This window comes from Taurulus bubalis, assembly GCF_910589615.1.
Source record: "Taurulus bubalis genome assembly, chromosome: 12".
NCBI lineage: Eukaryota > Metazoa > Chordata > Actinopteri > Perciformes > Cottidae > Taurulus > Taurulus bubalis.
In genome coordinates, this window is record NC_136600.1 from 17,338,047 (window position 1) to 17,410,135 (window position 72,089).

Below are 72,089 nucleotides of genomic sequence, written 5' to 3' on the forward strand. Positions count from 1 at the left end.
AAACCCAGAGTGGCTGAAAGAATCTGAAACGCTAGATTGAGATGAGGGGGACTGCAGTCAGGTAATATTTCTCTGGATTCAAGTTCATGTGATTCGTTACTAAAATAAAAAAATATAGATTACAACTTTAAACAAGTATGATAGTGCTATTTCATGATTTTGTATATTTTTTTCTCTCCACTTACAGTGTCCACTACATATTTTTTACCTTGAAAAATGTAATATTTGTACTCGGCCGATGCTATTTCTAGCAAGGTCGAGGCCTTGAGTATAATGAGCTTGGGACCGTGGCCAAGCCGATAGATCATCTCCTAACATGAGTAAAACGGGCATGTGAGCTGGAACGTATTTCTATTCACAGTATGTGCAAAATAGTAACAAGAACTCAAAGCCTCAGCTGTAGGCTGCAAAACTGTTCTTACTGCTGCAGGGAGGAAGAGAAGGTTGTGAACAAAATGTGCTCAAGGGGAAGGATGAAAGCAGGAGGGCAGGAGATTCAGGGAAAGAGAGGCGATTGGATAATGAGGGTATAAGGGGAAGTCTGAGGATATCTTAATCTTCATCCCATTTTTCGAGGATGAATTCCCCTTGGGTAGGTGGCATTGCACACACACACACAGACACACACACACACACACACACACACACGCACACACACACACAGAGGCAAACAAGGATGCATTGTGAATAATAATTTTGTTCGAGATGTGGTAGGAATGTCGCTTCAAACATATTGGCTGCAGCATACAGCTTATGCTCTCTCTCTTAAGGACTGCTAGCACACAACGCTATTAATTCCTTCCACTTAATATTCTGACAATAGTTGAATATATATATATATATATATATATATATATATATATATATATATATATATATATATATGCATGCATTTGCATAAGACATTGTATTTTAATTCCTGTATAAGCATACTCTGTGTTTATTACCATTACAACAAATCGATCACCAACAGAATGTTACAACTGCTCCTCTAACTGCCTGGAATGATGAAGCATGCTAACATGCAGCAGATACCCGTGTGACAGAAACAAAAGATTATCTCACATAAACACACAGACAAGACAAACAGTGTGGTACTAGCAGTGGGTCAGTTAGCTAATTTGTTCCTCGTCACGGTCCAGTGTGGCTCATGTGAAAATGGCGGAAGCGAGAGATTGGCTGTGAAGCTGGGAGAAAAATACAGGAGATGAAAGGGTGCATGTTTTGTTTTTTTCTTCAACTTCAGAGATCAAGCCGATGGGTTGTAGAACCCTGCGGCGCTGCACACATGATGAAAGAGAAACAGCTCTCCCCCTCCACATGTACTGTACGTGTGTGAGTACAGTGGGTGCAGATATACATTGATGTCGATTTAGAAATTCAGAAGAAATATTTCTAAAAACACACATGTATCTATCTATGTAAGAAAGACAACAGTGTCAGCAAAAGCTTAGTGAAAGAAACAACAGAGAAATTATCAATACAATGCAGTTGAAAGGGAAGGACAGGCGGATTTCAAGGAAGGGATAACCAGAGATAGAATAGAGCAGAGAATAAATGAAATGACAGACTCAGTCAAGGGAAACAGAATTGAAAGAAAATCAAAACAGAGAGACGAAGAGGAACTTGTTATTGGCAGAATACTAAGAGAGGAGGAGGGCGAGATGTGCAGGAGCGCAAGGGCCAGTGCACTGCATAGCAAGAGACGGCACTAGTGTCGCCAGAGAGAGATAGAGAGAGAGACAGAATGAGAAACAAAAGCAGGAAGAGAGTGAGAGAAATTGTTAAGCCCTGCACCACAGACATGCGTTACAAATCCCCAGGGACCCGGTGGCAGATCAGTACGGGATCAATATGCAGCACCAGGACACAGCACACTCCTTCCATACAAGTGTGTGTGTGTGTGTGTGTGTGTGTGTGTGTGTGTGTGTGTGTGTGTGTGTGACCATGAAGAAGTGACTGAGGCCAAGGTGCTGTAGGAGGGAGGAGGAGGGAGATGGAGGGGGACAGAATGGAGCAGGTGGGGAGTTGAACAGAGATAGATAGCTGTGCTGGGCGCAGTTATTTATCAACTGACCAAACTAGATCATGCATATTTTACAACTTCAAGATAAAAGCAGAGCTGAGCAGCATTCACTAAATATAATGTATATTTAATCAAATACAAATGGTATTCCTGTATTGCATTTGCATAAAAAAGCTCAAAAGCAAATCTATCACTGCTGGCATCTAACTTTGCCCGGCTCTGAGATAAATGACAGAACACAATGCAAGTGATAGAAATCCCCCATGGCAGATCAAGGATCAGTTTATCCCCTCCACTCTCCCATCATAGCCATTAGAGAGAAAAGCATAACACTGACCTCAGATCAGTGTTTGGGGACACCATGATCCAACTGCCTGTAACTCAATCTTATTAGAGCGTTAAGTAATTACTGCATGTACACACAGAGGCCTCACAATGCAATTAGCCATTAGCCCATCACACTGACAAAGCATGGCTAATTAGCAGATCGCAAGTGCACAGGAAGCAGAACAAAACATATTTAATATCCCCATCAACACTCTTGCACAATATCATGTGTCAGGTACTGTTTAGATGTTTTGTCATGCTTGGTTGAGCGGTGTTTTTAAAGAAGCAAGTCGTATTTGTGAATACATTTAAAACTAGCTTTGAGAACCAGGCAAGAGATTTTCCACAATGGACGATGAAAGTTAAAACTATTTCAAATTCAGTTTAATGTATCTTTCTGTGTTTTCCTCAATATTTGACCACAAAACAACCTCAACAAATCAAAAAATAAAGCCGAAAGGCTCTCAATGCAAATATCATGCAACACAGGTCTATCGATGTCTTCCGAGGAAGCTGCATTAGGGTCAGGTCTGTTTAAAATTCTGTTCTGATCAGCAGAAACATCTGTTTGTTGTAGTAGAAACAGAGCCGGTCAGGCGGCTCGGACTCGGCCGCTGTTGACTGAGGTTGAGAGTTGAGGCAGAGTGTTAGGTGTGTTGCTCCCTTTGAGGGTGAAAGAAGTGGATTATGTTCGGTCAGCTCCGGCCAGATCAAAGCAAAAGTCTGACAAGAACCGAGAAACTTCTGAGAAATATATGCAAGCAAGCATGTGCGCGCACACACACACACACACACACACACACACACACACACACACACACACACACACACACACACACATGCCGCGCACACACACTTTGGCAGAGGACTGCCTGTCAGAATGCCAAAGAAACTACTCTCTGAGCTCTCCATAAATTTACTTTGAAGGAGTTCTGACTAGCTAATAGCGTGTATGGAAAATACTGTCACAAGAGAAAACACACACACACACACACACACACACACACACACACACACACACACACACACACACATGCCTGCACGCCACAATCTCAAAACCCCTTATTTATAATCACAATCGTGACAAAAGAATTTGAAGGAAACACAGCACCACTGGCATTAATTAAAGAGAATCATATTTTATGAAGCAATTCTCAGGAAGTAAGTGCAGCACTGACCCTCCAGCCCCACCCCAGACAGACAATGTCAAATAAACTAACACATTTAAATTAGGGCATAGACCAGACCAGTCTGGGCTAGGAGCAACATCACCCTACTAGCAACCCGCCTTAGCAACCCGTAAGTAGGCCTATAGTGTTGCCGAGGTTACTAGAGCAGACCTGGGCCTTGTACAATGCTGAAAACACACACACACTGGTTTCTGTGGGTATACGTGTCCTGTCACTGTGGTAGGATAAGCTTTTCATGGTGCAACATGCAGACCCTAGACCTGGTGAGTACAACGTGTGGCACTCCTGTGTTTCCTTGATATAATTCATGGCCGATTCAGCCAATGAAGACCCTGTTTGAATTCTGGAGCACCACACGCATTGCTTCCCAGGTAATGGGCCAATAGAGAGAGGGGATGAGCTTGAGGCTGCACCAGGATCTCTTACAGACTCAGAAACTGGCCTGGAGCACACTGCACTAGGCTGGACTGGACTGTTCAATACATACAATTTGACCAGACAGTAAATGTGATAAATCAAAGCAGATAAGGACAACAAGGTAAATCAAAAGAGGAGCAAGTCAGCAAAGTAAAACAAATTGAACCCGACTACTCTAAACGGGAATTGATGGATCAGAACAGGCAGGACAGTGCGAAGCAGAGTGCAAGACTATATCGCAAACTCAGTAAACGGATAGCTCAAAACAGGCAGAACAGTGAATGTACTTAACTTCCTCCGCCAACCAAATCTGTGAACCAAATTTTACACAAAAGACTCCACGTTTTCAATAAATTATAGTAGTTTCAGTGTGTGTGGCCTGGCGTGCATTGTGTTGTGAAGCCACACGTGTGCCTGTGAGGGATGATCGGACTACTTGAGGCGGTGCTTTAGATTGCAGCTTAGTGAGGGCTAGAGGAAGATGAGGATCATTGGCTGAGTGATGTACGCAATGAGCGTTAAATATGCATGCACAGCAAAGTGTGAGTGGATGAGTTTTTTTACAAAATAGCAGGAGAGGAAAAAAAACTGAGGGAGAGTGAAGGAGAGTATTACAGAATCATGCTGCAGTGGGCTTTTTCCTAATGATTAGTGCTCATGCAATACAAATAGAGTAAATGGCAAATGCCCTCTCGACAAAGAACACACATTCATTCCTAGCACACAAAGCAAAGACACAGCTGTGTCCTGGCTGGTTTGAGGCTATCAGTGATATGGAGCTTTTTGGGATTACATGCAGGGGCAGCACAAATTGATGATTTACAGATTAGGTGATCAACATGGTACCAACACTTTATCGTAGCCACTTCAAGCCAAACCAGTCCAGTCTAGATCAGCAGAGACAGCAGACACGCTTTCCCACCGCGCCGCCCCTCAAACATGAGCTTTTGAATATGTCACCTTACACTGATTAAGGTCGGGACTGAGCAGAAGAGAAGCATAGCAGATTTTTTGACCAGTGCTTTGGAGAAAGTGAAGGACATTATGCTATATTACCCAGCAGGCACCAGGTGGTGGCGGTGCGGAGGACACCATGGCAACGCCATGAAAATGCCATGGCAACACCATAGCAACTGTGGCCTCATTTGCTCGCTGGTGGTGTGGTACAGCCCAGACTCGCTACAGTGGCATGGTCGTCAGATACACACTTCAGTCACATAAGTAGTAGTAACATTGTTCATTAATTATTTCATCAATTAATTAATTGATCATCATCATCAACAATCAGTCAAAAGGAGCAAGAACACAGTATCTACTGGTCTCTGTTTTTTGCTAAGTGAGAGACAGACAGAGGAATGAGCTGATTTAAAAAGAAAGTGATCAAAGGAAAAAAGCAAAAAGGTCAATGTGCGGGTTAATTAACAAAGTGGTGTGATCACCATATGATAAAACTTTAAAAGAGGAGAGGTGGAGAATGCTTGTTAATGAAAACCAGAACGAGCTCCAGAGGAGAAAGCAAAAGAGACAGCAGACTTTGTGAGAGAATCATACTGATGGGTAAAAGCAGCGAGTGTCAAAATGTAATGTTATAGGTAGTACGAGAGGAGTGACAGACTGATAGCTATAGTAGATACAGATGAATAGAGAGTTTAGACTTTTACTTGTCTTTTTTGTCACAGGCACTAATGTCTTCACAGTCATATAGGAGGAATCGAAATTCAAAAATGATTTCAGTGTCTAGAATCGCTACAAAGCTAAAACATTTAAAACTATTTCATCTAACACTTCCTCCAAATATACCAAACTTAACTAATATATATATATACCTGTATGTATATATATGTATATATTTATTTGTACATATATATTTCTTTATAGATAAATGATATAATTCAAATGATAATTGAATACAATAAAATATCTCAGGTAAATCACAGTATAACATGGTACATTCTCAAAAACATAGTATATTTTAATATATTCTTTTTTCTTAGCATAAAATAAAATAAATAAAACAAAAATAAGCAAGAGGGTTTTTAAGAGTCACTTCTGTTCATGCAGTCACAGACTTAAGTATTAGCGCCTCAATAGAAATCAATAATGCTCAATGACATACCAGGTTTAAGCCCTGTTGATTGGTTGAAAATGACTGTGTTCTACTACACAGAAAGCAGTCGAACTGGTTTCCATTGTTGGGGTGCAGAATAGAGCGAGTTTACTACCGAACTGAAAGGTGGCAGCCCTGGGTCCTAAGCATTTGCTACAATTCAACTACACAACCCTCCCACCACAATTCTCTTTGATTTCATTCAGCTAAACATGCAATGATTCTGGGGCTTTCCAAACGATGGGAAAAGGCAAAAGCATTTCTCTAAAAACAAAGTTTTTAGATGTTGTTTTTAAAAAATATTGCCCCACGCAGACTTAGAAAAAAAGCAATCCATGTGCAGATAAAAGGTACGGTCTGCCCATATTGAAAGGCAAAGGAGAAAAAGGGGAATTGAGAAGGTCAACTAACCCTTCGATCTGTGACGACATGCACAAACACAACGCACAGTCCCTCACATAGCAGGTCAACACCCCCAGCCCAAACCCCCCTCCTTCTAGCCATTATCAACAGCATCCAAAAAGCTACAAAGTCTAAAAGTAGGTGTTTTTTTGCTACATCATGTCAAAGCTACATTCAACTACAATAGAAGAAGAGCTTGGCTGTGGCTGGTCTTAGTGTAAGGAATGAGGCGGACATGTTGAAAATGGAGTGTATGCATTGCAATGTTGGCAACATTGGCACAGTTTACACAGTAGATGGCTTTTGGCACAGCGCACAGAAGGTCCAATGCTACAGTTCACTACTCTCCCTTGAACACATAGCATTTTGTATTCATATTGGTCAGCCAGAGCCAGGTGCTGTGGACTTTAACTCATTTATTACAATCCCATCTGACCAAATTATATTAAACTGATCCCCGCCAAAAGGAAAATCAGTGAAGATGTGGAACATCTGACTCTTGCTGAAACAAATGATCTAGAAGAAAAACAATTACAATGTCTCAGATGCAAACAGATGTGCCATTGCATTGCTGTCACATTGAAGGTAGGAATATTGCTCAAAGTCAAACAGTCATCTGATGATCTTGATTACAGGACTTATTACTGACTGCATTCAGTCAAGTCTCAGCTATTGTATATGCACCTCAAATTGGAACTTTAAACATTCACAGTATATCGTTCAGTCTTATTTGCCGAAAGGAAATAGTCAAAGCACGAGATCATTACCTCACTCATCTGTGGTACTTTGTTATTTGAACCTTAGCAACAGTGAATTTTATTGTCCATAATAGCAACATGAGTGAACATCAAGTGAATAGTTTTCCACACATCAGCAAATTATACTACCTGTAAATTGTGCGGTTACAACTTTGGCACGGATGTCTGAAAAATACAATGAATGTTGTGCTTCATATAATCCATCATCTACAAACTCTGCCAAGATACAATATAGAAGTGAAATACAGTGATATCCTAAGAGAGCTTTTACAATACACTGCACTTGGTTTCAATAATTCCTCTGAATAAATCCTGACCGGCAACTTTTATAAAAATAATAGCAAGTTAATAGCTGCACACTCTTTGCTCTGTATCATGTAGCTATACAAGTATTAAACTTACCACAAGCCTCTTGCACAGTTGTCTCCAAAGCGTATTTGAATATTATGCAGCCATCTAGTGCCAATTACAGATATTGCACCATTCATCCCTTTGATCCACTAACATGATGGTGAATTATGCGCTTTTCATATGTGTAAAGAAAAGACGGTGTTTTATCTATGAAAACAAATTACTTGGAAATCAATCTTGCTTTAAAGCTGTTGAGTGGAAATTTGGCACGGCTATTGAATCATTCCCACTTCCAACACTAGCCACATCCAGCCTCCTCTTTATTAAAACACTAACACAGTGAGAGAAATATATTGATAGAATAAAAAAGAGGGCATGGGGAGAAAAGTCTGAGTAAGAAAGAAAAGAATAGACAGACAAAAAAGAATCTGCTACATGTCTTTTTTTGTTGTTATTGTTATTTCTCTTTTTAAAGTTCAGTTTGTTGTTCAAATACTTTGATGCTCAACTGTGTTCGCGCTCTGGTTGGAACAGAGGAGACATGACAAGCTCCAACAGGGAGAAGGAGGTTCCTGTTCAATCTGATTGGTTAAAAGGGTTTCTAGTAAAACATGACATCACGTAGATGGTCTTGGGGTAGAGCTAGATGGGTCTGATGGTGTCAAAGGAGGTCAAAGGGCTAATAATTAGCACTGTCCTCGCTGCCCAGTGAAAGGTGATCAGGCAGACAGAGTGCATGAGAGAGCTGACTGCATTGCTTTTCATATCAACTGATTTACAAAAGGGAAGAAGAGGGGGCAGTCTCTCCAAGACCAAGAAGCAGTCCACCAATCCAGTTCAAAAGCCAACAGCCAATGAGGACAGGCAGCCAGAGTCTATTGACTAAACATTGGCATCTTTTGGGAGAGGGGCGGGTCTCTCCACATCCCACCGAGGTGTGTTCTCAAAGCCAGAGGGAGGGAGACGTTTTGAGCATATATCCGTGTGTGTACGTGGGTGTGTGTGTGTTCGTGCATGTGTGTGTGTGTTTGTGTGTACAAACATGACATCATTACTCACAAGTTGGAGACTACTCTTATCCATAGTTGTGACTCGGGGAGGGGAGGAGAATCGAAGATGACATCACAAAGCTCAATTCTGAGCGGAGAAGAAGTTCGGGAGCTCCCGCCCCCGGTGATGCAGTATCACCTTCACTCTCGTCGTCATGGGAACCATCCAAACGGATGTAGCTCACCCTGGTGTGGCGTCTCACTGTCGCCCTCACAAGAACGCTGACAATGGAGCGGGTGGCGGTGGAGTTGCTCTCACACAGAGTACTGCTAGCAGTAGAACTACTGTCCATGCTAGTTCCCGCAGTGACGGTTGCTAATTGATTACCTATGTTCACCAAGGCAGCAATATCTCTGGTATCATCCCTGACTCCAGCTGCCATGGCACCACGGTTCTCAATAGCAATGGTGCTTGCTCCTACGTCTCCCTCTCTCCTCTCCCCCTGTCATACCTCGCTCTCCAGGCTGGAGAAGTGGGCCGACCCTCGGCGAGAGCACAGGCTCTTGGCTTTGAGTGGCAGGTGTGGGGAGTAGAACCTCCGTGGCTGTGGCACAGAGCGCAGTCTCTGATACTGGAGTTTGGCACTGGCCGAAGCCTGTGCCTGGCCCTGGCCTATCATTCCTACCCCTGCTGGTGGTGAGACAGAGGATGAGGAGGGTGGAGGCGGGATGGGCATTGGTAGGGAGGTGGGAGACATGGACGGCTGGGGTGGCGACGGTGAGGGCTGAGGTGGATGGTCTGTGGGCTGTGTGCTGAGGCTGAGGTTAGATTGGCTGCCTGATTTGGCCTGACTGGGATCTGGTTTCGGGGGCAGAGGCTTGGGGCGAGAGCCACCGCTGAAGCTGTGGCAGTGGGGGATAAGCTCTTCCTGGCTATGAGAAAGCGCCGTGGTTCCTCTCTTGGAGTGGGAGGTGTGCGAGCGGCTGTGGGGATGTGGGTACGGATGGGGTTGGGGGTAAAGGCTGCAGGAACACATGGTGGCCCGTCTTGCTTCTTCCCCTCTGTTTCTAGCTCGTCCCTTGCTCTTCCCTCCTCCACTCTTCCACTTTTTCTCTCCCTTCACAGGGATCTTGTCCATAGACCAGTATCTTCTAGGTGGAGGGAAGGCTGCAGGGGGTGGCGGCCATTGTGAGCCGAGCCCTCCACTCCCTCCCCCTGAGCCCCAACCTACTCCTGGCCCTGAACCCCAGAAATCAGCACCAATCCATCCCTCTGCCCGAGTTCCCAGCAAGGAATCATCCCGACTGTTGATACTGCCCCCCTTCTCCCTGGAGGGGTAGGTGCCAAAGAACCAGCCTCCTCCCCCTATGCCCCCTATCCCCGTGCTGCCTCCCCCTGCACCTCCTTCCCAGTATCTTTCAAAACGACCAAACTCCCCTGACGAGCCCTCATCTGAATAACTGTCCTCTGCCCTGGCCCTGTCCCTCTCTGACTCAGACACTGCCCTCCTACCTGCTCTCCTTCCCCTATCCCCCACCCGCTCCCTCACTCTCTCCCTTTCCTCCTCTTCCTCATCCTCCTCCTCATCATCATCATCATCGTCATCCTCAGAATCCCACTCAGGGAAGGAAAGCCCTTCTCTTGTCGGTGCTTTCTCTTTTTCATAATGCATTAACAAGGGACGCCGCTCTCCGACTCTCCCACTGTCATCTCTGTCCAACCCATCACTTCTTCTCCGCTTGGAGGATGGAAGGAGTGGGTGGAGGGATGTTGGAGGAGTATTAGAATCATCACCTCGTCCATTCACCCAAAATTTCACAGATGCAGGGAGTTTGTTGAGGTTAGGGTAACGCTTATTGGGGATACGATGTCTAGAATGAGAGCGTGAGGATTTTGGACGCCTCTCCCTGCTTCTGCTGCTGTCCTCCTGTTCCCTGTCATTGCCTTCATCTCCTTCTCTCCTTCCTCTCTCCCTATCTCCTTCCCATGAATCCCGTCCCTTCTCCCCAAATGTGCTCCGATACTGCGCAGAGAAGGAGTAGTCTTGTAGTCCTCCTTCCCTCTCTCCTTCTACCTCCCCTTCCCTCTCTGGCTCTACATCTCCCTCTTCTGGCTCAGAGCGTCTTCCCCCAATTGATTTCTTCCTTTTCTCTGTCTTATGCTCCTTTTTCTTCTTCTTTTTTACCTTTCGCCGCTTCCTTTCTCTCTCTCGCTCTCTTTCCCTTTCTTCCCTCTTTTTCCTCTTTTTGTTCTTCTTCTTCTTCTTCTTTTCTTTTTCCTTCTCTTTTCTCCTCTTCTTTTCCCTTTTTTGCCTCTCAGCATCGCCACCCGCTCCACTCCTCTCTCTCTCACTCCAACTTGCCCACCACTCTTGGAGCTGAGACAGTTGGCTTCCCCCTCTCTCCCTCTCTCGTTCTCTTTCTCTGTCACCCCATGATGTGCGGGGTTTCCTGGGGGGTATGGGTGGAGGCAGGCGCCCATGGCTGAGGGAACGAGGCCGAATGATTGAGCGTTCCCTCTCCCTCCCCCTGCCAAGGAGGAGGCTTGACTCTTCTGTCAGCTCCTCATCGTCGTCGTCATCTTCTCCATCTATTCCTCCAGTCCTGTCCCGTGTGCTCCTAGATGAGCTGTAAGAGTAGGTGGGAGAGGTGGAGCGCGAAGATGAGGCAGATGAGGACGTGGATGTGGATGAGGTGGTTGACGAAGAGGAGGAGGACGTATAGTGCAAAGATGCAGAGGGCGAAGGAGGGGTGTAAGAGGGGCTGAGGGGTACTGGCACAGGAAGTGAGAGCGGGGGAGAGAGGGGGCGTGCCCTCCTCCCTCCTCCCTCCCTCACTCCATCTCGTGCTCCTCCCCTCTGCCCCAGGGGAAGAATGTTCTCATACAGTGGCCCTCCAGGCTCTTTGGGCTTCTTGGGCCTACGCTTCCTCCAGAAGGATGAGGGGAGAGGGGGAGAGGGGTGTGGCAGCGGGGGTGTAGGAGGCAGAGGGGCCTGACTCTTAGGCGGCAATCTGGGAGTGCCCAGAGGTTTAACGGCCCCTTTCCCCTGACCTCCGCTGCCACCTCCCACCACCCTCTTCCCCACCCCGTGGTCCATGCCCTTCTCTGAATAGAAGGCCACACTGGCTGGAGGGGGTTGGGGGTGGCCCCTAGGCATAGTCTTGGGGGTCTGGGACCCTGCCTGCTGCTCCATGCAGGGCCCCAGTCCCTCAGGGTCAATGGGACCATAGTATCTCTTATAGCCGTCAAGTCCCCCACCCCCTCCAGCAGTTGGAGCCCAGTTTGGTGGGACTTTCTGAGCAAAGGGTCCCATGTCAGTGATGGCCCCCCTTACAGCCATTGGGTTGGTGGCTGCAGCAGATTTGGGCAGCCTCCAGCGATCCACCACAGCCAGTCTGCGGTCTGGCCGGGGCAGGAAGGTGGAGCAAGGGAGGGGTGCGCCAGCAATGGCGGTGTTGGAGGGACCCAGTGCTGTCCCAGAATGCACCACGGTGGGAGGAGAGCCCGGTAGAGGTGTTTTGTAGACGGGCTGCGGTTGCTGCTGTTGCGGTGGTTGCTGCTGTTGCGCCATGGCAATGACTGGATTGGTCATAGACGTTGAGACAACATGTGGCTGGGACGGAACTGTGACCATTGCTGTGTGGTGATGAGTGGGCAAAGATTTTGCTCCACCTGGTGCCGTTTCATCCTCAAAACTACAGCAACTATACATGCCCTGAGAAAAAGAGAGAACACAAATCAAGACCACAGTCTAAGAGACACAGAGTAAGAGTTTCTTAGCAAAGAAGTAAACTGAAGTAAAATTTCCTGAAATAAAAAAATGTATGTAATCAATTTAATGTAAATGCAGGAATATATGGGCGAATAAATGTAAAAACACAGATGCAGCATAGATATCGTGCCACACATGTACAAAACGCATTGTGTTACTGTATGTACATGAGAGATAAAGCAACAGAGAAAGAGGAGAAGAAAATTGTAAAACAGAAATCTAAGTAGAATCGGTTTTCAAAAGAAATGCAAGATTGCTATTTTTCAGATAAACATCCATTACTATTTATAGTACAGCTGTGTATTGTTTGGTTAATGGAATTGCATACATAAATGCATAAATTAAAACCGTAGTGGTGAAAAAGGACAAATTATTACCAGTGGAGCTACAATAATCACATGCGCATGGTGTGGGCTGCTTCTATCAAGGTCACTGTCAAAGGAACAGGATATCCAGGGTGTGAGCGGAATTGAATTTCAATTAATCTCCCGAATTGACTGAGTGGAATTGAATTGACCCTGGACCTCACACTTTCTAACACTCAGTAACAGATAAAGGCACACACAGGCATGAACACACATGTTCTCACACAGTGTGTGCACAGCATTTCCCGTTCAAACCATGTTGTCCTGTTATAGACCAGCATAGTTTTAGTGCACTATATTGTAAAAAAAAAGCATACAAGTTCAACATTAGCAGCAGAAATGTGGATTTACAACTTTACTAAAACACTTAACAGAAAAAAAAAATTGTGTGCCAGTCCTGAAAAACCACTATGTATACACACACACAAACACACAAACACACAAAGACAAAAAACACTTACCCTGCTGATTGCCAGGAGAAAGTCCAATTTGCCAGAACTGGTGGCCATGCAGTGGCGAAGCTTCCAGTAGATCAAGTGTTCCCAAGCAAACACCAGCAAACTGAGGCCCATAGCCACCAGCAGCATGTAGAAGACCCCAGCCATGTTGTCAATATCCAGTTTACTGCTCATCACCTCAATTTTGTCATTATGGCAGATACCTGATAGCCAGAGGCGCTCCAGCATCTCAATCTCATCTGGAAAGGGATGTGTGTGGGGGAGGGAGGGCGAAAGAGAAGCAGGAAAAAAGGGAATAGAGGAGGTTAAAAGGCGGTAAAAGTAGAGGATGAAAGAAGCGAGAGAATTTGAAGAGAGTAGAAGAGGATCGAAATCCATAATACAAATATAGAGTAAAGTAAAACAGGACAAGACACGTAGGGGATAAGAGAAAAGAGAGGGGATCAGGTAAGATACAAGAAGAATTAAGGCTGGGGGGTTTAGGGGTTATTTCAAGGTTATAGAGACAGACAGACAGATAAATGGAGACAGGGGCAATAGATAGTGACAAGGGCCACAGAGGGAGACAGAAAGACTAATAATAAGCACTAAAGTACAGGTCTACGGTATTGCTTGCAGTTTGCTCATTATCCAATGTGACTTCTCAAGGTCAGAGGTCAGTATCCAAAAAGCAGCACTGTGTCCAAAGTAACAAAGAGGAAGGAGCCTGAGACGGAGAGAGAGAGTCCAAAACAATAAAGTAGCACTGAGAAGTAAAATGGCACAGACAACCTAATCTCAACGTTGTAACCCGGAGTAAATGAGGAGAGGAGAAGGGGAGACCAGGAGCCACAGTCAGATGGTTGGATAGGTTGAACAAGCATGGAAGAGAGGGAGAGGGGTACTGAGAGTTGGGAAGAATGTCTCAGAAAAAGAGAGAGGGTGCGGCATTCTCTCTCTATCCACGAATGCATCAGGGGAAATGAGACAGACAGAGAGAGTTAGAGGGAGCTGGAACAAGGGAAGCAGAGATGGAGGACGAGAGGCTGAGATTGTGTCATTATGACAAACAGCAGGAACACTCCTCAGGTTGGAGAGGATGAGTGGAGGGAAAGTGGCAAAAATGTGATGAGAGAGAGAGAGAGAGAGAGAGAAAGAGAGAGAGAGAGAGAGAGAGAGAGAGAGAGAGAGAGAGAGAGAAGATCATAATCATTTAATTGTGCTGAAGGGATGGTCAGAATCTCCATCAAGGTGGTAAGCTCTGGGAGATCCAAGATTCCACTCTGTTAAACTACCAGGAACCAGCCAAGACCACTTTACCCACCACTCTGCCTTTTCATGTCTGTACCTCACTGGCCTACCGAATCCGAGTTGCCCTGCTAAGCCTGTGATTGGCTGCGCGGGTTGCTGGTGTAACCATAGGAATGAACAGCCAGAAGATGCAGCGTATGATTCATGGTGGAATTAAAGAGGCATATTCTAATGGCATAATATTTCACTAACACCTAAAGAAGATGAGCAGCACTGCAACAACCAGGTTTGCAGGTTGCATTATATTTATTTTAATTGTATTGCATGTTACAGTCTCTGAACTATATTTTAGTAAAACTGCTGACACAGGGTTTAAAAGCATCCACTCGCAACACTACACTGCTTTGCGAAAACTCAAGCTTTAGCTTTTCATTTGTGCCATCATTAGCCGTGCTTGCGTAGCGTAGATGAAGCCGACCCAGTCATCTGTGTGATCTGGCTAATGTGTCTCCTGTAGAACATCATTAGCCAATCAGCCGTGGCCTCCAGCTACAGCAACAGATGGACACAGTGCTGCTGCAGCCCACTGGCAGACTCAGGTAACAACTCCCTGTCTCACATTCATTCATACGCACATACATTCCTCGACACAAAGGTCTGTTTTTAACTCAGGAGCATAGCCCCATTAAAGAGGATTTAACGGTGTCATTGACCTTCAGTAGCAGCTGTGTGTCCAAACAGGAGCCTGATGTGAAAACAGCAAGTGTCTTAGTGAAGGGTACAGATAAACAGGTACTCTCATGTCTGTCCTCCACTTCACAAGAGCCAGGCGAATCCTTTCTCTAAGCTCTAAGTCTCATCTCCTGGCTTTCCTGCCATTTGACTTCCAGTGATTCATCTTGTGCTTCTTCGTCTCCCTCTTTCACAATCTGACTCTTTCTCACTGTGCTGGTTTCTTCCCTCCCTTAGGCCTTTGTGATGGCAGTTGTCTCTACCTCTCAGTCGCAGCCAGCTCAGTCCTGCCAAATCTGACAGGTGTGTCAAATCCACACTCCACCTCTGTCGTTCCTGGCAGGTCAGGTCAGGTAGAGCTGGCGCACTGCAAACACAAAGCTGGCATCCACCACAAAGACATTATTTAATAAAGGAAACTGTATTTGTGTGTATGTGTGTAAGTGCCTGCATGCATGCTTGCATTTTGCCAGATATGGCATGATGCCAGACATGTCCAGAGATGCTGAGCTCACCAGTTGTTGAGCAGTAAACTGTGACCCGTATAATCCTGTGCTTTTATCATAACGTGAAAAACTTCTCAGCGTTCATTGCAAGATTTCAGAAAAAAAAACACTGAAAAAAAACACCCTTACAGCCAAGAACTGCAAACCCATATTCTCAATTTTTTTTCTAACTCACTGAATAATATATTCTGAGAATCAAAATCCTGACACTGTGCAAAAAATAGAAGTGGATCTGATAAGAAGGAAAAGGGAAATCTTGCCACTCAGCAGTTTTGCCTTTATCACGATACAAGTTGTAGTGCGATCAATGGACCTTCTCTAACGCCGTGGTATGAATCACCAGAGGCAGCAACAACGAGAACAATACACTCCCAGGGTTGACAAAGCAGTGGAGGACTCTTCTCTAGTGCCCCTCTAATGCAGTTGTAAAATGATATGATTCAACATGGCACGGTACATAATGATGTAACACTGTGACATGATTTAGCTCGGCTGAAGGTGTGATGCCGAGTCCTTGAGCCGCAGGGCGATTGTTGAGATGCAGGCTTTGAGGGCAGGCTGAATGTGAGCCCCCCCCCCCACACACACACGCACACACTCCCTCCCTCTACCACGAAACAAACTAATCCTCTTCCTTAGTAATCCACTCCAATAATGGCTGCCTACAACTAGAACCCTCAGCATTCAACACCAGCCTGTAACTCGATCCATCCAGCGAACACAGCTGATGTTAAGAGCTTTCGCTACACAGAACAGAAGCAAGGACAAGGGAATGTGCTACGAATTAAAAGAAACAACAGACATAGCATGTCAAGGCTGTCTGGGCTCTCTGTTTTATTGCACACATGCACACTCATGCATGTACACGCTTGCACACACACACACATGCACGCGCACACCCTTTTCCAAGTCCAACTATTCAGCTCCAGACACCGGTCTTATTTAATGGATCTTGGCACCAAATTGGCATTATCAGTGTGTAAGCAGCTGAAGTGTCCGTGTGCCAGAAACGGCTAAAAGGCTTTGTCCGCCACGCCATAAGCAAAGCTGATTTAAAACACAAGGAAAAGCCAAACAAGCAGCATCTGATTGAGACAATAAATGCGTGTGGCGGACTGTGTAAAATGACAATCAAGCATTAGTGTCCTGACAACTATTCTAAAAACAGATTCTGTCTGTCACAAACAAGGAACTGTCCTCCCATGGATTAATCCTAGACACAAGTGTTTGCAGCAGACATAACAGCATGTTAATCATGCTCCTATATTTAATAATATTAAATTAACGATCTCTTTTCTATAGCTCTTTTTGCTTCAGTGCACTCATTTCATGTTCAGAGTATTTTCAGGTGTTTTTCTTCAGTACAGTCAGGATCAGCTAATCTGTGATGAGTGTAAATGTGATTGTCTCTTTTTGCAACATTGACTCACACAGGTAAATCCCAGGGTTTTTTTTCTCCATTTATAAGCCCAAGCGGGAAGAAGGGAAAGAGAGTGAAAGTCTGATAGATTGAAAGGAGTGAAAATGGGGGATGGGTACATTTCTGCACTGTCTAAAACCAACAAATAATATTCCGGTAGCACTTTATAATCATCACCGTCATCACCGTGGAACATCATTGTCCGGGTCAGAAAAGATCCGGCCAGGTGATGGACTGAGTGTTGAGTATGTTTTATAGTTTGCTGGCACATACATATTATTGATTATGAGTTTCTAGCTATCACCTGGATTTGGGAATATTTCACGTGAATTTTGTACCGTATGTCTCTGCAACTGCTGCTAAATTTAGAATCGGGAAAAAATCCACAAATCTGCCGCAAGACCCGCATTTTACGGTACTCGCGCCACTGACGGGCATCTATAAGTCCTTAATAATTAGTTTGCAATAGCTATTACTTAACTTACAACTGGGAAATTCATCATTTATAAAGTATGAAAACCCAATCATGAAACGCATAAAAGTCAAGCTATTAATCAAGAATAAAACATTTATAACTGTGTTTATGAAATCCATACTAATGAGTTACTAATGAGTGTTCATGTTGGAACAATGCTCTATAAATGATGAATTAAGTGTTTACTCATGCTTTACTAATGCTAAATAGTTTATTTTTAAATGTCTTGTTTTAAATTAGAATGTCCTGTCGTAATGTTTTTATACATGTTTTACCTGTTACTGCTGTACTGACTGACGAGTCGCCAACTAAATTTCGTTGTATGTTTTTACAATGACAATAAATATCCTTACTTACTTACTTTACTTTAGTGTGCAGTTATTATAAAGTGCTACCAATATTCCTCTTGCTCCCACCTCCTCTTTTATTTCCCTTCCTTTCTAGTAGCCAATAAAGACGCCTACAAACCTCTTACACATCACCATCAGCCATCTCATACACACCATTATTCCATCACAATTGAAACACCTTACAGCCATTGCTCTCTCCACACCTTGTACTACCCCCCATCCACTTCACAACATCCTCTCATTCATCTACCCCCTGTGTCCTCCATCCACCCCCCACGCTTGTTCTACTCTGTCGCTCGTTTCTCTGTGCTGTCACTTTACCCATAACCTTCCCTTTGCCCCTCCATTGTTCTAATTATTTTCCTCTCTTCCCTCCCCTCCCCATAGTTCTCACCATCTCCCACCAGCTGCAGCAGGGCCAGGTCAAGAGGACGTTTCCAGCGTGAGTTTTTGTGCAGGGCGATACCGTAGCCTGTGGTGGCAAAAACCTTCCCCGAGCCTATGGTCATCACCTGAGGAAAAAGATAATGTGCAGATATAATTTTTTATCTTTTTTTAAATGACCAAGAAACAAATAGACATGACTCTAGTATGTCAGCAAAAGTGTCTGCGTGGGTTAGTACTCACCTTACAACCTTCGTCCTTCCTGGCCATATAGTTCAATACTGCAGCATCATAAATAAAAGCATCCAGTTTCCTGTAAAGGAATCAAGGGAGAATTCATTTATCATTTAATGGGAGAGAGGGAGCGAAGGGATGGAGAGACTGGCTGAGGGAGGGGGGAGGTATAAAGGTGGATCTCTGCGATGTACCTGGGAAGAGAGTTAGGGTGCAGAAATATACTGCAGACAGGCGCACAGAAAGATAGAGAGGGCATGAAAAGTTAAATCATAACAAGAAAAAGGGAGGATGGGTGGAATAGTAAAGCAGGCTTGGTGGAAAGAGTGAAAACACAAGGAGAATAAAATAAGGCAGAGATCAGGGAAAGATGTGTGAGAAAGAGGGAGCGGGAATGTGGTGGTTGGGGAGGCGGAGGGGAGGAGGACGGGGATTTATACGGTGCGAAGAACAGTGACAAGGAGAGAGAGAGAGGGGGGAAAGATTTACACACTTCAGGGGGAAAAGACATGGGAAAGAGCCAGAGAGTGATGAGGATTATAAAGTTTAAATACAGACACACGGAGAAAGCACACTGGGAGGGAAAAGAATGGACCGAAAAAGAGACGGAGAAAAGAGAGAAATGGTAAGATAAGAGGACAGATGAGGCGTGAGAGGAAGAGAAAGATAAGCACTAAGGAAGAGACTTTCTCATTTGTGTGCATGTTAACACTGAGTTATAAGTGCGGTGTCAAGGCAATGGGAAGGGAGAAATGATGACAGAGGTTTAGGATAAAGTAAACTGGGATTATTCAACACATGACGCGTGATAGAGATTCTACTAGAAACTGAAGGGGGAAATGCTGCTTGCACTGTATATATTGTGTGTGTGTAGAGAGAGAGAGAGAGAGAGAGAGAGAAAGTATAGGTGAGAGAATCTGTGCAGGAATGCGGAAAGTGTGACAAAAGATGTGAAATATAAGTCAGAGTTGAAAAGAATGTCACTGTGTATGATGGCCTGCTAGTGAGAGAGTGAGATAACATTTTAAAAAATCATGGAAAAGAATGGCAGCAGGGATGACTCAACAAAGTCTTATAATAACCATGGTTTCACATGGGTTGATGGAAATACAGTAAATACTGTAGGGTTTGTAGAATGGACTCTGTGGTGAGGTTGTATGTTCAACTGCTATTTCAGCACCTGCATCTGAACAGCAGGACGGATTTATCACACTTCAGCAGCTAATGCCATTTTTAAATAATTGCTATTGAAAGGCATCATGTCAACCCTGTATAATAACGTATTAGACAAATTGCATTGTATTCTATGTTTTTTTTTATAAATATATATATATATATATATATATATATATATATATATACATACTTTAAGAATAGTTGTTGAGTTTAAGTGTTTTTTTGCTTTGGAAATATATATTTAAAAAGTATCTTGTGTTCTTTATAGTAAGGTAAATCTGTTTTGTAAATAAGCGCTTTTTAAATGGATCAGTACATAAAATGTTGTGATGTGAGCATCTTGGTTTGGCTTATACAAGCATATACTGTACATGTTATGTCCCAATCAAACAATAATATAAGTTGCCTGAGGAAAGCGTAAACCATTTAAACTACTTTGTTTATCTAATTACTATAACTATGATATAACTATATTTTGTCAAAGCATGTGGGGAAAGACAAAGTTCTGGCAGGATACATGTAAATGTGAGGGAATGAACAAGCTCATGTAGTAGCAGACACACCCAGTCTTGAGGTTAAGTATAGCGTCCTCCACTCCTCTCTGGTTGTATTTGCCCATGTACTGGTGCATGCCTGGGTAGTTGGAGCGGATGTTTTTTTCTGTGCTCCCGTTGGGCACCGTGCCAAACTTCAGAGGTGGGTACTGCTCCTCGGGATGCTGAAACTAGCGGAGCAAAGGGAGGCAAAGGAGGGAGACGGAAGGGGCATGAGACACACCAGGCTGTGCACCAATCTGTCTGACCTATTTCTGTCCACTTTCCAGACTAACTTACAACACTCCATGCACAGTCATATCTTTGAAAAGAGAGCAGTCTGTGGACTTAAAGCAGCATTTATAACTGTCTTTAAAGTATTCGAGAACTGCGGTAATTGAGTTACGTTAAATGCGATTTTATTCATTTCTAAATTCCTGTGCTTTAATCAATTTAACATTCAAATGCACAGGATTTGGCTCCCGCTAAGACTTTAATTCTCCTTCTGCTCTCCCTACTTAATCAGTATTCAAGCAATGAGGTACCTTCTTGTCCGAGAGGCCAGACACTGTGTCAATGTACTCCTCCTGGATCATAAAGGCAGCCAGGTTAGCAGTGTAGGAGGCCAGAAAGATGACAGCAAAGAAGGCCCAGATCAGCACCATGATTTTGCTAGTGGTTCCTCTGGGGTTCTCCACTGGCACGGAGTTGTTGAAGACAATAGCCCACAAAAGCCATACAGACTTTCCTATGGTGAAAGTAGACCCTCCAGCCTCTGACCAAAAGGATGACGAGGGAAGAAGAAAGAAAGAGAAAAAAGAGAGCGTAATGAGTGGTTGATACAATAACTTCTTTCTAGACAGCAATCCCGCCAGTTCGCCGCACAATAGTGTATTCAGTAGCGTCTGACTGCAGATGAAGCAGCTGATTCTAATTAAACTCCCCCTAATGATCTGTAAAATAGGTTTACTGTAAACTAAAATACCCAGCAAGCTTTTTGACACCGAAGCTCAAAGGCGGTGACTATACGTTTCGAGGATGGCAGCTTTCGATCCAGCTGCTGCATGATCTTACAAATGATTAAACCACACGGTGCAAATCCCTATTCAAAGGGCTCAAACACTCCTTCCTTTATACGGCAGGAGTAAAGGAGGAAGGAAGGAGAGAGATGGGGGTGAATGAGAGGGATATATGGGAGGATGACAGAGAGGTAAAATTATGGAGAGCACAGCAATCATGCAGTAAAAGAGGCAAGTCGGGTTGGGTATTGGACCGAGGCATCAGGCATACTGAATATCACAGGGGTACAAACTATGCTGTTGAATAATAAATGGCTGTTTCAATATCGAGAATCCTTGGATGCAGTTCAACATACTGTAGGTATAATTTCCTTTTCGCCACACTCGCAGTTAAGGATTCAGCGCAGCAGATTCAAAATGTCATTCGGTTCATTCTGAATGTGACAACTGACCAATCAGACAGCAAGGAAGCAATCAATAGAAACAAAAAAGTTCATTATCATGCTAAAAGATTATTTTGACTTTGAACTCTTGTAACCACATCCGGGAGTGTGCTCAATGCTTGTCTGTTTGATCCATGCGGCAACAGCAATGAAGACCGATCCATCAGACTGGAAAAGACAGACGGCTAAGACCCATCACTCACTCTTGCCGTTCTGGAGGCTGCGGTTGTAGCCCACAGGGCTGAAGAACTCAAAGATGAAGACGGTCACAGCCACGACGGTCAGGCACATGACGAACATCATCACCCACACCGCTGGACTGTAGGGCTCTTTGTATGGAAGCAAAAGAAGATTTAAATGAACACATAACATAAGGGCTGCATTATAACATTATCATTATTATTATCAATAGAAGGGACAATAAAGTTTCATACACCGAGCACATTTTGTACTATATACACAGAGATGAGCCTTGTGTGCAGAGAAAAAAGAAACCGTTGGAGAAAACATATTCTCCAGAAGTCCATAAACACAGTTTTTTTTTTTGACAATCACCTCAATGCGGTCTATAGCCTAATAACTGCTCTCCCGCTGGAGCCTTGAGTCTGCTGACAGAGTGAAACTACAAGTTGGGAAAACACAAGCAGCTAAGAAAAAGTAACGGCTAATCTAGATGTAAGGACCAGCAGCCAAAGACCGAGGCTCTTTGTGCAAACTCAACACTTTACGATTAGATTAGATTCTGTACATCAGCTAGCGCCGCACATAAACACAGCCTCTTACCTAAGAAAGCGGAGGGGGATACAGTTCCGTTGCTACGGGAGACCATAACACTTATCCCCGTCTCCACAAAAGGGACAGAGAAATCCACGACTTCCGACCTCTCCTCATTGATAGTCAGCGAGCCAATGGCCATGTCGGCCCGCTTGTATACCACCTAACGGGGACAAGAGAGAAATCTAATCATGGGTAATTCCTGTGGAGAGGAACGACAGACAAAGACCAGCTTTTACAGTTCATTAAGGTTTACTTCCAGGTGAGATGGAGACAGTTCTGCACCTTGACCCTTTGTACATCCTCAAATGTGCCTGCATGAGAAAGGCCAAGAATTCAATCTGGTACAAACACTCAACACGTGTCTCCTGTGCATCTCTTTAGCATACAAAATGAGCTCCCTGCCACCATCTAGAAAAACCTGAAAACCGCTGTGTCTGCTGATTGTACGAGTGAAATGTTAATCTACATTAGACATGGCACATCCGCTCTTCAGAGCAAATCAGCAGAAAAATGAAGCGAAGCGGAAAGCAAAGCACCCCCCCCCCCCACCCCTCCAACTTTGCCAAGTCTCTGGATTACCTGATCAAAGAATGGCAGGCTTTGGAACATCTGATCAAAAGACAGACATTAGTTTTAGAAAACAAAATTCACTTGGCCTTTTGCATGTGAAAATAGATTCGACAGACAGCTCTGGCCCCGGCTCAAGTTATAAATGATAGAGCCGACGAGCGCAGTGGAACTGTTTTGGAACCCGTGACAACTGGCGTTTGGCAAGTTCCCTCGGGGACAAAGATAGAAACAGCGGGCTGCTTCAATAAAAAAACATCAGCCCCCCCGTATCGATCTCAGTATGTGTGCACGCTGGTTTGTTTGTGTGTGCCTGTTTTTTTCCTGCCAGGTTCTCTCTGTATCATGAACCCTCAGTGTGTTTTGCCGAGAAAATATCAAGGACTAATCACAACTAGCCAGGGGGTGTCTGACAATGTGTGAGTCTTTGTGCTTCTATGTGTCTCTGCAGATACACTGTGGGGAAGTGTTTGCAGGAGAGTGCAAGTTAACGGCATGTGTCAGCCGCCATGCTTCCCCATCTAATTTGTGTAACTGTGCATTTCTTCCCGTCTATTACAGTGTTTGTGTCTGCACATTTGTGTGTGTGTGTGTGTGTGTGTGTGTGTGTGTGTGTGTGTGTGTGTGTGTGTGTGTGTGTGTGTGTGTGTGAGTTTGTGTCTGCGTGTGTGTGCAAGTAACAAATGGCAGCTGTCTGATTGCTGGCAGTGGTTAAGTGGCCATAACTCTCACAGCGATTGATGTGACATAGCGTTTAACTGGTCACCCAGGACACACGAGAAAAGGCAGAGGAATGCTTTGTGGCTGGTTGACTAAAAATGCAAGCAAAAATATGCACAGGCACGAATATAAACTCACACACAAAGAAATATCACACACATACGCAAGTGACACAGGATCAACATTGAGAACACATTGCTCACAAAAGCAGACAAGCAGAACCACCGGCACCCACACCGACACACACCGACACCCACACACACACCCTCACACACACACACACTAGCAAACTTGCCTCTCCAATCATGCCGTTCCAAACCCCATCAATTTTCTTCCCATGTTTCCCATTGGTCACTAAGTAAAGGTCATAGGTGAAGCCGACAATCTTGGCCAGTCTCTTGAGGATGTCAATGCAGAAGCCCTTGCAGCACTGCTTCATGGGAGCCACACCTTCATGGATGGCACTGTGAAGGAGACACAGAGAGGTACAAATAAGTAGAAAATCTAAGTAAAAGTGTAACAGTGTGAAAGGAAAGGAAAAGGAGCAAAACAGAAGGAAATGGTCACAGAGGAGGAATTTTGTGGCCCGGCACTTGGTGATAGGTTTGATCGACCAGCGGAAGATAGGTGCTGTCATCCCCTCAGAAGCTGATGAACCATAAAGCTCCACTGCAGTCATATCTGATTCCAGACCCCTGAGTCATTCCACTGATCCTCTGGAGAGCAGTCTGTTATTGATCATGGCCAGGGAGTGAAGAGACCACAGTTTTGATAGGTGATTGATGTCACCTCGATTGGATGGCATCATGAGAGCTTAGGAACTCCATTCACAACACTGTTAAATACAGTAGAGAGACGACCATCTGTTTTTCCCCTTTTGATTTCTCTGAATTTTCTTTTGCTTCCATTGCAATCATGGAAAAATTCAAGAACATAAAATCCTATATAAAATACATCCTTGGTCTTAAATCCTAAAAATTCAAACCTGGCATTGAGTGGTCGTCTGCAGGGCACAGAGTCCCGGATGCAGGTCCCGGATGCGGCATCTGCCAGCTCCACAATGACAAATGGCCTTTCCTCCAGCGTGACAACGCGCAGGTGCTGGGCATCGTCAGGTGGTTTAAGGAATGGCCCGTAGCGGGACCAAGCTGGGTAGCGAAGCCTCAGCACGCCGTTCTCCCACCAGCCTACCTGGGGGAACGGAGAAAAGAGAAACATTACAGACAGGTGGAGCACACAAACACAGGCATTTCTATCGCAATCCACTATTCTATCGCAGATTCCACCTTTGTAGAATTTGGTATAGTATCGTAGAAAAAGTGAATGCACTTTGTATTTGAATTAAAACCTATTATTTGTATGAGTAATACTTGTCACATCTTCCACTTATGTATGTAACGTAGTAAGAAATGTAATGCAGATTCTATGTTGTTACAGTGAGGACCACTATGGAAAAGTTATATTAACTATTAGTGTTTTCACCCTTCAATGTTTCAATTGAATCGGATTTACTTCTTATTTTTGTTGTTAATGTTTTTTTAGATAGATCTTTTGTGTAATAATATACGACAGAGTCAATATTTGGAAACAGGGTGTACATGCTGTTCTCCAGTCTTTGATTAATAATCCAATAATCTGAGTTGTTATTATGAGAGGGAAGGGAAGAAGTGTCCATCTAACATCAGAAAATAAGCAGTTAACTGTTAGGAAGTAGCTTTAACCTTATATTCTGTTTTGGTCAGTAACAGTGACATGGTTACCCAACATTACAGTTACTAATCCATAACGCTCCATTACGACAAACATACGGAGAGCTGAGGTCACAGATGGGGCTGGTACACCGTTAACTTGATCCCCTCCCAAAAGAGAGAATATGTGACTACAGGTAATTTCAATGATTCCTTCCAAGCCAAAATTCCCGAATCATCTGGTTTTGTTCAAAGTTGTAGTTATTATGATTGTGCGCTTAAACAAACGAGTTTTGCACACGCACAAAGCATAGATACAGCTGACATACCAGAACCGCTAAAAACAATAATTATGTTATGTATAGGCTTTAATTTGAGTTTTATCGATTAATAATGATTTGATTGTTGGCTTACAACTACTTTAATTTTCACTAGTATGCACGCTTCACTGTAAGTATCACATATTATAACAATGTAATTTAAGAAAGCTACAGAATAAATGTATACAAAAAGAGCAGGATCCACCCTGAATCTAATTTTAAATTGTTGTTCATACTTTGCAGGCTTTTCCTAAAGAACTATGCATTGACTCATAAGTAATCACTCTCAATCATCACCTATGACCCACTAGAAGTGTGCGCCAGTGTCTGAATCTGCTGTCTTCCTTATTCTCATCTTATTTTGCTGTGGTCAGGACATTTTGAGGCATCAGCATTTGGGCCCTGCATGTGAAGCCCCTACAGACGCGCACGCATGCTTCCAAGCGATGTAAATGGTGGACACGGCGTCAACAAACTGCAAAACTCCAAGCGGGAATCTGGTGTTGGCTTTCACTTTTGCTGCCTATATGATGCTGCAGGTCAGGGCTGGCCCCAACGAAGAACTTCTCAGTCAACTAACACTCATACGATTTTGTCATCGAATTGATTATTTGATTTAATCGACAGATCTGCAAAACTGAGTTTCTCCACAAAGCCACAGATCACACAAAAGCACCACTTTAAATCTTGTGTTTCCCAGAGATGTGCTGAATGTTGTGTTCACAAACAGTAAGCGACAATTCCGGCATTGTATGCCTTTAAATATAACCATTAAGCCTATTTTGTTTTATAATAATAATAAAAATACCATAACCGTATACATTTAGTTAGACACTGAGAGGCTAAACACGCCACATTAAAACCTACAAAAGTCTCATACAAATGACCTGCAATAAACATTGTATTAGGCTTAATTCTGTCCTCCCTTGCATGACAAATACATTGTAGAATACTGTATCACCAAAATGACTATAGAGATGGATGAACATCTCTCTGACAGTCTCAATAAACACTGAATATAATAAACGTAAAAAAGGCTGAATTTCCTGCAGGACTATGGTGCCGGTTTGAATTATATGGTACAGGTATTATTCAGTCATGCTGCCCACTTTTTTTTAGAACACCAGGCCCTAAATATTCATTGATATGTGGGTTGGGAGCAATTACCTGAAACATTTAAAGGGTACACTGCTTGATGGGACATTTACTTTAGTGACAAATCCGACATTGCCATGTAATTACATATAATGGCTTTGGGTTGGATGAAAGCAAGTAACTCTCCAATTCATGCCTTCACAAACAATGGGATTTATTGAGGCAGCTGTGAGCTGTTGAAAAACCTGGAGCCAAATCTTTATGTGACACGCTCTGGTCAAAAAGCATTTTTACACACTGAAATAGCACATGTGCAGAGACTCATGCCTACAGATGGCATTTTTGTATGATTCTTAAAATCTGTTCGGGTATTATGTTGTGAGTCCACATTGAACTGTGTCCACTGTTGACCCGAAAATGTCTGTCAAGCATCCCTTTGGCTGTATCATTGTTTTCCCCTTCTTTATGCATAGTTTATAAGCTCTCTGGAGGTGTTGGATGCTGGATCTTGACATATTCAGACTTTTGAGAGGCAGAACCACACCCAAGAAGATTCAGTCTTTTTTTTTGGTTTTGGTTGTGAACCTTCTTCTTGTAACATCACCTGACACATGTTGTCATGATCACCCGATAAAAGTCTCGTCAAGTGTAACAGAGGCAACGTACACAAAAGAAAGTGTACACACATACTGTACTCATGCACATACATACAGAAATCCATATGGACATCCAGTCACACACATACACATACATGGATACATCTATACATAAAATACACATCAGAATGTGAGTGCTTTAGCAGGCCAATAGAGTAATGCAAAGTGCAGCAGCTCCGATCAGCCTGCCTGTCTGTGTAAAGCCAGTGTAAAGGCAGGGAGAAGAGGAGGAGGTGGCAACAATGACAGTATTTCGACTGCACTTTGACCACAACTCTGCAACAGACATTCAATCAAAACACACTCAGGGAACACAAGCAGCAAACAGAGAGAGCTTATAGGAGAACACACTACTCTCTATCAAACAAATACCCAGAAAAATGCCCCACTTCAGGCTACTCAAATGGATGGAATATTTTGAGACAGAGAAAGTATTCTGGTTTTGAGCAAAAGTTGGAGGACCGGGAACCACTCTTAACGAAAACCTATCCTTTAGCAGCCATGAGTGGCGTTAATGCATGTTCATTAAATTACGGTAATATCCTGGAACATCTAGCGCTGTGTGCTATATCCGTAGCTGAAACAAACCATGCTAATGCTGGACAACCTACAGTACTAGTCTGCAGTGTTTCAGTAAGCTAAGCTGGGCGCTCCCAGGCTCTAGGTAATGGTGCAGTCATTGTAAAGAGAACATTAAATATTCAGGGAGAGCCAACAGCGTGGATGTGCATAATAGGCAGATACAGGCGTCTTATCCTCATTGTGTACGTGCGTGCAATAGTGCAAAAGGGTTTATGCAAGAAGGGTGTAAGCACATGTGTGTAAGCATACAGTATGTGCCCTCATTTGTGCGCACACACACGTGCATGTGAGTTCTAAGCATGTGTGTGTGTGTGTGTGTGTGTGTGTGTGTGTGTGTGTGTGTGTGTGTGTGTGTGTGTGTGTGTGTGTGTGTGTGTGGGGGCGGGTTTTGTACCCTGGGTTTGCACAGAGTCGAAGGACCAGCGCAGGAGCTTCTAATTGAAAGGGATTTGAGATATATGGCAGGAGTCAGCATGTTACGACACGCTGAGACTGGACTCTGGTGGGCTGTTAAAACCAGCGGGAGACTGAGAACCACCAATGTGTGTGTGTGTGTGTGTGTGTGTGTGTGTGTGTGTGTGTGTGTGTGTGTGTGTGTGTGTGTGTGGGTGCATCAGTATTTGTATTAGTGCAGTGTTTGTGATTATGTGGTGTTGCAGAGTGTATGTTCTGAGAGTACTGCGTTTCTTAATGCATGTACAGTGTGGTGTCGACGTGCTGGTGTGCGGTTGAGGAAATGAGCATCGCTCTCTCTCCTCTGACACTGACAAAGGTAAGATCCCAACGTATTAAAGGGAAAACATCTTCAACAGGTGACAAGGCTTCGTATTAAGGATTTCTGAACAAACCTCAGCTTAATAGAATATGCATGACATGCCAGGGGTACTGGTGCTTTAGACGCGCATGCAGTTATGTTGACAAGACACTCAAACACACAAAACAATGGTGGGTCTGCAACCAGATGGTAATGACACCCAGACATCTTCAGCTCTATATACATCTGCATTTCATTTTCCGATAAAAAACCTGAAAACGCATTCAGTGAAGAAGAACAAAACAGCAACTACTGATCAGAGCAACGTCAGAGCATTACTTTCAGATAAATGACCAAGAATGACATCTATGAGTAGATGTGTATGTATGACTGCAGGGCTGAAACATATCGTTATTTTAATCGTTAAGTCTGTCTAAATACTCTCTCATACCAATGATGTAACAGATGAGGGACAAAACCCACAGTGCTCTTTCTATGTAGAAATACATTGTAACATTTGACCAAAGCTATGTGAGGGTCCAACAGTCTGAGACAAAACAAGAGGGTATTTTTCTGTCTTTGTATACAAAATTCAGTTTCACCTTAATGCTTAAATGTGTTTTTTCACTAAACTAGGACTGTAGATTCTGTCCTCCATCACTTTGCTTCACTACCAGGAGACGAGGAAAGACTACATGTATACATCTTTAAAGCCACATATGGGCATGTCGTAGTGTATTAAGTCCGACTTTAAAACATGTGAACCTATCCTTTAATCTTGTTTTATTTATTAACTGATCTATAATAATTTCCCAGAGGCCTTGGTGATGCTTGTTTTGTCAAACCAACAATCCCACGATATTACATTTGCAAATCCTCACAATTAACAAGCGAGACAGAATGTGCATTAGAATTATGTCAATTGTTTCTGCACTATAAATGTGGGTGTGTGGGTGTGTGTGTGTGTGTGTGTGTGTGTGTGCGTGTGTGTTTTGGTGTTGTGTGAGAGTGCTTTATCCATGAAATATCAGAGTTAGAGAGAGATAGCAGAAACTGGACAGGCTCAGTGGGACCACACAAAGCACGGTCAAATAGTCAGCAGCCAATCTCTCTCCTCTCCCTCGGGCACCGACAGCCATAGTGAACTTTACATGAACATGAACCCATGTGACCTAACTGTTCTCACTGTCAGGTTTATATTCTTATTTCAGATGCCAACGCAGCACGGATCTGCTCCTCTAGTTCACAAAGAGAGATTAAGACTCAAGAACCAATCTGCACAAAACCTGCTCTGTGCTCAATTGCGAGGCTCCTTTGTCTTTGCAGTTGTTCACAGAGGACAAAATTACAGTTTCTCATGAATCCCAAGATTCAAACAGCTTGTGGAGACAACAAAATAGTAATCAATTAAGCATATCACGTGATTCAACAGAAAGCATGCCCCTTTCTCTTCTTAAATGAGACTCAGAGCACATGATTAGACATAAATAACTAATGTTATGTCCTTACATCTTCCCATCCACGTCCAGGTGTCCAAGAAATGACATCGAGGAAGGGGTTGGACAGGTAACCGTCACCATTGAAGGAATAGTCTCGACCACCAAGTGTGATGTTGCCGAAATACCTGTATGGCAATGGATAAATGACAGAAAACACGTAATATTAGTAAATTTACTTATTGTCTTGGGGAAATGAAGAGAAAATAGAAATCATAAGACTGTTTTTGATGCAATAGTGAGCCTTCCCACTTGAAATTAAATCACAGCACCTCTATGGTGACAGCAAGGGCTTGTCTGTTAATCAAATCTACAGACAAATGATCAGACACAAAGAATTGTCAGGATCTTTGAAGTGAAACTGCTGCTCTCTGCATCGCCTGTGAGCTTTATAGTTTGTCTGATAATCACACAAGACAGACGTTCTGATTGCCTCCTCATGTCATCTTGCTGGCTTCAAAACACAAAACCTGAAAGCTTTTTTTTTTTACATGACAGAAATCCTCATATGGAGAGCAGCTTGTAGTTACAGACAGTGAACAGCAGGTAGCACTGCAAAAAATAAAATAAAAACAACTTGCTTCTCTGATGTTGGACATAATTTAGAAACAAAGAAGAAAGAGTCCATTAATCATTTCCATTTAATTGCCACACTGTTTGTGCTGTGCTTCATTTACAAAAAACACTGTAAAAAACCCTCATTAATCACATTTTTGGCCTATCACACTTACCAAACTTCTCTATACAATATCATGTGTGCGATGTGCATGTGGAGCAAGGATAAATGGCATTAAAAATGAACAAGGATGATAACATAAGCACTTGGGCTAAAGTGTGCTGCTGCCTACAAGGAATATATTACATCCGGCTCATTAATATACATGAGACATGGTCCACTTGCTACAGACGCTGGGGTAATTTTGCCAACTCACAACTACATCCACCAACAACATCTATTTTGCATGGATGATAGCCAGCTCCAAATTCAGATATCCCCTCTGTGCCTGCTGTATGACACTGAATCGACCAACTCCACCCGTACACCTTCCAGCTCATTCTGGCGCTGAACCAACTCGTTTCATAGAATACACCTGATGCTGTCTCAATTTATTTTGTCCAGAGCCTGTTAACTGCCTTGTACTCACCCACATCCATACATTTATCTTCCTTCCCTCCTCACATTCTCCCTTTAGAGCTTTCCTCTTATCTCCCTCTCACCTCATCCTGCCCCGCAGTCTCTGGGTCTGATTGGCGTCCGTCATGCAGTTGGTGACAAAGTTCGGCCCACCCGTGGTTCCGTAATCCTTGCGCATGGCCACTGCTCCATGTGTCAGCACAGAAACTCCACGAGCAATCCTCCTGCGAGGTTCATCCCTCCAGCCCTGGGGCCGCACAGCAAACAAAGCCCGAGGCAGGCTCTCCATGCTCAAACCTGAGAGAGCCGGCCCCACAGCGAACCACATGTGCGAGGCTCCGGCCTGACCGGCGGCCCAGGCGGCTCGGAAGACCAGCTCAGCCTCCTCCTGGGAGCAGTACAGCAAACGTACCTGGAGGATAGTAGGAAGGCAGGGAGGGAATAGGGACGAGGGAAGACACACACACATACACGCTAGTGAGATAAGAAGGGGACAGGGGAGACGTGGAGAGAGACAGAGGGTGGGAGAATCAAGGGGAGAAAGATAGAGCTGGAGCAGAGGTGCACCTGAACGGGAGGGGAGGAGGTTGGATAGAAAAGGCCATATCAAGAAAAAACAAGAGTGCCGGCGGAGGTAAGAGGAGAGATAGCTGTAAGCTGATGTGATAAGGTTCATGGGAGTTGGACGTATGATTCAGGGAGAGAAGCAGACACACCAGAAAGAGGGAAGACAGCTTGGTCGCATGTAATGAATGCTAACCAGGAGTTGCAGGAGGCAACGAGGGTCAGTGCTTAATGAGCTTGGGCCTGATGAAACAAGATAGAGTTATGAATAATGAAAACAGGAGTAAAACAAGAAAGGGAAAATGAAACAACTGTAAGTGGGAGAGTGGAGAGATAGAGAGGTACAGGCGTGGAAGCCAGGAGGGGGGGTGACAGTTAAAGACCAAACACACCTGAGGGAAAACAAAGGGGGAAGAGGTTAAACACTGACATGTGTTATTAAAAGCAGGGTGGAGAAAAGAGCTGGAGACAGGAGACGGTGGGTGATGCGGATAGAGGGAAGTAATCAAAGGTGGGAAAACAGAAAAGTCACTCCTTGGAGAACGGAAAGGAGGAGGGGGGGATGGTGAAGGAAAGCAAAGGATGACATATTTTGGTAAAATCCGGGCCTGGAGAAATATTTGCACAAAACAGTGGAAGAGGGGTGGGGAGGGGTGGGGGGAGGGGGATGATGGAGTGTGGCTGGGGAGAAAGAGAGAAGAAAACATTAAAGAGAGTGAAAGGCAACATAGAAAGACAGCAGTGACAGTGGAGGAGCTCTCAGCTGAAAGTGCTGAGGTAAGGAGGGAGAGGAGGGAAGGAAGGGGGGTGGAAATTGACCAAAGAGGGTTTTAAGGGGTTAGAGCTGAGCAGAAAGATGGAAAGGGAGGGTTAAATGCTGACAAATACAGAAGACGAATGAAATAGAGCATTTAAAATAAAACAAATCGCTCGGTGAAGAAAAGAGACTAAAAGCGAATCAAAGGACAAAAAAAGGAAGAAAACTCATTGATGGAAGGGTGTGTGTGTGTGTGTGTGTGAGTGTGTGTGTGTGTGTGTGTGTGTGTGTGTGTGTGTGTGTTGGGGGTCAGAGAAACAGACTGAAAGCACATTTTGAGAACTGCGCCTTCATTGAATTTTGAACTGTAATGGCTTGGCAAAACAATCCTGCCTGTATGCCAATAAACCTCCAGTGAATTAGGCAGGGAATGAGAGTGACAGAGAGGGTAGAGGAAGGAGGGAAGGAGGGAGAAAGAAGGCGACAGACTAAATTAGGGAGGGAAGGAGAGAATCAGAGTTATAAACAGGCACACACAATATCTAAAGATGGGAAATGGAGAAAGAGAGGAACGTACAGAGAGAGAGAGAGCAGAATAAATACTGACAAAGCAGAAGCTGGAAGAGGAATGGAACAATAGATAGACAGTGAGAGATTTGAGTAGAAATTGACCCAGAGACCTGCAAGCCATTTACAATGTAAAGGACATTAGCATATATGTGGCAGCGAGAGAGAGAGAGAGAAAAAGAGAGAGAGAGAGAGAGAGCATGTAATGCAAACATACACAGCATCACTTAGCAATCACAAGCATTTATTAGCCCTGCAGTTGTAAAAAGCTGAAAGAAGGGGGTTTGTTGTGAAAAGTAAGAGGGTTAAAAAGCAAGCACTGCATACAGGCAACCTGCTGCAGGCAGTATGTTATATTAACAGTGACACTAGCAGAGTGGAGTCTAAGGAATCCAATACAGACCCACACACTTACAGACACAACCACACACAGTCACGCACACACACGCAGAGCTGCAGTGGCCATGCTGGGACATTAGTGATGACATTGAGACCCAGACTAAACCGAGCCAACAGAGGGTCTGCGGCCAGGTACACATGCAGCAAGAGGGACGGACTGAAGGAATGAAAGATATCCATACATAGATGAAGGTGAAGAGGAAGGCAGCAAAGGAGAGTGAGCCTGTCTCCAGGCAAAGAAACAAACGAGGGGAGGTGTGTGTATGTGTGGGGGGTGGGGAGCATAAGAGAGAGAGAGTAAGAACACACAGAGTGAAAAATTGAAGAGGAGGATCAAGGGGCCAAAGAGGAGGTTTAAGTGAGGTTGATGGGCGGGTATAAAGTAAGTGTGGAGTAAAAAAAATAAAAGGAGTATGGGAAGTTGGAAGCTGAAAGAACTAAGGAAAGGACGGGAAGACCGACCAAGGCATTGGGGTAGTAGAGGGAGCAAGCATGGAGGAATGAAACACACTGGAGGTAAGCCAAAACCACGAGTCATTCTGGTCATCAATGAAACAATGTGAATTTGAAATAAAGCCTGAGTTTTTTCTTTTCACCGTCGGAATGTCAAAGAAAAAAGTACAGACATAGTGTATATAGAGAGAGACCTCAGCATTTGCACGATACCAAGCAAGTCAAGCTAAATTTAGGGAGGACATGTGGATAAAATAATGCACAAGACATCTCAAATATTTCCATTTAACGGAAAGGTGCAGCCCTGCATATTTCGCTCGGTGTAAACATCATTTACAGATTCAATGAAGAGCTGGAACAAGCTGATGCTAAATATTACAGTGTGTTGCACTGTGGGTGACACTGACAGACATGTTTCTTTTCCAACTTTAAAGCCACTTGAGTAGAAACAAGGGGGAAACTGTATGTTAAATGGTTAACTTCTTCAGCACATTGCACATAAGTCTTCGTAGAATTGACTCGTGGTTTGTGTTGTACCGTTGAACTCTCTATGCCTTGGCAGATGGGAGGGGAAGAGAAGAACAGAGGGATAGAGGAGATAGGGGAGAGAGAGATGTGGAGGGACAGAGGGAGAGACGAAGAAGGAAGGAAAAAGCTCGGAAGCCACCTGTCGGAAAGGGGGCCCCCAATGAGATTTGCAGCACTTCCTCCCCTTTCCTCCCCCTTTTCCCCCCTCCCTCCCCCCTGTCTCACCTGCGCCTCGTTCTCCTTCAGCAGCCTGCGCGTGCGTGCCCCCGCAGGGTCGTCGGTCACGTTCAGGATCACCACGCTCTTCTTCTCCCAGCCGATGAACGAGCCGTCGGTCAGGCCCTCCACCACAGACAGGAAATCCTGGTAGCCATGGTGGCGCGTGCACACCACGGAAAAGGATGTCCAATCGTACTCCTCCAGCACCTCAAAGATGACCTCTAATTGGAGGGCAGTAGAGGAGCTGAACTGGAGAAAGATGGAACCTGATTCCTGATTTGGGAAAGAGAGCAGCACATTTGGTTTAAAATCGCACGGGAAAAAATCATCCTCTGCAGTTGTACTGTTTCTAAAAATGCAGCTGCAATGCAACGAGTAAGTAACAGACAGTATTTTTCACTGCAAGGAACTATAACTCTCTGGACTGCTCCATCTTTATGCACAACATGGCGGCATCACGGGGCTTGACGTTTTTATGGAGCAGCAGCACTCGTGCAGCCGCAGGGCTAAAACAGCTAGGATTGTTGCACAAATTCTCCTATGACGTCCAAAAGGGAGTGTTTCTAAAAAGTCTGTTCAAGGGATGGGAGGGAGTGAGGGTACATCTTCAAAGGAAGTTCATCAAAGTGCTACAATTTAATTCCTCAAGAGTAAATGGTTAAAACTGTTATTTGTAAGTAACAAATGCTAAGCTTTTTGTTTCCTTTTCCCCCCTATTTGGTGGTGAAAACCATGTGACATTCGTTTCTCTGGTGCATAGACACAAATGTACAGTACACACACACACATACACACTTATTCCCTCATACACACACACATGTCTGCTCATTGCCTCCCTCCCAGGAACATCAGAGGCAGAGCGACAGCCCCAGTTGGTGCCATTTACAGATCAAAGAGTTTCAGCAGATCAGCGACCCTGACCTTCAACTTCCCCTCCGTCCCACCGGCACTTGCCCAAACCTTTTCTTCACAGAGAGGATGCGCGACATTATGACATTGTAAGTTGTTATGGCAATATAAGCAGCTCTCCTTTTATACTCCAATCATAGAGCTGTCAATCCATACTGTTCAGTATACAGCACACACCTAATTAACATTGTTCCAACCCTCAAATTTGGAGCTACACAATCACACTACTGGGTCATCTGCCCCCTTGTATTCCTCGGATTCTCTCCTCTTTCAGTCCCCTCCCACTCCCCTGCCACACACACACGCACATGCACGCGCGCACACACACACATACACGCTGCAAACACTTGCTCTTTCTCTCCCACCCCCATCCCAACCTCCCTCCTCCTACCTGTGGCATCCTCCCCAGCCCCGCTCCCCCTCCTACAGCCACTACGGGCAGTCCTGTTTGCGCAGAGACAAACTCCAGCATTGGGGCCAATGGACCCCAGGCCGTGCGAGGGGGCCTCTCCTCTTCATAAACCAGACCCTGCAGGGGCCGCGCCGCCAGCAGCTCACACAGTTGGGACAGCACCGTCTTTGGACTACTGTCATTCACCTGGGAGATGATAGAAGCCACAAAGACAGAGAGGGATGAAGACAGGGAGAGAAATAGAGTTGACTAACCAGGGAAGTGTGTCTTAACTTTGTGTTATTCACATGGAAAGTGTCTGTAGCATGCATGACATGTCTGGCTAGCAATACAAACTGTGGTCAAAGAGCAGAGCCAGACGCCCGCTCATTCAGCAGGGCCAACACAACGGCAGCAGTGTGTTGCTCATTCAGCTCAAATAATGGGAGTGAGTATGAATAATGGATGGTCATTGTTATTCCTTCCTTCAAGTAAGGCTGGATGAGCAGTAGGTGGAGGAGACAGTATCCAACCTGTAGCCAGATGACGTTAGCAGAGCCCCACTGGGTGACCACGCTCTCCCCCAGGGAGCCGTATACCCGGCCGAAGCCGGGGTAGAGCACCCTTCCCCCGGAACCCGCCACCGCTGCCTCGGCCTGCACCGTAGCACCGGCGTGGATCACGGCGATGTTGAAGTTCATCATGGCGCCTGCATCACGTTCCCGCGGACTGGGCCGGAGCAGGAGGTGGGGGGAACAGTCCACCAGACCTGCCCACTCTGCCAGGACCAATAGGAGAGAGAGAGTAGGTATGGCGACCATGGCAACCTGCCGAGGGGGGGAGGCAGATATATATCGCACTAAGAGAGGGTGCCTGAAAGAAAGAGAGACAGCAAAGAGTAGAAAAAGAAGTAGAAGAAGAAGAGATTTAGTTTGACTTTTAATGTCCAGTAGAGACAACATCAAATCAAGAGGTGGCAGGACAACAAAAAAAAGAAAGTGGACAGAGAGAGTGAAGGAGTGAAGGAACAGAGAAAGAAAGAAACAGATCAGATATTGCATGCAGGCAAGATGGAGTAATGAATTCTGAATCCAATCATGGGGTAATAAAAGTTAGCTTTGGCTGGAGAAAATGCTGGACGAGGAATATGGAATGCAGCGGGGAGAAAAACAATAGAGGGAAGAAAAAGAAAGAGAGAAGATGAAATGGGTGCTATTTAGGCTCCAGGCTGAGAAGGAACAATATGAGGAAAAATAGAAACTGGCCGTTAGAGGGGAGGAGGGTGAGAGGGAGAGAGAGTTAATAGCAGACGGAGACAAAGATGGGAGCGGAGGTGGTTATTGTGCTGCATGAATGATAACAACAATTAAGATCACTGTAAACACACTCTCCCTCACACAGCTGCATCCACGCACAGACAAATGCATGCAAGCGTTTGAATATGCAGACGCACTTGCAAGATAAATGCATGGCTACACTATGCCCGGAGAGCAGCTTAATGATAGAGAGATATGAGGGTTAATGCAGTGAGCACAAATATACGCACACACACACACACACACACACACACACACACACACACACACACACACACACACACACACACACACACACACACTTGCACAAACAACCACATTGAAAGATAATGACTACCTGAGAGATAGCAGGGTTAATATGTGAGCCGCACACACGAAAACACAGCACATCATTTTCAATTTACTTCTGGTGCCAACTGCCCTCCCTTCTTTTCTCTATTTCCTTCTCACTTTCTACCCGCTCCCTCTAGTGCTCCGTCTTTTCATATTCCCCATCGCTTCTCCCTATTTTCACGGCTTCAGGTACCAAACACAATTGCATTGATTAACAGGGGCCTGCTGACATAATATTCCCTCCAAAGTCACTCTCCCTCCCTGTGCCTCTATTTCCCCTCTCCTCCTCTCTATGTCTTTCGCTCTTTCTTCATCCGACTCTCCGCTCTTTGTCACAAACTGCTGATTCGCTGACCCTGATCAGTCTTTTGGTGAGAAAAAGAAAGCGGCAAAGAAAAGAAAAGAAAAAAAAAAAGTAGAAAAAGTAACTGGAGGCATGAGAGAAGGGGAGCAAAGAAATGAGAACGCTGTGAAATGAACAGCCTAGAAAGGTTCTGTAAATACAGGGCACATGACTCAGGGACTGAGTGATTGATTGAGGGAAGGAGGCCACGTTTAAGAGGAGGAGACAAGGAGAAAAGGAGGACAAAGTGCAGCAGGATGGTGGAGGTGGCGTAAAATATGTGAGGAGAGTAGCAGGAAAAGAAATATTGATTACTGGGATGTGTATACGTGTACGGCCTAAACAAATATGCCAAACATCCTGTTTTGAGTGACAGTGCTGTGGGTCTGTGAGTGTGCGTGTGTGCGTGTGCGTGTTTGTGTGTGTGTGTGTGTCAGAGAAAGAAGGAGAGAGCGGCGGAATGAGATGGAATGAGAGGGAGGCGGATAGTTTCGGGTAAGAAAAAGAGATGGAGGTGTGGCGCGATAGGGAGAGACAGACCTGTTAGTAGGAGAGAGGGAAAAGGAGAATGTAATAATGAAGGGGAGAGGGAGAAAAACAGCTTTGTTGTTGTTGTTGTTTTCTTTAAGGCGAAGACGATGTGGCAGGGAACAATGGGAAGGACAGAGACGAGGACAGAGGAAAGGAGAGCGCCAAAAACGAGTCTGCAGGGATACAGTCGTGTCATTTGGTGGAGCTGTATTCTACTATGCTGACTCTAAGCCATTAACTGTTCGGCCCATCACTGCATTTCACTCTCATGATGTGTTTACGTCGCACTGCTTAACCAGCCACTGCTATTCCATTACGGTGAGCCTGGTTGGAAGTGTGAACACAGAATATTCTTATATACAATATCCACTTTTCCTGTCGAGCGTACTCCGCCTGTTATCGAACGTGCGACTGCCAACATCTCCCGTAGGCTCGCCACTATAAAGCAAAGTACAAGTAAATTATAATCAAATCCTCATTTAAATATATCTTACTATATAGTTCAATATGTGTTTCAATTGGAGGAATACTGCAAACTGAATCATAAAAGGCGTGCAGTGAGGCGGAAACACACACACTGAAACACACATACACAGAGAGGGGAAAGGAGTGTGGGAGAGAGAAAGAGAGCGATTACAGTTTCATTTGATTTTCTACCATAAATGAATCTTTTGTTAAAATGCAAATGTTCACATTTTTGTATATTTCTTCCCTTTCTATAAAAAAATGATCCTCTCCAGTCCTTGGAGCTGCTTTTCAGTACTGCATAAACATATAACATATATAAATATATATAAATATAAATATATATATATATATATATATATATATATATATATATATATATATATATATATATATATATATATATATATACTTGGCAAGGGGCTGTCTACAACCCAGGGACAGTTTAAATTGGGTTTAGTTCGTCAAAAGGTGTGTAGATGTCAGTTTTCCCTTGACAGGGTTCAAGGTAAGGAATCAGTTAGTTATGGAGACATGAACCGCCAAAGCAGCATTGCCAGGATCTGACCATCGCTGATACTTTATTATTTGGATGATAATGTGTTAATTTTGGTTATTTTGGATTGTGATGTTTGTGTTAGTTCAATAAATATTGTAATGTTTTCTTTTCTTCGACGCGACTGCGCTGACTACAAACGATAAAAAGATGGAATTGAAAACCTTTCAGATTTGATAAGAGTACTTTCTTTGATGATTTGTTTTAACTTTAAAACTCACCACAGTGCATATACCCTCAATCATCATCTGCTGTCTCGATCATTATATCAGCGCTCACATTAAAGTATTTGTATTGCACAGAGTTGATCTCTCAATTTGTCAATCACTGTAATAAGCAGCTATAACTGCATCTACAGTATCATTATTTTTTGGCTGAGCCTGTATAGTTTGTCTTTTTAAAACAAAGATAGTGGCATTTACAGCCCCAAAGAAGCTGGCGTACACGCCAGTGACTGTTAGAAGCAAACTAAAAACACCTTCAGGAATATTTACAGAGTACTTAAGCGCAGGCTGACGGAGACAGCTAATCAAGAAGATGAGAGAGAAAACATTCATGAAGGCAAGCCAGTCTCCTCTTTCTCTTCCAAAATTGCCAGTCAGTACTGTGAAGCCTATATTATTCCTGCAAAACTCCAAAGAGACAAAAAAAAAAAGTTGTATCGCCTCTAAACACAAAATGAAAAATGTATTCTTGGTGTCAGTGTGATGGTGGGAGAACAATCACAATGTTTTAGAGTATCAGATCCCCTCCTTCGACTCAACTGTATGCTACAGCTGCAGCGAGCGCCTGCGGTGGAGAGTGAGTCGCGGGAGACAAGTTAACCGCTCGGGTAGGAGTCAGTTGTTGGCATCCACGCCTCTCTGAGCTCCTTTCCCACTGAACTCCAATAGAGGCAGCGTGCCAGACCGTGTGCTGCATCGGCTCTGCTGGGGAAATGTGAATGGGGAAGGAGTCCGTGGAGTCTGGAGTGTGGAGTTGTGGGGAAGTGCAGTGTTCAGCGTTGTGTTTACCCCACGTCGGGGCTCTGCTGCTTCATTCCATTCTGTCATGCAGAGTAATGGTCCTGCTCCCTGCTGCCTATGGCACAGGCTACACTGAATCAGCGCCGGCAGCTTTGCGCAGCAACACACAAAAATCTGAAATATATGCAGGCTAATATATCGTCTACTGTACACCATTAGAAGAAATTGTAGCACTGTGAGTGCCTTGAAAAATAATTCCAACACTGAAGATGAAGACCTCCCCCCCCCATTCGTCCACATTTAAGACCGCAGTGTGCTCGAGAACACTGCTGCATGTAGGCTCTATAATTTCCTTGGGTCCATAGCTGTGCTATAGCAAAAGATAAGATAAGATAAAGTGCCGGCACAGTGTGGTGCCCACAGTGTGCATATATGTGAGTGTATCAATGTCTGTGTGTGTGTGTGTGTGTGTGTGTGTCATGCGGGGTAATATGGCAGTGTGGGGGAGTGAAGGAATGAAGAGAAGAGTGCAGCTGGAGCTCAATGCTCCTCGTGTTAATTGGCCCATACTTCAATCACAGCCACTGGAGTGTGTCCTCTCTGACTGAACATATCCTCTCTCCCTCTTTCTCCCATCCCCAATCTCTCTCTGTCTCACCCCCCTTCTCTCTGTCCTGCTGCCCTTGTTCACCCACTCATACACTCGTACTCCTCACACACACCCTCACTCAGTCTGCCTCACTCTGTCACTTGATTTGGTCCGTTTCACTTGTTCATTCATCTTTCCATTCATTCATTCAGTCACCTCACCTCACTCCGCACCATCTCACGTTCACCAACTCCCCTTTTCTCTCTCTTTCTCCCTCTCTCCCCCACAACTCCTCTCCTGTTTTCCTCCCGCCCTCCCCCCTTCATTCCTTTCACGCATGTCTTTGTCCTGCACTTCTTTCACTCTCTACTTCCTCCCCTCCATCACTTCCTCTCATATCTTTCTCCTTCTCTCTCTTTGATCCCTGTTGAGCAGAAGAGCCACGAGGCAGGCGAGCGCCTCTTGTTCCCATTGTGCGTAGTGAGCAGAGTGATCAGCGAGTAGCGCAGCGTGCAGCAGCAGGGCGTACAGTGCTGTGTGTTTTTACTGCATGGCTGTAAACAGCAGTAGTAAAGCCTGCTGCTGCTGCCGCCGCCGCCGCCTCCCTCAGACTCTATGGCCGTGACTATAAGCCATTCAATGGCTTATGATGACACAACGACGGAGCCATCTATCAAACCCGTGTGACACCAGGACCTCACAGAGAAACGTATCACATTATATTTGTAAATTACACGTGCCACAGGCTGATAACCAGATTAGAGCTGGTCGCTTTCCTAAACCTAACCTTTTTTTATGTGTAACAGTGAAATGTGAGGAGCGAGCCGATATGGAGTAAGAAAAATAAACTGTGGTTTACAAATCTGAGACAAATAAGTCACACAAGTTTAGTTTTTTTGTCGAATTAGATTAAAATCACTGCTACAATCTTATTTCTATAACAAATAAATATATATTAGAAAAATGCAAACACATTTTCTATCAAATGTACTGTCACAGGACAGGGGAAAGTGGAGTTTCAAAATAAAACAGTCACCTTGACATCTAACATTTCTTCACCGCTAAACAGCATTTTATTCTGACATTTCAAGTCCATTTCATTTCCATGTGGTCGTGCAAAACGAATTTCACTCCACAGTTCGGAGTATCTTGCCTTTTAATTCAAACGTTTTGTTTTTTCATGGGTTCAGATTAAACACTTTTGCCAAGAGACAGTGTCAATTAATTGGACTTCATTTCCGTACTTTCAGGAGATAAATGTCATTACTTGAATGTTTCTCTTCCCTCTATGGATTGATGGAAATGAGCTGAAGCTGACCCTGGATGCTGTGTAGCACTAACAATTCTCTGACCTAATTTTTCCACAAAAAAATAAATGTCTTAGTCTTCCCCTCTGGTTTTTGAAACACCAGATGCAAATTCACATCCATGAGATGATGATTATTATTGAAATATTCAACATTACCACATCTCATCTCTTTAACACATAGCATTCAGCTCAGGGTGTATAATTACCTAAGAGGAGAATGTGTTTAATTTTGGCGGCACATGTCTATTAATTGCAGTTATGCTTGAAAATGAACTCATATTACCTGAAATAGAAATCAGCTGATAAAAATAAAAGACTGTCAGTTGTTTCACTTTGCTTTGTAATATAGCCGTGGCATTTTGAAGTATTCACTTTGTTTGTGTGTGTGTGTGTGTGTGTGTGTGTGTTATCTTTCAACCTCCTGTCATCCATTTAATAATCAGAATATTGCAAGCTAACACACATACACTATATTTATAGTTTTACAGACTGCATAAACAACATAAATTTGTGTATAAAGGATGCACATGGATATTTAAATACTATTTTATCTTCACGCACACACGCACACGCACACGCACACACACACACACACACACACACACACACACACACACACACACACGCACACACACACACACAGACACGCACACACATACACACACGTGTTCATATATAGACAACCATTCAGAAAACATCAGTTACAAATGGTTTACTACTCTCATGAGTATTCAAACATAAATATCAGTAAGGTCACATGCTTTCGTGTGGAAAGGCCACTGTCTGGGGATCTTGAATCCGGAATTCACATAACAGCGTGCAGTGTATTATTTCAATAAGCCTAACTGGCCTATACTAACTTGACTTGAATGAATACAAATGGTTTTATAAGGAGAACACATAGTTTGTATGCCCACTGCCAATGCTTGTATAATATAAGTGCTTACTTTAAGGTCGGCCAAGGAGCGAGAATATTTCATTTCCTCACCTCTACACCTGACATGTAATGCAGATGGGGCCAGAGGAATGCAGCACAGCTCCCTAGCATGGCCCTTCTGCTCCCAGGTAGGCTACATCATTTAACGGATTTAATGTACATATAAATTGTTTTATGTAGTTGCTTTTCTTTCTGAATCCTCCGTCAAGATGTCCTTACAGCGCACAACCTGGGGGTTTATCATATCATGTTTGTTTTAAAAGGAACAATCTCTCACTGCTCAACCTTTTACAGGCATCCAGAAACTCTGAGGGCTTGGTGTTCAGGGGAAAATAGCTTCAATATCACAGAACTATCAATGCAGTGCAATCATCTAAGAATAAACATGCATTTAAGCTGTGCATTTACATAATGTACAATCATGAATGAAATGCTTGGCTGATTGTTGTTGTTTTTTTGTTTTTTTGAAACAAGCATTGAGATTGAAATCAGGAACAAATTGGATGTAAGATTTTCAGCAGATGGGATGAGACGGTAGAAATAACTCCGAGAATATTCAAAATTTAGTGGAATCATGTTATGGCACGGAACAAATACACAGTTTTTTTAACAATAACGTTAAATGGATTATTTTTTCATTACATCTCAAGCTGGTAGTCGCAATGCCACAGTGTCGCTCTGCTCTGCTTGCACCAGCGCTTCCATTAATTCCCTCATTGATTGGCCAGACACTGGAATCACCTCGCCAGATCTAAATCAGTCACTAATTATAAAAGCAAGATGAAAAGCAACCGACACTGCAGCCCTTCAGGACCTGTAAGGTGAAACATTCTGTAACAACCACAAACTAGGAAGCTGCTCGAGGAAAAAGTATCTCGTTCTGCATAGTAATGATTCTTAGTTTATTCTGGGGATAAACAGATTAAACCGGTGTGGGAAACCTTTACTGATAACTATCCTTCCTTTCTTACAAGGTCCCTCATAGGCAGGTGCAGTCACACAAGCGGACGTGCATGTGTCGACATTACGCGTATGTAGGAATGCAGATGTCACCTTTACACATTTTAGAAGAAGAAAAACCGTAAGCTCTTCCCGTAGCAGGTTCCACATGTTGCTGAAGTCAAGCCGGATGCTGACTGCTTAAAACCTAACGCTGCAATGTCACAATGTTGTGTACAGGTTTCAGCTGCGTTCGCAGCACATCTGGCTCTGCCCCCGCTCATAGCCAAAGGTGTTAGAAACACTTCTGTCAGCCTATCCTATAAACGTTGGTGGATCAGTCTGGCTCAGGAAATGCACTCCCATGCAGGCAGAAGCCCAACAGGGGGAGAGGAATTTGAGGATTGAGACCAGTGACAGGGTTTGTTTTTGCGCAGCCTCAGATGATTCTCAAGAGTAAAAGGTGGTGAGAGGTTAGTGACAGGAATGGCAGAACCCCACTGTGTTGTCTTTGCACAGACACATCTAGAAGCCCATGAATCCTGTGCTGTTTGTTTCACTGCAACAAATATTAAATAGCTGTCTCCCAAAAACAATCTTGATCGCATCTGGTTTACTTGTTAATGAACCGCTAAATATATGTAGCACAATAAATATATCTAATTTTTTATCGATTTTCGCTCAATTTTATTTATCTGGTGCGACTAATCATCCTGGAATAATGCGTGAAACGCTCCCGAGTTGCAACAGCGAGAGGTTTTCCCGTTCTTACCATTATTATTGATCCCTATCGACTCCTATCAAATGTCTAAAATCAGACAAAAGGTTTAAACACACACTAACGTAATACATTAATTCATGAATAGATACTCAAAGAATAGTGCTTCTTCACAAAGCAACACTACCGACGGACAATTAAACAGCAGTCCTAATATTTGGGTATAGATCACACAGAGCATCCACTGCCAGCAATTGATCTCCTTGCTATTTCCCATCACTGCTCTGTGCAAAATGTGTGAATGGGTGTCTCTTCTTTCTCAAAACTGCAGCCCTTAATAGAGAATATGTCACAGTTAACACTAAACACATCATGCAACAATCAAAACTGATGAGCCTGATCAGCATCAGACCAAGGTTGGGGTCATTTATTGGCTCATTCAAAAAAAAATGAGATTGAAATTGCTCTTACATAATTGAAAAGAGAGTATTCACTCCTAATCACCTTTCAAGAGACAGAATAAAAAAGGCTTTGATGTGTAAAAAAAAAATCAAATTTGAATAATGAAACCTGAATTGAGAACAAATTAATCCCGACCCCGAGTCAGACTACCTGCATTCTAAGCATATTGTACATTTCGTTCTTTTTGGTGTCAGAAACCAGGAGAGGATCTGCAAGACTGTTTTGAATTACAAGGCCAATTTTAGAAGCTATTTACACGTAGAGATGAACCACATTAAAACAAGCCCAGGAACATCAAACTATCTTCATCAGAGGCTTTCAACCATCTTCCATCCCTCTTCTTCCCTTGTTTCCCCCTCCTTGCTGTACTGTAGATAACACGCTGTGCAAATTCCATTCAGGTGCAAACGCACACATTTGCATTTGTAACAGCTGTATACTCGGCACCTGTTTATGAAGGAATTCCAAGTTTAAACTTGAAAGAAAATAGAGCCAAGCTATTCTCATGTGCAGTGATAATGCAATGAAACAGGTTCAACTTTGCACATGTAACCTGCACCTCGTAAATCCGGCACCGTCACTCCAGTACAAAGCCGTCTAAAAATGCCGGTGCCTGCGTTCTTTGAGAAGAGAATGACAAAGGTTTTTTAACAAAGCTGGCCCTCATGCACCGCAGGGAAGTCTCACAGATCAGGAGGCATGACACAGCAGCCCAGGGTGACATGTGACATGGGCCACAGACACAGGCTAACATAGTTTTTATAAATGCCCCCATTTCCTCTTTTTAATAACCACTTATGCTGTCATTTCCTGCCCATCGATCATCATGAAGGACCGCACCACACTGCTGCAAAGCGCTGCATGTCGCAAAACATTCCTGCACATCTCTCCATCCGCTGTCATTTCACTTCATCCTCCTTTCCTCTGTTGTGTGTGTGTGTGTGTGTCTGTGTCTATGTGACGTGCACTCAAATGTGTGTATAAAAAAAAAAAAATATATATATATATATATATATATATATATATACCCACACACAGTGCAGTGCATGGTCTGTAGGTGTGTGGATCCCATGGGCAAGGTCCCAAGATCCTCTCATCCCAAACTGTTGCTGGTGCGTGTGTATTTGTGTGCAATATGATATTCAATGAGTGTGTATTTTTGGATGCTCTTGTTGCTTGTGTGTGTGTGTGTCTGACTGCATTCCCATGGGTATCTGCCTGAATGTACTTTTTGAGAGTGTTTGTGAGACTGTGTATTGCATGCAACCATGTGAAGCTGTGTGCCTGAATGCAGCCTCCAGACTTGTATTCCCAAAACAAGCTGCGGGGCTTTGGCTCAGGTTTGTTTGTGTGTGTGTGTGTGTGTGTGTGTGTGTGTGTGTGTGTGTGTGTGTGTGTGTGTGTGTGTGTGTGTGTGTGTGTGTGTGTGTGTGTGTGTGTGTGTGTGTGCGTGCGTGTGCACCTGTTTGATAGCGACTGCGTGCAAGAGGTGTACGCTAATTCTCCCTCACTGTTGTGTGTGTGTGTGTGTGTGTGTGTGTGTGTGCGTGTGTTCGAACCTGTCTGTGTGCCTGCTGTGTCTCTCTGCCCGTCTGTCCATATGTCTGTCTGTTTCCAACTCCACCTGTTTGGTAAGTGGCTTCCTCTCATTCCGTCTCCAGCATGTGTTTGACTGTCTTTGATAGTCCCGGTCCGCACTAAGCCGGAGCGGCAGCACCTCGGGGTTGCTCAAGAGCAGCAGCTGCCACCTTACTGAAAAGAAACCCTCAGAGGTGGAGTTCAGATGATATTAAAGTTATTTCTAAGTTTCTACGGCACAACAATTTTGTTTTCATGTTGATTATTGCAATACTGTACCGTTCTTTGTTCTAAAAAAAAAAAAGCATTTTAATCACGCCTACTAAACTACTGTTTACCGCTGTAATTCAGTATCGGAGCTATCTATCGAGACCCATGACTCTCTGAAAACTTGTGGTGAACCGGGCTTCACAAATGATGCCCAGTTTGCCAACATAGTACTAGATCATTTTTGTTTTTCCCTGCTACTTGTCATAATGAAATACATCATAATGTCACTATTACATCTAATTAGCGGTGGGTACTTTGAGATGTCACTGATAGCTTGGCAGCTGTGACAGAAGCTATCAGCAGAGATTTGCTGTACCTCCTTCACTGACGTCACCATAAAAGGTTTTTGCTCATGTTGACTCTGAGATATTGTTTAAATCATAATATATTAACACTAATAAATATGACTATTGCTGAATCCAACATTGTTCTTTTCATTTTGCATTTCAACGTGACAATTAAATCTATGCAGTTCAGTAAATAAAGGACTTCATGAGTCTTCTCTACTGACTCTTTTTATTATTATCAATTAATCTGCAGGCAATTCATTATTTCGTAAACACGTGCCATCACATCTTCCCAGAGTCCAAGGTGAGGTCTCAAAGATATTCAGTATAAAAACAGAGTTGTTCAATCAATTAATTGATAGGCCAATTGAACCCATGTGTCTTCAAAAGGTCGACATCGCAAACAAGCATTCCTGGCTTTGTCACTCAAGCAACCTTTAGCCTTCTGAATTTTTACATTACAATTAGCGACTTACATTTTTGCTTTATGCACCGTAGACACAGCAACGAGGAGCAATTCGGGGTTAAGTGTCTTGCTCAAGGACACATCGACTTGGACTAGCGGAGCCGGGACTCGAACCACTGATTGAACGACGGGCATGCTAACCACTGAGCCACAGTAACCACTTTTAGCAAACCGAATTGTTATTTCTTCAGTCTTTAGAACTGTTTAACATTTATCTCAAACTGTATATTCAGTGAATGTGTGGAATAGTAATGTATTCATTGATAAAGTATTTAGTTTTAAGGCACAACTGTTGCCTTTAATATCATGTTGTGTTTAAAAGCCTGCATCAAAGACAGTCAGGTCCTGCGTTAAATAAGACTATAGTGGGCAATTTAGACAAGTACTTAATTCTAGAGAAGAGTCAATCGGATAAATTGTGACCCCTGCTGATTTCAATGGCGGGCATTCTTTCCTGAAATTATATGGATTTATATATTTAATGAACACTTGTCAGAGATGTTATTGGGAGACAATATGCATTTGTAGTTCATGACTTAATTTTGGATTGCCGTAAACAAATCCTTCAGGACATTTATTTAACATTCAAATAATTGATCACCTCACATGACACCCCACTGCCACCACATGTGTGAAACTTGCGTCTCGCCACAGTGAATATGCAACACGTTCAGCAACACGACGCGGGGTGAAGTCCAGAGAGGAACGCCGGGAGAGGGGAGCACTGTAATCGCTCCAAAACACCAGCCTCTGATCTCGTTAAACACTAATTGATGTTCTATGTTAACGAGCTTTACCTTAATTAGTGGTATTAAAAAGAACACTGGGTGCAATGTGTGGAGAGGGTGGGAGAGTGGTTTGGTTGGGCGGCAGGATTGAGGAAACTATCCGCTAATGTTGCATCAAACAAATGATGAAAGGGGAGGCGGGCGAAAGAGAGGGAAGGGAAAAGGAAACTGTGCAGAGGAAGTCACAGGTTGCAAGGGGTGAGAGAAGAGACGGAAAGGATTGAGGCAAGAAGAAACAGGGGGATTGGGAGAAGAAAAGAGAGAGCGGCGAGGGGGGGATTGAGCTAAGCTTGAAGGTTTCTGTGCAAAAGTCAATGAATCAATGGGGTGAAATTGATGAAGAGCAGGGGGTTGGAGAAAACAAGCACACAAATGTTGACTCTATCCCTCTCATCTCTGCTCCTGTGCCTTCCATTCCAGCCAACCCTCTCTTACTCGCCCCTTCGTGCTGCTGCTTTTTCCAATCTCTCACCCGGTTCTCCCCTCGTGCCTTCCCTCCTCCTCCTCTTCCTCCTCACACCTTCTCTCATCTCTGCCTCCCTCCACACCTTCTGTCTCTCTCATCACCTCTCCTCTTCCCTCTCCTCCCCTCTACCCCAACTCACAGCTGGTACAGTACAGATCTCTCTGGGCAACTGTACGACAGATCGGGCTCTGCTGACACTGAAGGCAACACTTTACGGGCAGCAGTGCATGCAGCACACTGCTGCAGTACGGCTGTGTGGACATTTCACAGGGCTTGCGAGGGAAAATGATAAACTGAAAGGAGCATGTCACCTGTGGGTGAAAGAGCTGATTGAAATGGATATTGGCTGGAGAATTCAGCTGAGAGAGGAGAGAGAGACACCAAAACACCCAACAGAAATGGAAAAACAAACAACGGATTAATTCCAATTTCCATCTGGATAAATGCATTCAGTGGCCCCACAGAGCAAGCCCATGCATTTGATCTTGCACTCACAATCACTGCAGCAAATCTGTAAGAGAAGCAACACTCTGCTTCTCCTTTTTTTTCTCTCCAGTTCAACGGAAAGATCTTGTGGACCCTTTGGTGGTCCAAGATCTTTGATTTTTTGTTCATAGAAAATGAGTGGCGCTAGTGGTTTGCGTTTCCACCTGTTATTCACTCACTGCAAAGCCAAAACAAAAGTTATTCGGGCTCCCACAGGGGATGCAAATTTAGAAATCTACCTACAGAGTGAAATCTCTCACACACTCCTTCACCCAGCTGGGGGAAAGAAACGCCTGTTCCAGCTGTCTGAGAGTGTTTGAGACAAGTCAGCCCGTTGGGGTAGATTCCTCGGTGGCAACAGAGGGATAACTGTGTGCTGCCATACGCCCAAATATCCAGCGTATCGGGATATAAATAGATCAAGAGGAAAAACTGATCGGCAATCTTGCGGGCTTAGCGGTGGATATAGGACGAGCAAGGAGACGCACTCACGCGCGCGCGCACACGCACACATTCGCGCACTAACATTGACCACGCAGCCTGAGAAAATGAGCATCAACAGATATGATCACCTCAATTAATACATCCGCAGCAGAGTGAGGAGGAAACTGCAGCCAGCGCCGGTGTTTAAAGACTTAAACGAAACCCAAACTCTCTGTCTTTATTAATAATGCATAGAAAATTCCTTGCAGACAAAATCATAGCCCAAAGGTTTAGTCTATATGATTAATTGAACTACCGGTATAATCTGCGAGCGTGTGTATCATCGGAATATGTGTGCCGGCTGCTGTGAGGAGCGTCTGCGTTAAGGGGCTCGTGAGTTTCCAGGCGCAGCAATGACAGAGGGGTCAAAGCTCCGGTGCGCCGGCCGTTTCCACCTCTCCATCCCCGAACATCCATCTCTCCATCACAAGCGGCCGTACAGATGCCGACACCCGAGCTCCCTATTCCTGTCTCAATGACGCGCAGCACCCTCGCACTGCCCGAGCCGCAATTAATCTAAGCAGCACACAGTCTGTGTACGTGAGTGCGCGGCGTGAAGCGGAGAAAAAAAATGCCTCCGCACTGCAAATATCATTGAAAATAAATGTACTTACTGTTTTTCACCAGCCTTTCCCCCCTCTTTTCCTGCGTCCCTCCATCCTTTTTCACATCCTTCCTTTTTGAGGTATCCGTTTTGCGGGTGTCCCCCCCCCCCACCGCCGCCGCCACCACACACGCACACACACACTCACGCCGGGAAAATATATATATCTAAATATACATATATATATATACATATATATATATATGTGTGTATATATATATATATAAATATATGTTCTACATGTATTCAATTTCTCCGCTCTCTCTCTTTACCTCTCTCCCTCCCTCTCTCCTCTCCTCTCTCTCACACTCTCTCTCTCTCTCTCTCTCTCTCTCTCTCCCTCTTTCCCTGTTCTTTTGTTAAAATTCAGTATATGCGCCCCGTCACCTAGCAACCGTCAACCTCTCTCTCCCTCCCTCCCTCTCTCTCTCTCTCTCTCTCTCTCTCTCTCTCTCGTTTCCTCCCCCCTCCCTCCCTCTCTCCATCACTGGCGACACGTGTTGAATGCTAAACTTAGCGGTCAGGAATAAAATTAATAAAGGGATGGACGCTCTATATCTCCCCCTTTCTCTCTCTCTCTCACTCTCTCACTCTCTCTCTCTTCCACTCTTGCCCGTATCATACTGCAATATAAATATTTACTAGAACCACTCAGCCCTCTCGTTGCCCCCCACAGCCCCTCCCCTCCTTTGCGTCCCTCCGCATTTCCCTCTCTCCCTCTCTCCCCTCCACCCATCCATCCATCCATCCATCTCTGGCTGCCTCCCTGCATCCCTCCCTCGCCGTCCTGCCTTTCTCTCCTGCCTCCTATCACCTCTTTCTGCTTCTCCAAGCAAAACGGAGGCGCCACACCAGCGTCTGTGGATCCACATGTGAGTGTCACCCTGCCCAGTGCGTCTTTGCATGGAGAGCGTGCGCGCCTGTGTGTGTCTCTCTGTGTGTGTGTGTGTGTGTGTGTGTGTGTGTGTGTGTGTGTGTGCGTGTGCGTGTGCGTGTGTGTGTGTGTGCGCGCACTGGCGCAGGAATGAGAAACTACATAGCATGTCAGTGAGCATGTGTGAGCAGCTTGCAGAGAGGGAACATGCCGCGTTACGACACTGCAGCTCAGTTTGTGAACTCCTGATGTTTTGGCTTCAGAGGTGAAATAAGATATTAGTTAGGCAACTTTCTTATAACCATTTGTTAAGGAGAAATGCTACAGTAGGCTGTGCTAGATTACATTTTGTTTATAACTCTCTTTTGATGCGAATCTGTGGGAGATGCAGACGGTTCATTCAATTTGGGATGTGTATATCCTCCACTCAGTCGTCCTTCCTTTCCTCTGTGTGTCATCTGGAATCATCACTGATCAACTGAGCAATCGTTAACCTCAGATCACCAGCAGACTGTTCATGAGGTTATTGGGGTTCAACCTTTCCATCAGACCTTTGCTTGTCTTTCGTGATCACGTACAGATAAATACAAAGTCAAATATACAGTCTACACACACAGAGAGAGGGATAGGACGAGGGCTTAAATGTGACAAATGCTTAAGGACAAGCAGGGAAAAGGTCTCTCTGTATAGAAATGTATCTTTTGCCCCCGGAGGTTTGGTAAGTGATGGATGCACACCTCAGCTCAATCTAATGGAACAATACACAAGATGCAATTACAATCATTATTGGCTTTGCCTCTAAATAGGACACTGTGTGTGTGTGTGTGTGTGTGTGTGTGTGTGTGTGTGTGTGTGTGTGTGTGTGTGTGTGTGTGTGTGTGTGTGTGTGTGTGTGTGTGTGTGTGTGTGTGTGTGTGTGTACATTTTGTTTGGACATTTTAGATTTTTTCATCATCCTTTACCCAATTCAATGTATCCAAAATGTAAAAAACTAAACATATTTCCAGCCGATGCAGATAGTTTGGGTTTTATTTGCACTGGTGTTGAGATATCATCAGCTTCCACTCCACAAAAGAGCTGAATGGAGTTTTGTTTGTGTTTCCTGACAGAATTGAAAAAATAAGACTTAAAGTGTCCACCAACATCTCTTTCCAAAATGTCCTCATTACTCTGGATAATCCACAGAACAAGCTGTCAAAAGTTGTAATATTTCCTTGGGAGAAAGTCGTTCTAAGAAAAACTCTTGACAGGGAGGCGGCAATCTCAGAGATGGATACTTTAAAAACTGGGCAAATAAACTACCTGTATGGCTTAATATTAGTAGAGCTGACCTGTCAATCTACTATTAAATGGGAATTCTACAGGTGGAATTGAGAAAAGTTGCACACACATAAATCCAGTAACACGTTTCCATTGTATCCTTGTCGGTTGGTATCTTACAAAAAAGTTGCGAAAAGATTTCCTACAAAATGCCACACGTGTCAATTTCCGCTCGTTACACGCATAAAGTGTTTGCAAAATAAACTTCCGTCTTCACAGGCAACAACAAGTACGATTTGGGAAATTATGGTTTGGGGTAAAATAACTACAGTGTGACTTAACTACAGCAAGTTACGTGACAAATCAACGGTGATGTCTCATTTCCCACGAGGCTTGAACACACGGTCTCCTGGGTGAATCCATCCATTCAGCTCAACTCCCAACTGCCACATGTGGCTTTTTGCTGTCTTTAAACTTCTTAGTTTGTGATTGCTTGGATTACAAATACATTTCTTGGGATATCTACGAATTATAGCGCATTCATTTTCATAGGTGTCACTGAACACTGAGAACAGCCTGCGGTCTCACATTGCACCTACAGGTGCACATACAGGGCAGCAACTCAAGATTATACATTAATCAAGTGTTATTTTCTCAATAAACCATCAACAATGGTGGAAATAGTGAAAGAAGCCCAAAAAAGACGTCTCGCTAGTTTTGTCCGACCAACAGTTCAAAACCCAAAGATATTCAGTTTACAGTGCAATGATGTAAGATAGAGAAAAGATTTGAAAATGAGGGGATGTTTTGAATCTGTGCTTGAAAACTGACTCTAACGATTAATCAATTATTAAAACAGTTGCACAGGCGCACATACACACAAAGCGACCCTGTTTCCACCCTGGATGTTTTGTGACGGCATGACGCTGCACTAACAAACAACAAACAATTAAGAACATAAACTGCTGCTACTCGTACACTGATCTATGGTCAGTTTTAGGCCTCAGTCCATATGGCAATAAAGGTTGGGATGGAGGGCGATTAGGCTGATGTGCACGGCCCGGCCCAGCGATTAGGCTCCACATGGCATAGAAACAGTGGTGGCCGCTGTTTCTGGGCCATACGATTTGTGATAAGGGATCCATATCTGGTTCAGTGGTGCGTTCACTGTCGCTGCTGTGGTATTAATAGGCCTGATACACATCAGCTATTCATATTTTCTGTTACGGGTAAAAGGTGAACCAGCCGCTGTACTCTTCATATTCGTCTTGTTATCTGTATTTGCCACATGCATTCATCTTCATTTGCATTCATCAATCAATTCATCATCACAGCTCACCCACGTGTTCCTCTCGCTCTCTCTCGCTCTCCCTCTCTCTTTCTTCCTGTCTGTATGGCAGTCTCTCCGTTTTGCCTGGGGCCTATGGAGATATTGGAGTGGCAACATTAGGGTTTATGAGGCATGTGATGGTATGCGTCATCAATGTATTTACTCCACAGTGTGTGTCGGTATTCTCCTGTAGCAGTACAATGTCTTGAGTACATTTACATGATAGTTACAGCGCAGAAGAGTGTTTTCCTGTTGTGGTTAATAAAAGTTGGACGTGTTATTGAGGCACATTGCTTTGCTGATGTCTGTTTGTTTTCCCAGTCCCACCTACTGTCTGTGAGAGCATGTGTGTGTATGTGTCTGTGTGTGGGAGATTGAGTGAGACAGACAGTTTGATTTTGGTTGTTTGGTCTAATCTGATGTGACTGGGCACCACTATCTCTATTTACGCATCTGTTTAGCTCTGAGCTAACAGTCAAACAATAAGGTTTCCTCTCTAACACACACACATACACAATTACACATATACTGTGTACACAGATGCACAGAAACATAGAATGTGGTTGAAATAGTTTTATTATGTATTGTAATACTTTAAATATCTTATATATCTTATAGGAAAATGTGAGAATTCAGATCCTTCCCACACTGTGAAAATATACTACAGGCTGAAGTCCATTGAAAATGTTAGTTTAGTAAAGGTATGTAAGTATAATAAGGAAAATGTAAGTAAAAATACTAAATCTAAACAAATCCCATAAATATATAAAATAATTACAAAGACTTAAACGTGCATCATACATATATCTACATGTATTGTCTGGTACTTTAATTACTCGTCCAGTGCCAGGACAAAACATGCATGTTAGGAACGGGCGAATGCTCAGCCTGTCCATGTTTCTCGAGAAGCGCTACCAACACAAACAACTTCACACTCGATGCTGCAGCCACTCAAGGTCAGAAACAACAGGGAAATAATTCCAGTCTGGTTCACAGGAAATAACACCAGGGGCAGACTTTAGTATCGTAGCTACAGGAGACAACTTCACAAACAGCTATAGATTTATTATGATGTTTCACATGAAAAATATAACGAGCTCGTTGCACTCCGAAATAACTTACAAAAGGCCCCAAAAGCACTTTACAAATATGCAACTCAACTGTATTCTACTTACTGTGTACTTCTCCTTCTTCTGACTGGTTACATTGCTGATTCAGATTTTACTCAAATAATATATTGAAAATGTTAATGCATCGTTATACTGATACTGCCTCTCTTTCAGATTCACATGTTAATGCAGGAAAACATTTATTGTGCGGTATTGCGATGTACTTCTACTTGAGAGGAAAACATTGTTCTAATTTACCTGACAGAGAGATGTTACTGGTTATGTTGCAGATTTGGATCGGACTCACAAAGTATAACAAACTAAATGCAATGCATTATTAATCACTAGACTTCATAGAATTGAAAAGCTCCTCCTGGATAACTGTTAAGTAAATTGACGTCCATTGTGCTGATAATCCTTCTCTTTCACTCTTTGCTTGAAGTAAACATTTGATTGTAGGACTTTTACAGTGCAGTACTAAGAGTTTTACTAGAGATGAAAAATAGGCACTACCTTACTTTGGTGGCCGAGTCCGGTTTAGCGAATATATTTCGCCAGGATATTTGTGTATAATAAATTAGTATAAAAAACACTTTGACACAATTTGAGTTGCAATGACAGAGTGCTCATGCTTGTTGACTCCAGAGAAGTGAAGAAAAGACAATTTCCCTGGAAAGAGATTACGTTTTCAATAATACAGAACAAAGAAAGGCCGTATATCTTCACATTGGAGAAGTCAGAGGTAGAGAAGGTTCGGAATTGTTAAAAAATATTACGATTATTGCTTATTATTGTTATTATCCTTATTATATATTATTAAAATTATTAATTTATCATCAAAATAGTTGCTAGTAAATTTTCTGTCCATCAACTAATCGATCGATCAATCTAATTATCAACAGCTGTAAATGAACCACTCAATAAGATCACCACCTGTTGATGAAGCTCACTGATGACCATGTATCAGTGGTGGAATGTAGCTAATTAATTAACATTAAACCCTATCCACTTAAACACTGGAATTAAGTACAATTTATTGGAGACCCAAACCATATTGCTCGGCCCACTGGAGGGTAGAGAGGCTCGGGAGAACCAGCACCAGGATTGCACGGGGAAGGCTGCCAGACCCTGCTGCAGTAAAATGGGACACTACCGCTGTTGTCCACAGGGACCGCCAAATCATCTTAAAATAAAGTTCCTCGTAGTAATTTAAAGTAAAATTGTCAATGCAGGACTTTTACTTGTAATCAAGTATTTTTACAATAAATGGGTTGCTGCTTTTACTTTACTTAAGATTCTGACCCTGCATTCATGTGCTTTTGAGAAGGTCCACCATCTGGAACTTGTAAGTTGGCTGCACAATAGCTTGTTTTCACGTTCTATGTTATTGAAAAATCCAATTCATAAGACAAATGATAAACAAAAGCAGATGGCTTGCAGCTGAAATCACTGACACAATAAACTAAACAAATCCTACTTAAGACTCTGACAATACCCACAAACACAAGTATAAACGGTGCATGTTCATACAAGAGTTGTTTTTTCTCTTGACTGAAATGAAATGTGGATTTTCTGGCTCGGTAAGACAGTTCATTGTTGATGATGTTGTATTTTTCCAAGAAGTGGATTTGGTTTCTAAAAATATTTAAAGTGAATGCAGGGAGGAGCAGGATCCATTTTCAATTGTATCCCAGGTGGTGAATGTTTTGAACATTATACAGTAATACAAATGTTACTATCAATTCATATTTACAGTATCCTGACACATATTTATATATCCCACTCTAACCTTTTGCAAATATTCATCAAACAACACCATCACATATGTTGTACACAAAAGTGTAGTTTTTGTCAATATTTAGTCTTCATTCAGTCAACGTTTTAGTCATCAATATCACAAACGGTTTCATAATACTGTTATGGATTTTTCCGCAACATAATTCCCCATGTCTGTAGAAATTATATTGAGAAGTAAGCATACCTTTAATTATATTTTTAGTCTGAGAATATATTCCTGTATTACGGAGGCCTTCGACTAAATTCAACATGTTTCACTCAGTAGAACTCCATATATATCCATATAATTATGTGGAGCTAAAATTAATATTGAATTATGTTAAATGCTCACTGAATGAGTTGGTGTCTGTTTATGAGTCGTAAGAAACTATAAATCATCTATTAGGAGTAGATCTTACTGTATGCTAGCTCGGCTCTGTTAAATTAACCAATATGTTAGCAGAGCAAGGCAAGCTAATGACTAACGCAGTGAGAATTTGTACTTGCACTTGCAGCTAAATGACTGATTAAAAACAAAAACAGCCAATGGTTATAGATGGTAACTGTAATCTCAGTGTCTTGTCTTCACTCATCAGGGCTTAATGAACAGAGATGTCGCCGTCATTTCTGTTGTCAATATATTTTGTTCTTGTTATAATTTAGTCATGAAATAAAAGGACGTCAACAATTACTTGTCATCAAAATTATGTTGCTAAAATTAAGGCTAACACACAAACAATTTGAAATGCTAATGAGGGAGATTAAGACATAGAATTTACTTTTATGCTGTGGGATTGCTGCTCTTTCAACACTGTCAGAGCCCACTGAAAGAGAAAGAGCGATAGAAAGACGTTGACCACAAGGAGTGAGAGGTTGCACGGTTGTGAGAACACTGCTAGTGTCTCAGAGGAGTGGTGTTTGATTGGCAGCATGCTCAATCTGAAAGAAAAACTTGTTCACACAGGTCAAAATGGAGGTTTTGAGCAAAACATCTGGCTGCAGTGTGAGGGCTGCTCCACTGAACTGTTAAAATATCCTGTTAATTGATACACGTGATATAACTCTTTTATTTAGGATTTCCAGTTCTGTTGTTTCCTCTCACTGTGACTGGTAAGTTCCTCCATCTGGCGTGGATGTTGTTAAACAAACAGACCTCGAGCCGTAGGGAATATACGAAGATTTCCACACGGTGCTGCATTAAACAGCCGTTTGTCAACTCACTTTTGGAGAACTGCATTTGCCTTAAAGCTCCTGGGATGACTTTCTGTGCCTGCATGGACGGTACGGTATTACCAATGAAGACATGAAGCTAGACGGTGTGTTGGGAGCTGGTTGGATGAGATGGAGACAGAGGGTGGGAAAGGGGTTCAGTGAAGACGAGAGGCAACTGAGCACCGCCGTGATTTTAAAACAGCTAAAGGTGCCATTTCAACTTTCTTTAGATTTCTCCACTCGGCATACTACACTATATGTGTGCATTTACTTTGCATTCACTGAATTCCGCTCTCTTTCCCTTTTCCTCCCGCTCTCATACACAGGGCAGAGAGAGAGGGAAAGTGGCAATTGAATTTCCTTTCAGTGGTGGTGTGTGGAATAGGAAAAAGTTCAGGGCCACAGTGCTCGCCTCTATCTCACACACCACGCAGCCCAAATCCATTCCTCTGCCCTTCCCCTTCCACACACACTTGTCTCTAAATCCCCTCCACTCCATTCCTGGAATAAATTATTTATTTTCGGTCCGCAGCATTTTTATTCGTCTCTGTGGTGCGCCTCAACTTCTGTCCCTGTGGAGAGCCCTGATGAATGTGTTGGGCTCACACCCTCTGATCATCCCTGCTCTGAACGCCTTTAGATACACACTGGCTTCTGGCTGCCTCCAATGCACATAAGGACTCGCTCTCCTTCCTTCACCCTCCTCTCTCTATCCCTCTGCCTCACTCTCTCTCTCTGACTCACAAATACACAAAGGGATAATGCAAGCTATAGAATAGATCTGGATCCTTTATCTTTTCCTTTGCACACAAAAACTCTGCAGAGACAAAAACACATTTTCTTTCTCCTCTGTGGATCTCAGCTGGCGCTGTTGTTCCTTGTTCAGATTAATGATGACATTTAAGAACACTCAACAATTTCAAATAACATCTATAATTCATCTGGGAACATGCGTTCAACAATGTATAGAATTCAGTCTATATTGCTGAGCTCTTGAATATGGAAAAAAGCTGCAAATGAATTATTCTTCTTTTTTTTATAATTGGAGTCTCAGGACTTGATTACCAGAGCAAGAAGCCGGTCTCTCTGTGCGTGTGTAATGGTATGTGTTAATACGTGTGTGTGTGTGTGTGTGTGTGTGTGTGTGTGTGTGTGTGTGTGTGTGTGTGTGTTTGGAGGAATTAATGAAGGCAGTTGCACTTTCTCTTGCGCCAAGTTATCGTGTTGGGGTGCTGCACGGATTGGCGTGGCCTGCAACGCTTTCTGGAGCCCCTAACGATGTCGGATAAGACCTTGTCTTCCTCACTGGCATGCGCGCGTGTTTCCCAACGGGACACAGCTTGACAACACGAGATTGGGATTCGATAAGGATAAGTGAGCGCTCTGTTTCATCCAGGTCATCGGGGGATTCACTTCTAACTTCTAACACGCCAAAAAGCACACATACACACGTAGAACCCCCTCCCACTAGCGGGCGGTCCTCCAGTGGTATCAATTAAGGAGCTGGTCCAATCAATGTCTTAGCACAAGCCTGATACTCCGCTACAAGGAGATTAAGACTAAGCTTACATCTTAACACAGAAGAGACAGCCACACAAACATACATACAAAGACCCCCCACTCACAACCCATTACACATCACAACACACAGAGATGTTAGCACAACGTCCAGCCTCCTTTTTGTCTGCTTAGCAGTTGTATCTGGCGGCGCTTGTGCTTTGAGACTCTCCATAAACAAGGGACAATAATGGAATGTGTACTTTCTCTTTCTCTAACTGTTATTGTTCTCTCCTCTTGTCTGTCCTTCTGCTAGGCTAAAGTCTGACCTAAATACTTCAGGTTTTTGACGATTGGACCAAGTCAGAGATCAGAGGCGTCCAGCGGGCTTGTCGTGAGAGTGGAGGGAAAGGAGGGAGGCTGAGGATCCGGACGCACTCACAGAGAAATGCTGCTACTTACCACACTTCATAACTGTACAACACAAAGCTCATAAACCAGTCAAACCTTATCCGCACTGACTGTTGAATTCATCATCCTAAATCTTACTCAAAGCCTTACCTTTCACCCGGCCGTGAGATGAAAAAGCTGCAGCGTATCAACTCTGTGCCCTCCACCAAGCCCCTGTTAATCCAGGCCCGGGAGGGAGGGGTCCATCATTCACACGCTCGGGGGACACACCACAGAACCTTTGACCTTGGCTTGTGACCACATCTTCAGATCGGAGAGCCAGTAATGCAGCAATGGCAGGGAGCCCACCAGTTAATGATCTGCTTCTTCCTTTTTCCAGCTCCAGATCCGTACTGCTCACCACCATCGCAGAACTGACACATCGCCACACGCACACACACCCCCCCACACATACACACACACACATTGTCTTTCTATGAAACACATGCACGCGTATGAACACAATCAGAGCAGGAAACATAGAGGTCAAAGAACGCCTCACCAGTTTTTTAAGTGCACCCATTCATTTTTCATTTGATGATGTGAGGGGATGTGATAGGTGTAAGCACCGTGATGAAGTCCCCTCCAATTCCATCACCGCCTGTTCCTCCATCCTGCAGGACATGAAATAAGGACGAGCAGCTTTGACCAGAAGTAGAGTTTCAAAATGTTTCACTCAGGTGGAAGCGCAGCACTGCCTCCTCAGCAGAAATTTTGTCATTGAAAAGATGAAGGTGAAGAAAGATTCATCGTAGTTTTGCAATGACAGCGATAGTTTTCAAACTCGCAAGAATATTTGATATATTCATTTTAGAAAATTCTGAATATTCTGTATTCCATTCACATTGTCAGCTTTACGTTTATTGAAAATGCAACATTTCTGGCAAAGTCTTACCTGGGCCATGACCAAAACACAGCCTTTTCTTCTTTTGCAAAGAATCATAGTCATGAGTACACTCAAGAGTCATGGGGTGCCCTGGTGGCCTGAGGGGTTAAGGTGCCAAACAGGAACTGTTGTCTGGAAACCTTTTTATATCGATACCTATCTTACCCCGATCAGGAAAAACCCTGTAATTGACCCGCCTACAAACATGCGTGCTACCAGATCCGGATGAAGAGCACATGTTTCTACCAGATGTAAACAGAGGCTTGGTTGCATCTTTTACCTCATCTCTCTCCATTCACTTATTGTCATCTCTCTACTGTCATAGCTCTAGTTAAGGTATGAAAATACTTTAGAAATAAAAAAAATAAAAAAAGAGTACAGACATTTCTAAAGTGTTTCTCAGAATAACTGCATAGTTCCACCTCTGAATTTGATCTTTTAAAGAAGGCACAGTATAAATCTACAGTAAACATATATTTAATGTATTAATCAATCAAGAAACTCATCTTTTGATCAGATCCATGATTTACAGGATCAGTGATCCGAGAGCTCTGCCAATTCTCAGCATGGATACCACTAAACAACCCTCAAACCACAATTACATTTTCAATCAAAGCAATCAATGGCTCAACCAACTGCTGAACACATCTAAATCACCACCAATCATCCTTTAAACAGCGGCAATGCGTGTGCTGTCAGAGCTCTGTGTGTGTGGAGTCCAGGGGAAATGGAGGCAGAGAGGAGAGAAGCACACCTCAGCTCTCTGAAGTGGCTTCCCTTCTCTAAACACTGATCTGATAAGATAGCAGCGAACCCCACCAGGAATTTGTTTTCACCGCGGAGCGGATGATAGCGAAGACGCGTGGAGAGCCACTTTGGCCCTAAAGAAGGAATTAATATATTTTTCCACCAAAAAAAACACTAACACCTACTCATATCTGGCTTTGTGGGAAAGATTATAATCGGCATTCGTTCTCAGGACATTGGACTTGTTGCCGTAATCACAGGAATGTATCTGCCACAGCTCCGATCAGCAGTGACGGAGACATGACACTCGGTTTGATGCTATGTGACGCGCGTTGAAGTGAATATATAATAAATCAAATTCACAGGGATTTGGGCAGTTATTATAATTTATTAACGTAAAAAGAAAGCATACATTTACTATGCGCTCCTCAAAGTCACCAGACTCTAGTCAGACAACAGTAACTTTCCCTTGATGATCGTCAAAACTCACTTCATTCAAACTCATCAAAGCTTTCTTTGTGACTCTTTCGACGGTGTCAACGATCACAACAATCAGAGAAACGGAATAAGTGACAGATATAATAAAGAGGTAACCACTGTATTATTTTCACTGTCTACAAACAGAGTGTTTTTATTCAACGCCTCTATTGAGGTTTTCAAAACAAAGCTTCAAATGTCTGTCATGATATACATCATATTTCCTTAAAACATGGGGTGTTATTGTGGTTATATAAATATGAAATGTATATGAATTGATGTTGCTATTAGATTGCTGCTAGACTGCCCTCTTCACACTAACCTCCCTTTTCGTGCGGTAAATGGGAGAGCAATTCTTTAAATGTTTTTGAAAGGCTTATGCCAACAAATTTGGAAATAATTACGTCTGTCTTTTTTTATTATTTAGACTGAAGACTGAGACAATTACAGACACGAGAACTGAGCGATGCGTTGCTCGCTCAGTGTGTATGAAAGATAAGGTGGAAGGTGGATTGCACAAAAAGTTTCTGTAAGCTATTAATAACAGTGATTTGTGTCAACGTTATGAATGTAGCTTCGAACCCAACTATTTGGGACAGCTCTGTTACCCGACGCGTGAGGGAACATGAAACACCAGAAAAGAAAACAGAAATGCACACTCGCCTACTGGCAAATGGGAAAGCATCTATATACTGTTTTGGCAGGCTTTCCCATGTTTAAAAATGCTGTACGTACTTCATCATTTTGGTAGAAAAAGGGTATAAGAATCAAGGGTGGTTCTTGGTTTTGGCCAATCAGACTGACCGGGAGAGGCCAAACATCTGCTTGGCAACAATATGTGCTTGTCGGCCACAGTCAGCTCTCACTCACACAAAAGGAGAGCGGTGCCGTGACTCAAGGACGGGCAAGGAATTCTGACTGCTTCGATTCCTCTACTCATTGACTAAACACGGATTCAATTAAACCCGGCTGAAGGTCATGAGGTAATACGATGTAAGCGAGCCTGGCGTTGTGCTTAATGGAAGTTCTCATGGCTCTGGTAATATTTAATCCCACGGCCCACCCTAACTACCCCTGTGTGTCCAACCTGGGGGTCCTGTCCTGAGGAATATGCCTCAAATTCAAAGACTGTGTTACTTATCGTTGCCAGATATAGAAAGATGATAGAGTGTGTTATTGTTGACAACAGTGTTGGCGACAGAGAGGAAAGAACAGATAAGGATCAGAGAGAGAGAGAGAGAGAGAGAGAGAGAGAGAGAGAGAGGGGGAGAAGGGAGAAGGGGGGCAGGAGAGGAGGTGACACAGGTGAGGAGGTACTAAAGTGCAGTAGGCGGGGAGTGGATAGTATGGGAGGGAGAGAAAAAAAGAGATAAGGAGGGAACAGACGAAGGAATTTGTGAACAGAAAACAGCGGAGGGCAGTTGAGGGGAAAAGCAAGAGCGCTGAGCAGACACCAAGGTTACGCTTGAGAAGTCTGAGGAGGAATTAAACAAAGCACAGAGAGGCAGAGAAGGGAAAGAACAGGTAGAGTTGGTTGGCTTTCAGCTAATTACCACTTGCTTACTGTGCTGAAAGAAAGCAAACAGAAAGCTAAGTGAGAAAAAACTACAAACAGAAAAGGGCAGCTGAAGGCAGGAGAAGAGAAAGCAGAAGTAACAAGAAAAGGAGGCAGAGACAGCAGTTAGAAAGTCGGGTCCCGGAGATTAATTGAGGAAGAGAAACAAAACAGGAGAGACGAGGCTGTAAGGAACGAGCGAGGGAGGGAATAAGTGAGAAACCAGCAGATACTCATTGACAGAGAGGACTGGACTAAACTCTATGGATTACTGACATCAGCAAAACAAAGGAAGAAGAGCGTCAGAAAAGAGGTCACTGTGGTGCAGCAGCAGCGTAGCTTGCCTGAGCCGGTCGACTATGCAACAAGACCGCTGAGACAGACAAACTCAAGCACAGACAGTCCTCTCTGTAACTACACCATGTTGATGAAAGAGTACCGCATATGTATGCCACTGACTGTAGATGAGGTAAGCGTGTTTGTCTTTCCCACGCTCACACACTCACTCACACACACACACACACATAACCCGCCCACAGTTTTAAATTGAAAGGGCAAGGGAGGGGTTTATTTCTAACGGGCAAGTGTTGTTTTAACTTGTAATCTTGAAAGTGTTAATGTGCTGATAAGAAAAGTGCCAACAGAGCACACAGAACTCCTGCGGTGGCTCTGTGGGAGCTTTGGCACACTGGGGTAGCGAGGAATGATCAGCACCGACGGGCTCGGCCAATCTGATGGAGCCAAAGCACAACACCTGGCCGGCAGCATCATAGCGCTGCTGTTGTGTCTAAATTAGCTCCCCATCTGCCTGCTGCGCTACTTCCCTCGCTTGCTTTAGCACACCTAGCAGCTCAGAAACTAGTTGGACTGGTTTACAGCTTTAGAAGAACTGAAGTCAAACAAAGACCTGCAGGTTTATCAACAAAGGAGATGCAGCTGGAGAGAAAAGGGGGCAGACGAGGGTGTTATGCGCCAAAGTGCCCTTCAGAAGAAACGTCCTCATCTCCTCCGATATCGTCCCCTCCCCCCTTCAATTGTACCTGTTACCACAACAATGACAGTGACAAATAGCAGTCCAAAATAGGATTTACAGTATCAGTTCAGGGCACACAGAAACTCGAGCTGGCAGCAAATCCTCTTTCGCCTGAATGTAATGTAAGTTTAAGTGCAGCTTATTTGAGGCGGTACCAAATCGTGACAGATACCTCAGTCCGAGCCGTTTACAACGTCCTCGGCCTTGCTTCATTTTTTAGAAGGGAAGGCTGTTGATTTTCAGGTGTGAAATAGCCAGAAGAATGTCTGTAACACAATACAGCTCAGCATGTGTGAAGGAATGTTCACTATTGTAGTTCTGCTGTTGGAAAAGCTGACAGAGGACGGCTGCAGTTCAGGTGGTAGTGGGTCAGTAGTGTTGCACAGAGCAACTGCCAAATGAATCATGCAACCTGGCTAAGACTCTGTCCATACTCTTGCTTTGGAGCTGAGCACACAATCAATTACAAATATTTAGATAACGTCGTCACATTGTCAGTGGATAGATCCAGGGTTACATAACAATTTCAAGTCTTTGCTGTTAGCATTTAATCACTGGAAAAGTTGCCACGAGCTTTACTTTAATCTTAAATTCTTTCATGTTCAGTTGCCGTCACACTGGCACTATCTGCTGAGTTTCCGACCCGCAATGATGAGCTATATTTACACTCAGGAATTTATGACAAATTCACAGCTTGTAAACTATCTTGCCATTAAAAAAAAAAGACAGTAGGAGGAAAATATACACCAAGAGCCTTCAATAGATGAGTCTGTCAACACATGACTCATCACAGCCAGTCTGAGTGCATAATAACAATGATTTAAGGACAGATGAATATTTCCAACTGCCTGCTAAGATTAGTTTCCTAAAAAAGCCAAAGAGATTTACAACCTGTGAGGGAGGAGCTTATTGCTCTGCAGTCTGTCCGTCTTCAGACTGTGTAAAAACTCTCATCGCTGTGATTAATTAAGTCCCATGGATACCCAATAAGTAAATATTGAATGTTGACATTACACCGTAATTGGAACAAGGAGGAGTGCCACGTTGATGTCAACAGAAAACATTGAAGGATAGCAAACCGAGATCTGCCCACCTCTTCCTCTCTTCCTCCCCATCTTTCTCCCTTTCTATTTTTGATTAAAATAATGCTTTAGTGCCACACAAATATAGGGCAACAAAATGAATTACATTACAGTGGCCACAGCAGAACAGTTTAGTTGTTTGCAGTATATTTAATTGCTTTTTCATGCAAACTTTCACCCAGTGCTGTGCAATTAAAAAGCGCACCCAATGCTGTACATAGAAGCAATGTTAAGGAGGAAAAGACAGAAACTCAAGTATCATTGTGGAAATTGTTCAAAAGGAAACCCTGAATCTGTGAGCTGGAGCTCATTGAGGAGGCCGCTCCAGATGCCCAAAGGCCTCGTCCTCTTTAGACTCGCGAACAGAAAATACTCCCGCCTCTTCAGCATCGAGCACAAACTGGGGCTGCAGCAGAGAACCAAGTCTTACTCCCCCTCTTAATTTAGACTCCCATGCAGTCACCCTCCCTGGACAAATTTAATTTTGATATCAGATATGGTAACTTGAGGGAAATCTTTATACACAGCAAAAGACTATTTAAAAAATGAAGAGCAAATAACAAAGCGTGCTCCTAAGCAGCAGTGAGTAAGTGCCCGTCGGGACAAAATCGGACTCAGCAACTATGTCTGAACCTGCTGCCAGGAGAATGTTCTGTCATCACTCCCACCAGCTACTTCCTCTTGGCTGATGGTTATTATAATTTCCTCAATGGAGTGTGCAGTCCATTGATTAGTAGTAGTGGTATTACTGTATTGATTGGTTACTGAAGTCTATACAATTTATTTTTTACCTTGTGGCCACCAATGAGTAACATTTTCTTTCATCTTTCAATTTAAAAGTTTCTGAAATGTCAAGTCATTTTTTTTTCATAGCCTAAAATCACAAATTTGAATCAAAAGGCTTAAAAATAATATGGTACGCTGTACGTTATATCCTTTAAGCAGAGAGGAATGGAATAATGCAAACCCTCTCAAATCATATCCACGGTCATATATAACATTTGGAAAAAAGAAAACAAAAATAGCTGTTGTTTTAATAAAATAATTAATCTTTCTTTCCTGTAAAACTAAATAGGAGCTAACGCAACTTTTAGCGACACGTGTGGCGCCTCAGTCTGTCGCTCCTCATCGCACTTCATTCTAATCAAATGCACAGGATTTTCAAATATTCAGTCTCACTAGGGAATATGTCACAGTCAAACTGGTACGAATAAGATGGGGTATGGTATAGTTTTTAACACTATGGTATTACAATACCTTTCTAGTATCGGTACACCGTCCTACAATACACCAGTATCTCCACTCATGGCTTGAGAACTACCATTCGCAAAGAAGCACCATATTTTTCTAGCAAGCCAATCAGAGCAGACTTTGGAGGAAGGCTTAAAGAGACAGGACTTAAATCTGAGCATTTCAGAAAATGAATGCAAGTATATTCAGTATGAGGTATGACCTGCAAACGAGCATGATACGCCCCCTTTAATTACTCTGTTTTGATTAAGAAAAACTCTTGATAGACTTTTGATTGGGGGGGAAGGGAAGAAACCTCTGGAGGAGCAACAGACAATCAATAGATGTATGTACAGAGAAGAGAGAAAAACAATGAAATAAAGTTGTGTACAAGCTTTAAAAGTTTAATTAAGACTGTAAAACAGCTGTAGCCACAACAACGACTAGCCTCTGGGATAATGCTGAATGCTAAAATGTAGTGTAACAGTATCCCAAGTGGAGAGTCCTCCTGTAATGTAAGTGAACAGAAAATATTAGGGCCCTATGAGTACCGCTCAATCTATTTTATTGGCAATGAATTCAACCGTATATGTTTGTAAGAGGAAAAGGGTGCCCGCCCCTTCAAATGTTTCATAGTTTTATTTGAAGCTTTAAACCTAGTGAATTGAGTTGCAACAAACACGTCTCTTTGGATGGCTTTTGATGATTTTGCTTTGTCCTTTTACGTTTTCTCACCACAGTTTTTTTTCTCTCTCTTTCCACCCCTCGTCCCCATCCTCACTTCCATGCACCTCATCCTAAACCTCCCCTCGGGCTCCAGTACAGGATTGGCCAGCTGTACATGATCAGTAAGCACAGCTGCGAGCAGAGTGGTGGGGGAGAAGGGGTGGAGGTGGTGAGGAATGAGTCAGATACTCACCCCCAGCACGGCCCCGGACAGCTGACGGAGAAGCGAATCTACCTCAGCAGGTAGAGTACACCTTGATCACGTTGCTGTGCTAATGAGGCACTAAAGCTAATAACTGGTGATTTGCAGGCTGAGCCTTATATGCTTGAGTTGTCAGCTCTGTCATTATGATAACTGATTGTGTTCGATCTTTGATCTCTCACTTCACTGCAAAGCTTTACGCTCTATAGATCCACGTTACAGGTATCACTACTGACAAGCAATAAAACATCATTTCAACACGGTAACGCCAACACTGCAGTGTAACCTGCCCTCATCCAAAGTCCAATAGCTGCTGGCTGAAACAAGTTCAGGCCTATACTGAGCGGTTACAGTAGAACTGTTATTATGCCATGAGCTCATCTTACAGTCAATCCCTCGAGTGTTCTTAACTACACACTCCCAGCTGAGAAAAATCCTGAAGGTTATAAAAACATATCTCTGTTGTCAGTTGGAGACATCAGAGGCACAAACTGTTCAATAGAAGTTAATATATATTATTATCATGCATTACATATGTAAAAACACTTATGTGGTTTTTGCCATAGGAGGCACATTTCATATGATTAGGAAAAACACATTTGTTTATAATTGTTTTGATAAAATAAAATCCTGGCATTAGAAGTTATATTATAAGCTAATTATAGCTTGTAGTCAGAAGTTTAAACAGGTCATAATTCTCTCTCTAAAATCTATTCTCTATGTCTATGAAAACAAAAACAAACCTTAAAACAACTGTATTTATTCGAGTTTCTTTTTTTTATAACAAGATTACATTGGAAGACATTACGCTAATGTTATGATTTACCTTTGCCCAATATTCATGTCCACTGAATAGAGCTGGAAAACATAAATCAACTAATGTAGTTGTTAGCTTGATTATTGAGCCAAGCTGCCCACCACCTTGTAACATGTCGCTCGCAGCCTGTGAACCATGCAGTGAAACGAGGTGAGAGGCGGGGCTACACTGCACAAACACACATGGTTGTTGCTCTCAGCCACATGCGCCACAGGTGTGTATTGCTACACAGGTGCGTTAAAAAAACACTTAAATATGTCTCTATATCTAATTACAACTATATGTTATAAACTATTCATATAAACTCTAAGTGAGGGGTGTTAAAATAAGTGTTGAGCTTGGCTTCCAGCTACAGTCATCAAAGTACACAAGGAAGTATGTGACAGATGATGCCAGGGCTGAAATGTCGCAATTGTTTTCAAACTACAGTAATTTAAAGCGATGCATGAATCCAGCGTCCATGTTATTGTGCTGAAAGGAAGTGTTATATCTGCCTTGTGTTTAGGGTGACAGTCCATTATCAATAAATTGTGATAACTGTGAAACTAAGAAACAGCCGTGATTGTCTTTTAACTCTAAATCCATTCCCTAACCCTAAACTAACCTCTCTCATTACCCTAATGTAACCTCAACGCTTATTCTAATCACCACTATGAACCCAAGGCCTAATCCTGAAATAAACTCTTACAGAAGTAAAGAAATGTTCTAACTGTGGAGGATTTTCCTAATCTTTCTGTGCTTGTGGGACATTTGGTCCTCATTAGTAAAGATATGCTGGACCACACACACACACACACATACACGGTATATATATATAAGAATACAACGAAGTACAACTGCTTTGTTCTGTTGAGTTTAATAGTTGTGTGTAATATGTACAACTTTATGTCGTGGCTCACCGTGCCATTCGTCTTTCCACACTACTGCTTGCCTGTGTCCAACCAGAAGAATGTCCCGGATGTTCTGAAATAATACCAAAAACAAACACTTTTTTTTTATAAAAATGCTACATAGTGCTCTGAATTATGCAGGCATAGGTCTAACTTGCGACATAGTGCGTCATTGTCAAGAAAAATGGTGATACCTTTGTCTACTTTAAGAATTCCATCATGATTAAAATGATTTATCTTCCATAAATGGAGACTTATCTCAACAGTCTTATTTGCGCTTGCCTATATCAAAACTAAAACTACATTCCAGTCAACAGTACCAATGTTGGGAACTGGGCGTTTTCTTCTTAGTGCTTTTGTTTTTTGTTTCTAGTTTAATTACTTTGCGTCATTGTGGAGGATACATGTGTTGGAACAAAGGGGATTTTTACAGCTACAGCGACCATGCATCACCAGAGGTGTAATTGGGAATGAGTCATAAAATGAATGTATGAGAGTAGCCTACAGGTAATCTCCCTCCATAATCTCTGTCTCCTACTATTCTCCTCTTTTACTCCCTGACTAACGTTCTTCTTTCTTCCTTTTTGCATTCAGTAAACTGCCGTCCTGGGCGCAAACATTTGTCCCGCGATTCTTCTATGTGACAGAAAAGGCCTGGAACTTCTATCCGTACACCATCACAGGTGTGTTTTTGTGTTTGAGTTCCTTTATTTGTCTTATACATCAGGTTACTTTCACCTCAATGCATTATACAAAACTTATTTACTTTTAGCAGCTGGTTCCATCAAATATTCATCCCTATGTATGCATGTATTCCCCCATGGTAACGTGCATGTGTGTGAGAGCAATTGCATGCTCATGCATGTATGAGTAACTAATGCCGTTTCTCCCTTTTCATATTGAACATCCCTGGTGCTGCAGAGTACTCAGTAAGTATTCTCACACATCATTTAGTGTACATGAATAAACAGAGCTCATCTATTTCCAGTATCAGTGGATCTAATCTGCAGCCTCATTCCACTCTCTCTATATTTCTATCTTTGCCCTCAACCCCTTTTTCTTCCATTTTTACCTCCCGTCACCCCGTAGGTATCATTCCTCCCCAAGTTCAGCATCCGCATTGAGACGAGATTCGAGAACAACAACGGCGATAACAGCAATGTGAGTATGAGATGGAACGAGAGGTGAGAAAGATGGAGTGATAATGGGAGAGGGGGAGGAGAAAGACAAGGGGGAAGTCGAGAAATTGCAATTTTCTCTGCAGCACAAAGCAAATGTTCATCACAATGATGTGCCCATTACAAGGAACACAAACAAAGCGCGAAATGCGGTATTGGCAGATCTATTAACCAGACATGCAGCGGCGAGGAGCACGGCTGCCATGCTGCATTTTGTCCAAGGCGACCGTGCATAAACACACACACACACACACACACACACACACACACACACACACACACACACACACAAATTCAGTAACAACTGGCACTCTGTCTGGCACTTGAATTTGCGCTCTGTAATCAAGGAAATCGTCGAGTTACAAGAACCAACATGTCAAATATGGAGATCTACAGCTCTGCTTGTCAAGAAAAATTTGGTGAATCCTGTTTCATGTCACACAGTTACAAGTTACTTCAGTTTATTTCAAACAAACACAAATTCAGTTGTGCCTCATTCATGCACATCATTATATACAGTAAGTACTGTACTGAAGACCACATTTTAGGTCATTTTACTTTACTTGAGAAATGTCTTTTCATGCTACTTATATGTCTACTATATTTCAATGGGAAATGTTGTAGT

General features: G+C 43.3%; 2 protein-coding genes across 2 annotated transcripts in view; one reads left to right on the top strand and one right to left on the bottom strand.

Moving 5' to 3' along the window:
• Positions 1 to 9,073: 9,073 nt before the first annotated feature.
• On the bottom strand, positions 9,074 to 37,063 carry grin2db (glutamate receptor, ionotropic, N-methyl D-aspartate 2D, b; the record flags this gene model as incomplete). The annotated part of the gene is made up of 15 exons (XM_079227118.1): positions 9,074 to 12,283; positions 13,167 to 13,402; positions 18,271 to 18,388; positions 18,504 to 18,573; positions 20,234 to 20,394; positions 20,749 to 20,978; positions 21,869 to 21,994; positions 22,449 to 22,602; positions 24,025 to 24,193; positions 24,715 to 24,920; positions 30,334 to 30,448; positions 31,539 to 31,867; positions 34,949 to 35,215; positions 36,243 to 36,449; positions 36,776 to 37,063. 15 exons carry the CDS (start codon positions 37,061 to 37,063, stop codon positions 9,074 to 9,076), a joined length of 5,886 nt encoding a protein of 1,961 aa, XP_079083244.1.
• Positions 37,064 to 64,727: 27,664 nt separating this feature from the next.
• Positions 64,728 to 72,089, top strand: part of pitpnc1b (phosphatidylinositol transfer protein cytoplasmic 1b) — a gene marked incomplete at its 5' end in the record, with an annotated part of 15,560 nt that continues 8,198 nt past the window's right edge. Inside the window, 4 exons of the mRNA XM_079227024.1 lie at positions 64,728 to 64,775; positions 68,472 to 68,620; positions 70,881 to 70,971; positions 71,376 to 71,447. Coding sequence (XP_079083150.1) covers positions 64,728 to 64,775; positions 68,472 to 68,620; positions 70,881 to 70,971; positions 71,376 to 71,447 — 360 coding nt within the window. The remainder of the gene's footprint in view (positions 64,776 to 68,471; positions 68,621 to 70,880; positions 70,972 to 71,375; positions 71,448 to 72,089) is intronic.